Below are 72,089 nucleotides of genomic sequence, written 5' to 3'. Positions count from 1 at the left end.
TTTCTGTAGTGTATGTGTGACATTGCCTTTTTCATCCGATATGCTAGAAATTTAGGTTCTCTCTCTTCTCTTCATTAGCATAGCTAAGGGTCTGTCAATCTTCTTTGTTTTTTCAAAGAATCAACTTTTAGTTTTGTCAATTTTTTCAATTGTTTCTTTTGTTTCTATTTTATTGACTTCAGCTCTGATTTTAATTATTTCTTGCCTTCTACTGCATTTGCTGCTGATTTTTTCTTCTTTTTTTAGGGCTTTGAGATGTAGTATGAGTTCATTTATTTGTTGGATATTTCTTCTTTTAAGGAATTAACTTCATGCAATAAATTTTCCTCTTAGTATTGCTTTCATAGTGTCATAGAGATTTTGATATGTTGCATCAGAATTTTCATTTATCTCAAAGAATTTTCTAATTTCCTCCTTGATGTATTCTGTAACCCATTGTTCATTCAGTAGCATATTGTTCATTCTCCATGTGATACAGGAATTTTGCTTCCTTATTTTATCATTGATTTCCAATTTCATTCCATTATGATCAGATAAAATGCATTGTAATATCTGTAGTATTTGCTAAGAGTTTCCCTGTGACATAATATATGGTCTATTTTTGAGAAGGATCCATGTTCTACAGAGAAAAAAAATTGTATCCACTTGATGTTGATATATATATACTATACATGTCAATTAAGTCTAGGTTATTAATTGTGTTATTGAGTTCTATAGTTTCTTTATTCAACGTTTGTTTGGAAGATCTGTCCAGTGATGAGAGAGGTATGTTAAAATCACCCATGATTATTGTGTTGTGGTCTATTTGACTCTTGAACTTGAGAAGGGTTTGTCTTGTTGGTGTATGGTTCCTTTGAGGAGCATGTAGTGTCCTTCTTTATCCCTTTTGATTAACTTTGGCTTTAAGTCTATTTTATTTGATATGAGTATGGACACCCCTGCTTGCTTCCGAGGTCTGTATGACTGGTATGATTTTTCCCAACCTTTCACCTTGAGTCTGTGCATGTCTTTTTCTATCAGATGAATCTCCTATAGGCAGCATATTTTTGGATCTTTTTTAAAAAATCCACTCTACTAGCCTATGTCTCTTGATTGGTGAGTTTAAGCCATTAATATTTAGGGTTACTATTGAGATATGGTTTGCATTTCCAGCCATATTTATTTATATTTTTTATTTAACATGATTTGTTTTTCCTCTTTAATTAGTTTTTTCTTTACTGTACTACCTCCCACTGTTGGTTTGCACTGTTATTTTTCATTCCTCTTCATGTAATGTTTTCCCAAAGATGTTTGAAGCACCGGTTTTATAGCTGAAAAGTCTTTTAACTTTTGTTTATCATAGAAGGTTTTTATTTCATCTTTAAACCTGAAGCTAAATTTTGCAGGATACAAGATTCTTGCTTGGAATCCATTATCTTTCAGTGTTTTAAATATGTTGTTCCAGGATCTTTTAGCTTTCAGAGTTTGTGTTGAAAGATCAGACATTAACCTAATTGGATTACTGACGCAGTCTGGCTTGGCACAATTCACAAGCCTCTTGTCAAGCAGAAACAAACTTTATTTTTAGAACACACACACCGCACCACATGATCTCTTCAGGAATCCCTTCAGAGCCCAACTGCCACCACCAGCTTCCCAGGAGCCTCTCAACCCCCCACTCCTCCTGCCCTTGAGGCTGATTGGCTGGGTCACGTGGGCAGAGCCAAAAGAGTCCCCCAATGAGAAGCTATGTGTCCAAAAGGGTGGGGAAACGTCCCAATGAGCATCACTGCAGAGGAGCCAATCAGCTTGCAGCTGGAAGTTTGCTGGGGCCACGGTGAGCCAATCAGCTGGAAATTTGCTGGGGCCCCTTCAGCTGTGGCTCTCAACATCTCCCCTCTCTGTTTAAACAACAAGCATGTGGCTTAGGGACCGTGCCTTCCTTAGGTTGTCCAATACTACATATGGTCCTCACCCATCATTGGATTAGCTTACCTCAAGGTGTCAGCCTCCTGCCTTAGGTTGGTACCACTGCAATTGAAACTTACCCATCATTGACTACCAGTCCAGCATACAGGCACACCTGCAGATAGGCCTTTGAAACAGCGGTGGAGGGGGGTGAGGTTCTTTGCTTCACCTCTGTTGGCCCCCAAATTTTAGCTGAACGACCATCACAAGCAGAAGAGAGGAGGATACACCAAGCCAATTGACAGCCCCTTTTGGAAAAATTGTACCAACGATGACACCATCAGCAAAAATACCCCAACAGTACCACAAGTCACTGCACCAACAGATAGTTCACAGTGTATACAATTGATACGTATTCCAGGCAAGTTCTGCAAGCAGTTTGGTGATAGCTATTGCAGAAGCTGTATATTGGTTGTATCTTTGTCTTCATGGGCACTGGGATGGAGATAGGAATTCTGGCAATAATGGCTAAAGAAAAAATTATGTAACATTCCAGCAGGCACTAAAAGAAAGCAATTTTCTGAACAATTTACATTATCCTGAACAGAATTATTAAATATAATGAAAAGGAAAGGTGAAAGTAAACAAACAGATCTGTTAACCTCCTTTTTTGTTCACATATTAAAACAATCCTCAACAGATATTTACCCAATTTAAATTAAACCATTTAAATCACGTGTATAAGAAAAAAAAAATTGGATCCATTTTTTCATGAGCGTTCATCATATATGATATATAGACATACGTACATAAAAACATACAACACAAAACACAAGTGTGCACACATAATATAATACATACAACACATAACATAATAGTAAAGGCCTTATAACTTTTTACAGGTGAAATATCCATTGCAATGTTTAAAAACTCTATAGTCAAAAAATAGAACTGATCAACAAAAAAATTAACCTAGATCTGTATGAGCTCAAAAAACAAATAGAACTTCATGATGTGGGAAAGGGCAATAACAAAATATATATTGAAAAAAGCATCCTGGTTCTGTTGCAGATGTAAGGATAGCCAAACTGGAGTTCTGGATATCAGCTGCTATGAATTTGAGCCAAATCATCTTCTTTTTGGTCTGTAGAAATCGCTTTAGTTAATCTCTCTGGAATCCAAATGGGCTGCTGTTCTCCCTGTAGAAACACACAAACAGACCCCCGACTCCAGACAATTACTGGGTCAGAATCTTTCCATTGTCCTGTTAGAATATGCTTCCAAACTATCTTGGGGTTATGTACATTTTTTGGACACATATACCTTTCTGCAGCACTAAGCCCTGATGAATCCAAATTTTAAAAGTTAGAGTAAAAAGGGTTATTTTAAGTTTATCTTTGGGGAATATATACCCCTTCCCAATTCCTTCTTTTTGCTTTAATAAGTACATTTTAATAGTTTGATGAGCTCTTTCAACTATGTCTTGTCCCTGTGGATTGTATGTGATTCCTGTTATATGAGTAATGCCAATAGATGAGCAAAATTGTTTAAAAGAGGTTGAAGTATAACCAGTGGGCTAAATCATTGCACAAACTAAGGGCTCCAGGCAATCCTGTATGTGCCCTGATATGTCCTATAAATAATGGATCTTTTCTGTAACAGATTAGACATTGTATAGTGGAAAACAAAGAGAAAACAGTAGAAGAAGGGAAAATCCTACCAGCATCTTCAAGGGATACTATAGCATTAACTATATACTGACTATCAGAAAATAAGATAATACAGAATCTTTAAACATCACTAAAGCTTGTAATACTGCATTAAGCTTTACCTTTTGAGCTGATTGTTTAGGTACTAAAAATGTAAAAGTTTGATCAGGTGTAACTACTGCTGCTGTACCATTATTTGACCCATCAGTGAATATATTTGGAGCATTTATGATAGGTGTTTTTCTTGTCATTTTTGAAAAAATTACAGGATGTGATGACCAAAAAGACAATAAAGGGTTAGATGGTAAGTGGTTATCAAATGAAACATTAGATTTGCACATGATTATTGCCCAAGTATTTAACTCATTAGCTAACTCATCAATTTGATCCATAATATATGAAGTAATAATATTATTGCGAGATATTCCAAATTCTCCCTTTGCAGATTTTATTCCTTTGAGTATTAATTGTCCTACAGCCTCAGGATACCTAGTAAGAATAGTGTTAGGAGAATAAGATAAATCTATCCATAATAATGGACCTGTAGGAATATTTTTTGTTGGTAGTACAATAAGTAACACAGGTAAACTTATATCAATTCTATCCAAATGCCTATTTTCCATATATGTTTCAATGAATTTAAATGCCTTTCTTGCTTCAGGCGTTAACATGCGGGGTGAATTTGGATCTGATGGACCTTTTAGGATATCATATAAAGATCCCAACTCTCCTGTTGGTATGCCTATAAAAGGCCTTATCCAATTTATGTCTCCCAATAACTTTTGAAAGTCATTAAGTGATTTGAGTTGATCTACTCGTATTTGAATTATTGGTGGACCGACCATGGTTGAGGATAATAGAACTCCTAAATAATTAATTGGAAAATTTAATTGTACTTTATCAATTGCTATCTCTAGATTATATTTTTTTAATAAGTTTGTAAGTGTGGCATAACATTCTAGCAATGTGTTTTTATCTTTGTGTGCTAATAATACATCGTGAAATATTTGAAATATTTGTGTAGTTCAGGATTTTGAAATATTTGTGTAGTTCAGGATTTTGATTTCTAAGTGGCTGGATTGCTTTGTTAACATAAATTTGACACATAGTTGGGCTGTTAGCCATCCCTTGAGGGAGTACTTTCCATTCATATCTCTGATCAGGACCCTCATGATTCAGCGTAGGGATACTAAATGCAAAATTTGGACTATCCTCAGGATGAATAGAAATTGAAAAAAACACAATCTTTAATATCTATAACTAAAACTTACCAAGTTTTTGGCAAAACAGACAATTGAGGAATCCCCAATTGAGAAGATCCCATAATAACCATCTCATTATTAATGGCTCTTAAATCTTGCAATAATCTTCATTTAACAGATTTCTTTTTGATGACAAAAAAATGGGAGTATTATGGGGAGATACAGAAGTTGTATATGTCCTTCCGCTAATTGTTGTTTGATCAGGTCATGGGCTGCTTGTATCTTTTCTTTAGTCAGGGGCCACTGAGGAACCCATACTGGTCTTTCTGATTTCCAAGTAATTTTTATTGTCTCAGTGACCCCTCATGAAAATGCAATCCATGTCTGTCTTTTCCTTGATCTATTTGTATTGGTGCTGCTATACCTTGTTCTTGTTCTCCTAATCTTTTTCCTTTCCTAAAACCTTGTCTAGGCATAATAGTAGACATATTTGAATTGATGTCATTTGTTAATGTTAGTCCTAATTGATCTAGCACATCTTGTCCCTATAAATTTATGGGAAGATTATCCAATACATATGGCTGTATAGTTCCTTCACATCCTTCAGGATCCTTTCAATCTGATACCATTGCACTTCTATGGGGATTAGTCACCACTCGTAGGCCTGGAAGTGTTTGAGTGGCTTGTTGTAACAGCCAATGTTTTGGCCATTCTTGGCGAGAGATGATGCTAAGCTCTGCACCTGTATTCAGTAGCCCATTAAATTCATGTCCTTGAATATTTAGTTTTAGCATTGGGCGAGAATCTAAATTTAAAGAAAGCATAGCCCAATCTACACCTGTGGAGCCTAGTCCCCTGGAACCTCTTTCTACATTATGACTGAAAAATTTATCATGTAGGTTGGTTATTATTAATAACTCTGTATTCTATCTCCTGGTGAAATTACTGATATACCCTTTGGAGAACTGGCTGTAATTTTTATTTTACCTTCATAATCGGGATCAATTACCCAAGGACTTATCATAAGTCCTTTTAGAGCAGAAGAACTGCGTCCCAATAATAAGCCTACTGTTCCTTTGGGAAGAGGTCCTTTTACCCCTGTGGGAATGACTTGAACTCCCATCTCTGAAGTTAGTACTGTTCTGGTAGAGGCACACATTTCAAATCCTGCACTTCCTCTGGTTAGTCTAGTGGGGGATATAATGGATAATGTGTCCTGGGCACTACCCTGATGGGGTTGCTGGGTTCCTCCAGTGCGCCGTATATTTGTGGTTGTGGGCCCCGGAGCATTGGGCCCCCCTGTCTGTTTTTTGGCAATGGAGCCCAATGCCTTTCTCCACAATATCTTGGGTAGACACCTGGTCCTTGTTTGTTTTTTGATAATGGAGTACCCTCTATGATGGTGTGAGAATGGCATTCATTATCCCAATGTCTCCCTCTATGGCATTGTGGGCAAATACCCAGTATTCTATTCCTTTGATACCTAGTTTTGTTTAACCCTCCCCTTTTAAAGTGTCCTGTTTGTTCACAATGGTAGCATATTTGTGGCCTGGAACCTAAAACCTGTTGTACTGCAGCTGCCACGACTTGCCCTTGTTCATTAATGTCTCTACATAATTTAATATATGTGTTTAAATCTTCATGTTTCCATGGTCTAATGACCTCTCTGCACCAACGATTTGCTTGCTCATAAGCCAGTTGTTTTATTAATGGGATTGCTTTTGTTTTGTATTCCCCAAAACTCTGGTAGCTGTTTGAATAAGCCTATTTACAAATTCAGCGTAAGGTTCATTAGCTCCTTGTATTACCTTAGAAAATTGCCTTGTAAACCTCCATGTCCTTGAAAGTCTTCCATGCTCTAACTGCATCTACAGCAATTTGTAAGTATATGGCAGGATCATATGCATTTTGTTGCTGCTGATTCTCATAAGGTCCCTTTCCAAACAACATATCTAGATTTCTCTGAGGATAACCAGTTGCTGCATTTCGTCTAGCTGTCTCCTTGCAAAATTCCTCATTGACAATCTCCCATAACAGGTATTGTCCTCCATTTAGCACAGCTTTACACATACTAGTCCGTTCTTCTGGCATCATGTTCAAGTTGGTAATGGATTTGACCATGCTTACATTGAAGGGTGCTTGAGGACCATAGGTTGTTTTAGCCTCTTTTAGCTGTTTCACTATTTTGAAATCTAAAGCACGGTGAATTTGCTGCCCTCCTGCCTGCTCAAATACAGGGCATGCTAATATATGAGGTCCTGTCTCAGGATCCCATCTATCAACTACGGGGGTTAGGGGCCTCCCAGCATATGGAGGTGGCACTGTTGCTTGGACACTTACACCCTCTTGTGTTAGAAAGGTGTTAGTAGCAGTCTCCTGTTGTAAATTTTCCCCTGATGGCTTTTTCTGCTCTAAACTTTCTTCCTATGTCTGACTGGCTTGAGAGACCTTCTCTTTTCCATGAATTTTTTTCTCTAACTTGAGAGACCTTCTCTTTTACTTGAATCAATATGTCTTCTCCTTCCTCTACCATTGTCTGAACTGAAGGCTTTGGACTAAGCAAACAAGATATGAACGTCCACAATGGCAATGTGCCAACTGGCAGAGTTTCTGGGTTTTTCTTTTCTATTCTTTTTAAATCTTCACCATGATGGTTCCATTGTGATATATTTAACAACTCCTCCTTAAAAATCCATGGGCTACATTTTTGTATTTTATCAACGTATGCCCTGACTGCTCTTGATTTTACTGGGATGCCTCCTTCCTCTAACAATTTACTTAACTCTCTTTCAGTTTGTTTTTTACTAATTTCTGATCCCATATTTCTACTGTAGCTATAATACAACCCAACAAGTTGACGCCAAACAAAACCAAAACAGAATAAAACAAAAATGGAACAACAAAAAATCATTATATCAGCCTTTCTATTCTCCTCAAATGTCCATCCGTCCTTTTTCCCTATCTGTTCCACAGACACAAATAATTTTTCCTCAGATGTGAGCGGTTTTTCTTCAGTCTCACTCAGCTCCAGGGACAGGCAACTTAAAACAAAAGCAAAACAAAATGAAAGAAGAATCTTAAAATGACTACCCATCCTCTTGCCCTGCCCTCAGGGGAAAGTAGTTTAATTTATCACTTACCCTCAGTCATTCCCCTTCCCCATAAGGGCCACCAAATGCCTCAGTCTGCCTGGGCACCATTCCCAAGCCACTTGTCAAGCAGAAACAAACTATTTTTAGAACACACATGCTGCACCACACGAGCTCTTCAGGAATTCCCTCAGAGCCCAACTTCCACCACCAGCTTCCCACGAGCCTCTCAACCCCCCACTCCTCCTGCCCTTGAGGCCAATTCACTGGGTCACATGGGCAGAGCCAAAAGAGTCCCCCAATGAGGAGCTACATGGTCTGAAAGGGTGAGGAAACAGCCCAATGAACATCACCACAGAGGAGCCAATCGGCTGGCAGCTGGAAGTTTGCTGGGTCTGCTGTGAGCCAATCAGCTGGAAGTTTGCTGGGGCCCCTTTGGCTGTGGCTCTCAACAATTTACCTTAAATGTAATCTGCTTCCTTTCTCTTGTGGCTTTTAAAATTCTCTCCTTTTGGTATATGTTGGATATCTTCATTATTATGTGTCTTGGTGTGGATTACTTGGTGTTTTGCACATTCCGTGTCCTGTAGGATTTTAGGATTTGGATTTCTGTTTCATTATTCATGTCTGGGAAGTTTTCCAATATTATTTAATTTAATAGATTGCTCATTCCTTTGATTTGGACCTCTGTACCTTCCTGTATCCCAATAACTCTTAAATTTGGTCTCTTTATGCTTTCCCATGTTTCTTGGATGTTCTGCTCATGGTTTCTTATAAGTCTTGCTGTGTGGTCTACACTCTTTTCAAGATGATATACTTTGTCTTCATTGTCTGAGGTTCTATCTTCTAAGTGTTCTACTCTGCTGGTGATACTGTCATTTGAGTTTTTAATTTGCTCTATTATTTTCTTCATTTCCAGGATTTCTGTTTGGTTTTGTTGTGTAACCTCTATCTCCCTATAAAGTTGATCTTGCTTCTTAGATTTGTTTATGTAATTTGTTGTCAAAGTAAACTTTAATTGTTGGCATTTGCTGTCTAAGGTCTTCCTTGAGAGTCCAGATCATCTGAACCATGTGTATCTAGAAATCTTTATTTGACATTCTTTCTGCTGCAGATGTTACCTCTTCTAATGTGAATTGCCCTGCATCATTTGTGAACCTTTCTTTCCTTGTGTTTTCATATTGCTCAAATTTCTTTTCATCTCTGTGTGACTGTTCTGTTTATGTTTTTCCCCTATATATTTATATTCCTCTTGTATAGTTCTAAAATTATCTCTGATCAGCCGCAGAATCATGCTGGTAGCCACGCCCACTGATAGATGGTGAGTAATGTTTTACAAGATGGATTCCATCTGTTTCTTGTATGGGGTGTTTGGTGTGGTGGCAGGTGCTAGGGTTACCTTGTGCTGTGTTCAGAGCTCAGTCTGGTGACCCATAAGCAAAGCCTCTGTGTTCTGCATCACCTTCCATCTGCACCGACCACATCACACAGCACCGAGTTCCATCTGCCTCTATTGAGCTTTTTAAATTGATTTATTGTATCCTTAATTTCATGGATTTCTGTCTGTTTTCTCTTCAAAATTTCTATCTCTATCTTGAAATAATTTTGCTACCTTTATTTGCTCTCTTATTTCATTGTTGAAGTGATCAATTTTTGCTTATATTTGCTCATTTAGTTATTCTTTAATTCACAGATCGTTTTAATTATGAACCTTCTGAATTCCTTCTGTGATATTTCATCAACTTTGCTGTCAGTGGGTTCTGTTATTATAGTGTCCTTGTTTGTTTGGGACACTTTCCTTCCTCATTTTTTCATGTTTGTCTATGTGTCTTCCTTTCTTACATTGTGTATCTGAGATATTACCATTTCTTTTCTATATTCTAGTAGGAATTATCTGTACCTCACCTTGACATTGGACTCCCAGACCCTGCTGGTGTCCCTCAATGAATGCTACTGCATCCTGGATCTGGGTTCTGTGCATGTTGGTGTGGGTAGAATTGGCTTGACCACCCCCGACCCCTGGCTTGACTTACTGTGGTAGTCTGCTGGTTGGAAGGGACAGTACTGTGCCAGAGGCTAGGCTCTAGTACGTGTCTACCCCTCCAGGGGAAGGCCAGGTCAGGCCTGCTGTACACCTGGGACCCACCCAGGCCAGTGTGGGTAGATCTGGGCCAAGGGTTTGACCCCCCTGGGTAGTCTGCTTGTCAGAAGGGGAGGTTCTACAACAGAGGCTAGGCTCTGGTTGGTGTCTGCCCCTCAAGTGAAGGGGTGAACAGGGCCTACTTAGAGCATGGGTTCCATGAGGGCTGGTGTGCGTGTTCTGGGATGGTCTCCTGAATTATCTTTCTTGATTATACACTTTGTGAATATTTAAAATCTTTGAGTAATTTGCAGAGTTCTTAAAGTGTTGATTTTGAAATTGTTTTTCCACTGTTTTAATTATTTTACCAAGAGTGTATTTTTAAATGTTCTTACTTTGTTCCAGAAATATTTCCTAATCTTTAATTTTAATGTTCTTTTGTCATGAAAATAGTAGTTGTCTAGATATGACAGTTCCCACCCATATTCATTGTTATAAACATTGAAGTTGCTATATCTCTTTGGTCTGTTGATTATAAGTTCTTTGGATATAAATTGAAAAGTTAGATAACAGGTTTCAATGGCAGTTCCACATTGTCTTCTTAAAGATTCAGGTAAACACTATGGTTTATAGGAGACAAATAACATTGTGTTTGTCACCTGGAAAATGTACTAGAGTGAGTATTCTACAAAAAAAAAGTGTACAAAGTCAAGTTCATAAAAAGATTAATGCTTATAATACACCCACTCCAGAGACTAATATACCCCACCGTGCATTTATCAGAGCATCAATTAATGGCCACATGTTTCTGTAATATCCTACATGAATGTGAATTACAACCCTTCTTCTCTAGTGTTCAAAGTTTTGAGATAAAAATGTAACCATGACATTTTTTTCTTTTCCTAAAACTACATTTTTAAAATTACATATAGTGAGCTTAACCATTTAATTCTACACCAACTTATTGTTTATTATTTAAATACCTAATCACTCAAAAATAAACCAAAATAGATTAAAGGCTTCAGTGTAAGACCTGGGTCTATGAAACAACAAGAAGAAAACAGAATGTTGGAATGAGTAAGGACAGTTTTTGTTTGTGTGTTGGGTCAAGAATCTGAAAGCAAAGAAATAAAAACAAGGTAGATAAATGGGATTCTATCATGCTAAAAAATTAAACAGCAAAGTAAACAATCAACAGAGTGAAGGCAGGACTTACAGAATAGAATAAAATGTTACAAACTATACACCTGCCAAAGGTATGATAACCAGAATGGATAAGGACTCTAAGTACTCTTTTGGAAAAAAATATATATGACCCTATTAAAAAAAGAACTTAGACTTAAATTGATATTTCTCAAAAAATTGATATTCAAATGGCCAATGAATATATTTCAATATGTTCAACATCACTGATGATCAAGGAAAAGTAACTCAAAACCATAAAGAGTTACCATTAAAATTTCTATTATCAAAAAGACTAAATAAAAAAAAATTGTGAGGTGTGCAAAAAATGCATATATATATCCTGCTTTAAATATTATATAATGAATAAATGTGTTGAAACTTCCCATAATTCCCCCATTAATACCTACAATTTTTACATTTTATGTATCGGTTAAAATTTAAAACTTTAAAATGTGTTGTAAAATAATAAGTTCTATAGTGCCCCAAAAGAGTAGGTATATGAAAACTTAAAAATAGTTATTAATATTTTATCAAAATTGAACAAAGGAAACTGTTTCTAAATATAACAACTTTTGCCTTTAAGTCTAGGTATTCATGGGGAGAAGAGAGTCTATGATAATATTAAATCAGATACATGTGTGATTACTTTCTATATATCTTTTTATTCAAGGGATATCACCTCTTTATAGTTTTTACATAGTGGTAACTTTCTGTCATATACTTAGTGTTCTGACTTTACTCTTTTGGCCCTGTATAAATAATGTCTATTTGTTGTGCACTAGAGGATCCAGTAAAATTCTATACAGCAAAATTACTTCCAGAATTTGTGTAAGGCAGATGAAAATTCTCAACGCATGAAAGAGATTTAAGAATACGGTAAACCCAGTGTTGAATATGTCAAATGCAGTATGTTTTTGCCTTAAATCTAATACCTGCTAAGTATTATGTTAATCACTAAATAATAAAGTAGCTAGAGAATTATTTATTCATTCAATAAATATGCACTGAACACACACAAAAATCCTTTTATATTTGTATTCTCTTAGAGAAATGATTATCTGGCTTGACCAAGCCAATATGAATTTGAAAGCTACGATAATAAGAGTTTATGCTTATAAAATATTTAGCTATTTTGGGAAGACTTATCAGAGAATTTTGGCTCATATTTCTTTGATTTTTAATTATACCATTTGGATATGATATGTCAGGACAATGCAAGAAAATGATCTTGCCAAGTATTTTTTAGTGTGAAAATTAAAATAATTAAACAAAAATCCTTTAGATATTTTTTTTCTTCTATTCAGTTTGGTCATTCAAACTACTGATTTCCACTCTCATTATATTCCACACACTTAGTTTTATTTTAATTACTTATTTTAATGTGGTGCTGAGTATCAAACCCAGAGACTTGCATGTACTAGGGGAATACTCTACTGATGAGCCATAACCCCAGCCTCCAATTAGCTTTTAAATACAAGAAAACAAAATGTCAACAATTTAAAACACAATCACACATGCAACTTTTTGGCATGAAAATTTACGCTGATTAAAAGCTTTCTTTTCATATTATTAGAAAAGAACCTTCATGAGTAAAAGAAATTGGGCTGGGGATGTGGCTCAAGCGATAGCGTGCTTGCCTGGCATGTGTGCGACCTGGGTTCGATCCTCAGCACCATATACAAATAAAGATATTGTGTCCGCCGAAAAAGAACTAAAAAATAAATATTAAAAAGGAATTCTCTCTCTCTCTCTCTCTCTCTCTCTCTCTCTCTCTCTCTCTCAAAAAAAAGAAATAATATTAAGGATTTCTCATTCAACTTCAAAATTACCTTAAAAATAAGTAATCTAATTAAAATTGCTATTGAAGAATGGCCTTATAGAACATGTCATCTTAGAGCCAGATCTTACAATTTCAGAATATAAGATTATTTATTAATAGCACATCAGAGCAGTATTCACCCACTTTTCAAGAAAAAAAAAATGATTTTAGGCTTTTTGGAAATGATAAATGGCCATTACTTTAAATATTATTTCCTGGTTACTTGAGGTTAATTATCCCAAAAGGACTAAAGCTAAAACCTTTTGTTATATTAAACATTATCACTGAATAAAGTGATATTAAGCTACCACTAAGTTTATTCTTAGGAAACAACATTTTGATATTTGAATCTTCATGACTATGATTATGATACATAGTTATGATATGAACGACTGTACTTCCTCCAATCAAGTTCAAATTTATCTCACATCTTCTTTCTTGTCTGCCATTATTTTGCTTAAAATCCAAGTTCACATAAAAATTGTATTGCGTTGAACTTTAATATTAACCTTTGGCAATTCTTGAATTTAGAATTTAAAATGAATTAGATTTGTGGTATTTTGTAATACAAGATTTTCAATAAAGTATCAAAATATTTTTGAAATACCTCATTTTACACTCAGCCTTATTAAGTGGCTTCAAGAACATTTTCTCATGATATTTTATAATGCAAGAGATAGGAATCTCATTTCTTGTTAAACCTGCCCGCTTTTGCTATTTCTGAGAGAGTTAACCCTGAGAAGGCCTTGAAAATCAACATGTTTCCTGGAGATATAATTTTTAAAATTCAGATTTTATCAGTGGCCTTCTCAGATTTTTTATCACTTCATTGTGATGTTCTCCTTTTCTTTTATGTATATGTATTATATTTCAGGACAATTCCTGAATTATACGTTTTGCTTAAAGATGAAATTGCCATACGTATGCTGATGTAATGATATTACTGACTCAAAAATTCAACAATTACACCTTAAACATGCCTTGATGAATGCATAATTTTGGAGCGCCAGACTACAGAAATTCTAAGAATTATTTTAAAGCAATTCTCTCCTTTCTTATCCCCAAATGCTACAGTTTATGTCCTATTATTTACCATTGTGAGTGCTTCTCTAATTTATCCTCTCCCTTTTGTTCACACTTCTGTAATCCAGTCTAGGTCTTCATTAGTTGCTTTGACATTTATAAATGCCCCTAAATAATTCTATCTCCTTCCAGTTCTTTCTTCATACATGAATCTATTAAAGTCTTAAAGAGTTATGTTTCTAAATTATGTATTTGATTATTTTTTCTCATTGTAAATAAGAAATAAAATGAAAGTTCAGTGGCTTTTTAATATTTAAAGTATGTGTTTCAAATTCTTTAACCTAGCATATATTGTCTTTTATATTGATTCTCAAAGCTAAAGCTCCATACTGATATCTTCTTCATCAATTATTTTCACTTTAACCTTCAGAAAATTCAGACTATGTTCCCTATTTTGGTCTCATATCTCCATATAGTTGATTAAATGTTGCTTTTTCCCACTATATGTTTTATCAAAAAATGTTTATCTCTAAAAACCTGACTCTACACAATCTCTCAAGCTATTTTTTAATCTTTGTATAGCCCTTTCCTTTTTTTATAAACAGAACTAATTTTCTTCTCTGTAATTTCATAGCATTTTTTGCACAGTTGACTAAAGGACTCATCACATAATATAGTAAGTAAATTATGCTATGTATTTCAGGTACCCTGTTTTATATATTATTTATATTCATAGTCCATTTTGTAAAGGAGAGAAGTTTATGCAGCTCATGGTTCTGGAAGTCCAAGACTGGACAACTGCACCTGGCAAGAGCCTTTTCTGTGCCCTAACATGTTGGTGAGGTAAAGGGGGCCAGTAAGAACACAGGGAAGGTACCCTGGCTTTATAGCAACCTCCTCTCACAGTATCAAGCCTAGTTCCTAGAGAAATAGCCTTGTCCCAGAAGATAGACATTAATACCTTCAAAGAACTAATAACCTTTTAAAGGCCCTAACACCCAACCCCACCACAATGACAATCAAATTTCAACATGATATTTAGAGAGGAAAAACCATACCAATTATCCAGTACAATACTCACCAAAAATAAATATTTGTTAAATAATATGATATTATTAATCTTTTTTAATTTCATGAGGAGCATCTTGACATTGAAGAAAAGCTTTTCTTAGTATTTATATTTAAACACATTCCAAATAAAAATGGGCCAAATGATCATATTAAAGACATATATTGTTCATTTACCTAATAATATTATAGCAGCTGCTTACTCCTCTCAAAATTAAAAAAAAAAGACAACTAGAAAGAGATGTACTAAGTAGTTAGAGTATTTTGGTATATTTTTAAATTACTTTAATGTCTTTCTTTTGGGATTGAGTTAATTGTCTTGGACCCTTGAAACTGGATTGCTTACTGTGAGATAGGGATGTTATAAACCAAGGCCCTCCTTTTTGTTTTCTTTCTTTCGTGTGTGCCTATGTCCCCTTCATCTCTCAATTGTGCCAGAGCACAGGGGCCTTGACAGGTGCAACTGTCCATACTTGGACTTCCAGCCTCCAGAACCTTGAGCTACATAAACTTCTTTCTTTTATAAAACACCCAGTGTCAGGTATTCAGTCATAACAACATAAAACATTCTAAAACATCTAAGTAATTGATAAACTATGAAAAAGGGATAGTAGGCACGAGTCCCTATCTGTAGTGATTTAGGTTGAGCTTGCCTCTCAAGAGCATCCAAGATGCAAGACATTATTTACTGTACTGTTTTTCTTTGTAAGTCACTTGTTTTTAAGCAGCTTGACACTTCTGGTCTTCACCACTCTGATAATGCACCTTAATTTAGTTTAAAGAAAATGCTGTCATTTAAATTAGCAAAATCATCTCATCTCTTTTATTTTGTTACAAGCATGTGAAGAAAAACCAACATAAAAATGTTAAAAACATGCATTTTTAAAGCCATAGACAAGAATAAAAAATAAAAATAAAAACCATGTTTTGAATCATTAACACTGTATTATGTCATCTTGAGCCTTGCATAATACTAAATACCTAGAAATATTATTCAGCATTTATTATGTAAATATATATTGAATTGATTTCAGTATAATTGATAAATAGGATAAATTTAAAGCACTTCGTCTCTTCAAAACTATAGATGCTTCTCAATTTTTAAATAATTATTAGAGGTATTTTAAAGAATAGTATATATTTAATAAACTAATAATAATCTAAGAATTTATGAACTCTAACTTACAATTTCTGGAAATATTTTAGTTCTTTTTCTTAAACTATGACAGGCATTGTAAATTATTTTATATTACCCTTTGAGTATAGCATTTTGAAAGAGAGTTCAATTCCAAATTTATGTTAATAGAAGTCCAATATATAAGGAACTCTTCCTATTGTCTCATTACTATTTTCTATCAATTGCAAGACAATACATGTATATTTAAAATAAATTTGATAAATTTCATAAGTATGGTGGAAAAGGTTGATTTCATAGAACCAAATTCTAGATAATTTCTCTTTTCTTATGGTGATAGTCAGAACACTTTATCTCTTTCATTTAGTGTTAATAACATTATTATACAACTTTCTTTGTGTGACATGTTCTATTTTTATATTTAAAAATAAGCATGATTCCTATAGCAAGTTAAAGCACAGAGAAGAATGTAAAAAAATTATCTTTATCTCACTCTTCCACAACTGCTCCATTAAGGCAATGAATATAAGTTTGGTATGTATTTATATATACCTATACCCTATGCTTATTTATAGTATATGCATATTATCTTCCTAGACCACCTATTTAATGTTTAATGAAGCACAACAAAGTCAAAAGCATTCAAAATAAATATATATCTCAATAAATAATCATAAGAAAATAACCAATTGACCATAACTCCATCAAAAAATAATATATTCAGCCATTAAAAAAGAATGAATTTTGTAACCTGTGACAACATGGATAGAACTGGACGTCATTATGTTAAGAGAAATAAGTCAGTCCCAGAAAGACAAGTCCTATTTGAGTTCACTCATATGTGAAATCAAAAATAATTGATCTCAGACCGGAGCAGGAAGCCGCGACAGCCGCCCAGCCAGACCGGAGCAGGAAGCCGCGACAGCCGCCCAGCCAGACCGGAGCAGGAAGCCGCGACAGCCGCCCAGCCAGTCCGGAGCAGGAAGGCGCCAGCCGCTCAGGAAGGCGCCAGCCGCTCAGCCAGACCGGAGGAGGAAGTCCGGTCCCGCCCCGAGCGCTAGTCTCCAGGAAGCCCATCAACCCTTAAAACCCATCAAAGTGGGTGTGGCTACCAGCACAGTTGCGGCTCATCCAGGTACCGGGTTTCCATCTCCCCCACCCTTAGCTGCGATAACTCAAAATATTTCCCACAAGCTTTTGGGGATTGTAGCTATCAACACAAAACAACAACTGTAGAGGCACCTGGTTTCTACCTCAGAGACTAGAGTAGGGAAGATACAGGTGGAAGCTCATTTCCCTTCACACTGGCTATACCCACCACCCTGAATACAGAGGCTCAAACTAGGAATAGACAACGCCACCTACTGGAAGCAAGGAAAACAGTGTTCTGAGAGACTTTTTTTTTTCCTCTCTTTCTCTTTTCTTCTCTCTCTTCCACAACTTCAGCATATGTGAAACCAAGAACTGAGCATGAACAACTGAATTACCAAAGTAATATAATATAGAGGAATTGCATATACCCCACCTCCCCCCCATTTTTTTTTCTGTATTTCTATCTTACTTCCCTTTCCCTTCTCTTATTTCTCTTTTCTTCCTTGTTATTTCTTTTCTTTTCTTTTTTTTTTAATTCATATTCTCTCTATACCACTTTCAATCTCCTAACTTTTGCTATCTGTACATAGGGTAACTATCTAAATAGGAGGTTGAGTCTATACATTCTTCCATAAATTACCAGTCGAGTGGTTAGAGTTCTCCAAAGGTGCTAAGTTAGTTTAACCTCATTCCCTCACTCCTTTCTCTTTAAGTATAACATCCTTCGTCTGAAATTAAGTTTTCTATATGACACCAGATATGGTACGCCTTTTATGAAACTAAGGAATATATTCTTAAGTAATAATTAAATCCAATATCTATAGTCTTAGAATCTAACTATAAATGTATTAATAATGAAAACTTGTCCTTAGATAATGTACTGTTGATATTGGGATCTGTTAACATTGTCTTTCTCCGAAAAAGAGGGATATTGGAGCTATTCAAGAACAATACAAATATATAAGGGGAAAAACATTAGCTCAACAGTTTCACAAAGCTAGAAAGAATCATGAGCAGTATGAAAAGACAAGGAAAGAAAGGACCACAAACAATACAGGTCAATTCAACATTAGATGAAGTAATATCTGCAGCTGATGGAATGTCAGACAAAGAGTTCAGGATATACATGCTTCAGATGATCTGGAGTCTCAAGGAAGACATTATTCATCAAATTCAGACAATGAAAAATCACTTTGACAATGAATTACATAAACAAATCCAAGAAGCAAAAGATCAACTCTATTTGGAGATAGAGGCTATAAAAAACAAACAAACAGAAATCCTGGAAATGCAGGAAACAATAAACCAAATTAAAAACTCAAATGAGAGTATTACCAGCAGAGTAGAACACTTGGAAGATAGAACTTCAGACAACGAAGACAAAGTTTTTCAACTTGAAAAGAACATAGACAGCTCAGCGAGAAAGTTAAGAAATCATGAGCAGAACATCCAAGAATTATGGGATAACATCAAGAAACCAAACCTAAGAGTTATTGGGATACAAGAGGGTACAGAGGTCCAAACCAAGGGAATGAGTAATCTATTCAATGAAATAATACTAGAAAACTTCCCAGACTTAAAGAATGAAAAAGAAATCCAAATACTACAAGCCTACAGGACACCGAATATACAAAATCATAAGAGATCCACACCAAGACATATAATAATGAAGATGCCCAACATACAGAATAAGGAGAGAATCTTAAAAGCCACAAGAGAGAGGAAGCAGATTACATTTAAGGGTAAACCAATCAGGATAACTGCTGATCTTTCAACACAGACTCTGAAAGCTAGAAGATCCTGGAACAACATATTTCAAACGCTGAAAGAAAAAGGGTTCCAACCAAGAATCATGTATCCAGCGAAATTAAGCTTCAGGATTGAAGATGAAATAAAAATCTTCCACGATAAGCAAAAGTTAAAAGAATTTGCAGCTAGAAAACCAGCTCTTCAAAACATCCTTGGCAAAACATTACAGGAAGAGGAAATGAAAAATAACAATGAAAACCAACAACGGGAGGTAGTACAATAAAGGAAAAACTAAGCATAGAGGAAAAACTAATCATGTTAAGTATCATACATAACCAAATATGGCTGGAAATACAAACCATATCTCAATAGTAACCCTAAATGTTAATGGCTTAAATGCACCAATCAAAAGACATAGGCTAGTAGAATGGATTAAAAAAAAGATCCAACAATATGCTGCCTACAGGAGACTCATCTGATAGGAAAAGACATACACAGACTGAAGGTGAAAGGTTGGGAAAAATCATATCACTCATACAGACCCCGGAAGCAAGCAGGGGTGTCCATAATTGTATCAAATAAAATAGACTTCAAGCCAAAGTTAATCAAAAGGGATAAACAAGGACAATACATACTGCTCAAGGGAACCATACACAAACAAGACTTGACGATCATTAATATATATGCCCCAAACAATTGTGCAGCTACGTTCATCAAACAAACTCTTCTCAAGTTCAAGAGTCTAATAGACCACAACACAATAATCATGGGAGATTTTAATACACCTCTCTCACCAATGGACAGATCTTCCAAACAAAAATTGAATAAAGAAACCATAGAGCTCAAGAATACAATAAATAACTTAGACTTAATTGATATATACAGAATATACCACCCAACATCAAGCGGATACACTTTCTTCTCAGCAGCACATGGATCCTTCTCAAAAATAGACCATATATTATGTCACAGGGCAAAGCTTAGCAATTACAAAGGAGTTGAGATACTACCATGCATTTTATCTGATCATAATGGAATGAAATTGGAAATCAATAATAAAATGAGAAAGGAAAAACCCTACATCACATGGAGATTAAACAATATGCTACTGAATGAACAAAGGGTTACAGAAGACATCAAAGAGGAAATTAAAAAATTCTTAGAGGTAAATGAAAACTCAGAAACAACATATCGAAATCTTTGGGACACTATGAAAGCAGTACTAAGAGGAAAATTCATTTCATGGAGTTCATTCCTTAAAAGAAGGAAAAGCCAACAAATAAATGACCTCATACTACACCTCAAAGCCTTAGAAAAAGAAGAACAAATCAGCAGCAAATACAGTAGAAGGCAAGAAATAATTAAAATTAGAGCTGAAATCAATGAAATTGAAACAAAAGAAACAATTGAAAAAATTGACAAAACTAAAAGTTGGTTCTTTGAAAAAATAAATATGATTGATAGACCACTAGCCACACTAACAAAGAGAAGAAGAGAGAGAACCCAAATTACTAGCTTACAGGATGAAAAAGGCAACATCACAACAGACAATTCAGAAATACAGACGATAATTAGAAATTATTTTGAAACCCTATACTCTAATAAAATAGAAGATAGTGAAGGCATAGATAAATTCCTTGAGACATATGAACTACCCAGATTGAATCAGGAAGATATAAACAACCTAAACAGATCAATATCAAGGGAGGAAATAGAAGAAGCCATCAAAAGACTACCAACCAAGAAAAGCCCAGGACCGGATGGATATACAGCAGAGTTTTACAAAACATTTAAAGAGGAACTAATACCAATACTCCATAATCTATTTCAGGAGATAGAAAAAGAGTGAGAACTCCCAAATTCATTCTATGAGGCCAATATCACCCTGATTCCCAAACCAGAGAAGGACACCTCAAAGAAAGAAAACTACAGACCAATATCCCTAATGAATTTAGATGCAAAAATCCTCAATAAAATTCTGCCAAATCGTATACAAAAACATATCAAGAAGATTGTGCACCATGATCAAGTAGGATTCATCCCTGGGATGCAAGGCTGGTTCAATATACGGAAATCAATAAACGTTATTCACCACATCAATACACTTAAAGATAAGAACCATATGATCATCTCGGTGGACGCAGAAAAAGCATTCGACAAAGTACAGCATCCCTTTATGTTCAAAACATTAGTAAAACTAGGGATAACAGGAACTTACCTCAAAATTATAAAAACTATATATGCTAAGCCTCAGGCTAGCATCATTCTAAATGGAAAAAAACTGAAGGCATTCCCTCTAAAATCTGGAACAAGACAGGGATGCCCTCTCTCACCACTTCTATTCAATATAGTTCTCGAAACACTGGCCAGAGCAATTAGACAGACGAAAGAAATTAAAGGCATAAAAATAGGAAAAGAAGAACTTAAATTATCACTATTTGCGGATGATATGATCCTATACCTAGAAGACACAAAAGGGTCTACAAAGAAACTACTAGAGCTAATAAATGAATTCAGCAAAGTGGCTGGATATAAAATCAACACGCATAAATCAAAGGCATTCCTGTATATCAGCGACAAACCTTCTGAACTGGAAATGAGGACATCTACCCCATTCACAATATCCTCAAAAAAAATAAAATACTTGGGAATCAACCTAACAAAAGAGGTGAAAGATTTATACAATGAAAACTACAGAACCCTAAAGAGAGAAATAGAAGATCTCAGAAGATGGAAAAATGTACCCTGTTCATGGATAGGCAGAACTAACATCATCAAAATGGCAATATTACCAAAAGTTCTCTATAGGTTCAATGCAATGCCAATCAAAATCCCAACGGCATTTCTTGTAGAAATAGATAAAGCAATCATGAAATTCATATGGAAAAATAAAAGACCCAGAATAGCAAAAGCAATTCTAAGCAGGAAGTGTGAATCAGGAGGTGTAGCGATACCAGATTTCAAACTGTACTACAGAGCAATAGTAACAAAAACAGCATGGTACTGGTACCAAAACAGGCGGGTGGACCAATGGTACAGAATAGAGGACACAGAAACCAATCCACAAAATTACAACTATCTTATATTCGATAAAGGGGCTAAAAGCATGCAATGGAGGAAGGATAGCATCTTCAACAAATGGTGCTGGGAAAACTGGAAATCCATATGCAATAAAATGAAACTGAATCCCCTCCTCTCGCCATGCACAAAAGTTAACTCAAAATGGATCAAGGACCTTGATATCAAATCAGAGACTATGCGTCTGATAGATGAAAAGGTTGGCTCCGATCTACATATTGTGGGGTCGGGCTCCAAATTCCTTAATAGGACACCCATAGCACAAGAGTTAAAAACAAGAATCAACAAATGGGACTTACTTAAACTAAAAAAGTTTTTTCTCAGCAAGAGAAACAATAAGAGAGGTAAATAGGGAGCCTACATCATGGGAACAAATTTTTACTCCTCACACTTCAGATAGAGCCCTAATATCCAGAGTATACAAAGAACTCAAAAAATTAAACAATAAGAAAACAAATAACCCAATCAACAAATGGGCCAAAGACCTGAACAGACACTTCTCAGAGGAGGACATACAATCAATCAACAAGTACATGAAAAAATGCTCACCATCTCTAGCAGTCAGAGAATTGCAAATCAAAACCACCCTAAGATACCATCTCACTCCAGTAAGATTGGCAGCCATTATGAAGTCGAACAATAACAAGTGCTGGCGAGGATGTGGGGAAAAGGGAACTCTTATACATTGCTGGTGGGACTGCAAAATGGTGAGGCCAATATGGAAAGCAGTATGGAGATTCCTGGGAAAGCTGGGAATGGAACCACCATTTGATCCAGCTATTGCCCTTCTCGGACTATTCCCTGAAGACCTCAAAAGAGCGTACTACAGGGATACTGCCACATCGATGTTCATAGCAGCACAATTCACAATAGCTAGACTGTGGAACCAACCCCGATGCCCCTCAATAGATGAATGGATAAAAAAAATGTGGCATTTATACACAATGGAGTACTACGCAGCACTAAGAAATGACAAAATCATGGAATTTGCAGGGAAATGGATGACACTAGAGCAGATTATGCTAAGTGAAGCTAGCCAATCCCTAAAAAACAAATGCCAAATGTCTTCTTTGATATAATGAGAGCAACCAAGAACAGAGCAGGGAGGAAGAGCAGGAGGAAAAGATTAACATTAAGCAGAGTCATGAAGTGGGAGGGAAAGGGAAAGAAAAGGGAAATTGCTTGGAAATGGAAGGAAACCCTCATTGTTATACAAAATTACATATAAGAGTTTGTGAGGGGAATGGGAAAAAAAATAAGGAGAGAAATGAATTACAGTAGATGGGGTAGAGAGAGAAGATGGAAGGGGAGGGGAGGGGGGATAGTAGAGGATAGGAAAGGTAGCAGAATACAACAGTTACTATTATGGTATTATGTAAAAATGTGGATGTGTAACCGATGTGATTCTGAAATCTTTGTAATGTTTTGAATAACCAATAAAAAAAATAATAAAAAAATAAAAAAAAAAATAATTGATCTCATCTCATTGAAGTTAGGAGAAGAATGGCAGTTACCAGAGGCTGGGGAGAGCATTTGAGAAGGAGGGATGAGGAGATGTGAATCAATGTGGATCTAGTTACAGTCAGATAGGAGCCAGTAGTTACAGAGCACTGTTGCACAGCAAGGGGACTAGAGGTAACAATCATGTACTATATACTTAGGGAAGCTAGGAGATAAGAGTTGAATGTTTCACCATAAAAAATGCTTTGTGTTTGAGGAAACAGATAAGCTTGTCTTGATATAAGCACTACACACTGTATACATGTTCACAACACCACATGGTACTTCATACACATGTAAAATTTTTATGATTTTATGTATCATCTAAAAATGTTTTGCTGAAACAAAACTTAGCATCCAAGTGGCAGTCCTTAAATGTGTTCCTGAACTTCTTTTGAAAAGAGTTTGATTTTTTTTAAAGGAAAATAAATAGATTAGTAACTGTCTCAGAAGCTGCCTTCTGCCGTTATCAATCACTATCTCTGGCAACCTCCCAAAGTCTTTGATTTCATTTCATGGCTGTACTTTAGCATTCTATTATATTTTAGAAACTTTTAAGTAGTTTTGTGTCTATTTCTAACCAATTGTGACATGCCGTTTTTCACATAGTAGTATTACTTAATCTGTTTTAACTATTGTTTTGTGTTCCACTCTGTGATATGCTGCAATTATTTATCATTAGGTATCTGGAATGTTTCTAGTTTTGCATTGACTATGGGTTGAACTGTGTCTCCCCTAATTCATATATTCACATTCCAACCCCAGTACCTCAGAACTTGACCTTATTTGGAGAAAAGACCTTTACAGAGTTAATCAAGTTAAAATGGGTCATTGAAGTTGATGCTAAGGATGCTAATCCAATATCACTGTCTTTATAAAAAAAGTGGAAATTTGGAAACAGACATGGAAGGATGAAGGCAGTAAGGGCTGATGTTTCTCTATGCAGAACAACTTTAAAGACTTCCAGGAAACCATCAGAAGCTAGTTAAGAGGCTGTGGGACAGATCCTCTCTTGCATCTCTGAAAAATGAAGAAATACTCCAGCACCTTCATCTTGGAAATCCAGCATCCAGAATGGTTATACTCTAAATTTCTTTCTGATACTTGTTATCACAGTCCTACCAAATTAATACTGGACTATTAAGTATAATGGAGAGATGAATATAATTATTTGTCTTCTTGTATAGAGAAATATGGATTTATTCATTGTATAAATAAGAGTAGAAGTAGCCTATAATAGGAATTACCATTTCTTCATAAGTGAACCCAGGGTCACTTAACCAGTGAGCTACATCCCAGCCCTTTTTTATTTGTTTATTTGTTTTCAGATAGCGTTTTGCTAAGTTGCTGAGGGCCTCATTGAGTTGCCGAGGCTGGCTTTGAACTTGTGATCTTTCTGCCTCAGTCTTCCAAGCCACTGGGATTGCAGGTGTGTATCATCATGCGTGGGTCTTCATACTGTTAATATGACAGGGTACTGTTGAAATGTTTAATTTTGCCATTTTGATAGGTATTTATGGCATACTGTGATTTTAAGAAACTGTCCCATTATTACAAATGTACTTTTCCAGATTTTTATTGGACATTTCAATAAATTGCTTCATGAAGAATTTTTTCATATCTATTACCCATTTTCTTATTGTTTTATTTATTTGTGAGAATTCTTTAAATTTTCAAGAAATTAGCCAATTATCATATGCCTTCTCTGTTTTTGCATTTTGTCCTCTTAAACACAAAATTGTAAATCTCCCAGATGATAATGTAGTAGATTCAGTGTTGACTTTTTAAATCAAACACCAAAGAACTGGCCCTAGGAAAAAATATTGATAATCTAGATTCATTTACATACTCTCTATGGTTTATTTAATGCTACAATGGTAGAATCACATAATGTGAGAGAGATTTACCAACCATGCCTCCACAAAGATTAAAATATTTACTGCCTGGTACTTTACAGAAACAACACAAAAATCTCTCCATTAAAACAATTAACTTCTTCTCAGTGTAAGCATTTATTAAAAAAGAAAGGAAGAAACACAGAAAAATAAAGAAAGAAAGAAAAAAAGAAAGAAAGAAATTTACTTAATTCTAAGTTTTCACTCAATATGTTACATTAGAATTCTAATTACATATTTATTTTTTGATCCTTCAGATATGTTCACCTAGGAAGGAAGAGAGAGAGAGAGAGAGAGAGAGAGAGAGAGAGAGAGAGAGAGATAAAGTGACAAATTTGTGAAACATATTCCCTGCTTAATGGATTGATTGTTATGTGAAATAACAACACATATACAAAAAAAAAAAACCTTATGTAAAGAAACTATTACAAAAAATGGTTTAAAATAAAATGTCTTAAGAATAATTTTTTAAAAAGAGTTTAATGAATAAATACTTTAATTTTAATGTAATCTAATTTGTGGAAGTCATCTTCTTGATTTTAAAATAGAACACTCTAAGAAAGTAAGGTACCCAGATGACAAATTCATTAAGAGATTTCTTCTTTACTAACTCCAAAAATATTTATATATTTTTTGCATTTATCTTTTTTGTGTATGATATATAATAGTAGTCATATTTTATCAGATTGTATATATATATATATATATATATATATATATATATATATATATATATATATTTAAGTTCCACACATGGTGTAACATAAAGTCAATTTGTAGTGAAGTTTTTTCAAATACAATTTCCATGTATATATGACTGTGTTTCAGGATTAATTAGTTCTAATATTCTATGCATATTCTTATATTATAAAAAAGCTTCCTTGATTACTGTAGCATATAAAGTGTTTATAATAACTTTTGGTATCTAATGATGCAAATCTCAAAAATATTTCGTCCTCCTTCACACATGCCGATACTAAAATTTTAAAAACATCTTGCCAATTTATTTATAAATATATATGTATATACACACACACACACACAAACACATACAGACCACATGCACACGTATACACACAACACACACACACTCTGGAGATTTTTGTTTACTACTAAAATGAATCCATATGCAACCTTATTGAAAATGGACAGCTTTGCAATATTGAGTCTTCTAATACATGAGCAAAGATCTGACCATATTTACTTAAACTTTTAAAATATTTCTTTGAAAAATGGTTCAGAGTTTCTGTGTAGAGTATTACATATTCTTTTCAATTTAATAGTAGGAATTTTGTGGTATCTGTATTTATTAAAATTATCTATGAACACAAAATAAAAATAATTATATTTAATGCAAATTCAGAAAACAGTAAAAAAACACTTATTTATCCTTACAATTTAGCTGTACATTCAAAATTTTTACATAAAAATTAGGTCATCTACTAATATTGAAATTATTCTTTGAAAATTTTAAAATTTTAATTAGTTTGTTTTCTTTGCCTCATTGCACTGTATGGAATTTGCAGTTTGATGAACATTTGGTAGTGGATATACTTGTCTCTGGATATCTCCCTCAAGCAAAATATTTGCTTTTGACAATTTCCAGATATCCTTAAACAGATGAAGCACTTTTCTCTGAATCCTGAATAGTTAGTTCTTTAATTGTGTGCTCTCGCCCACAAACAGTTAAGTTTTGCTGTGCTTAGCAAAACAAAGGGGTTCTGTGAGAAACTGTGAACTCTTTGAGCTGTGTTCTTATTGTAGTCTTGAGAAGATAGGAGAAAAGAATGTTCTGTCAAGTTTAAAATCTATATAGATACAGATATGTGATTGCCCAGAAATTAACTAACTACAACTCAGATAATAAGAAATATGGAGCACTGTGACCATGAACAAAGTCACTCTGAGAATGTTTATCCATGCTTGATGAAATTAGGCTGCCAGAAAGATGTTTTATTTTTGCTGAATAAAAGGAGGGAAAAAATAAAGCTGCTGCTTATTCTCTACTGGATGCATACGTGTGTGTGTGTCTTTCTTTATGCATCTCTGCTGTACCAGGAACTACAGATTCTCAGCACGTTCTGACATTTAATTATGATTAGAAGTGAAATTTATTATTTTTCTTGTATCTCTAAACAGACATTTAGAATATTTAATATTCATCTTTATTTTATTACTTCACTTTTATTTACTTTTTAATTTTGAAGCAAACTTTTTTCTGGAAAAACCATATTAGATTGGAATATGTGTGTGTATGTGTGTATGTGTGTGTGTGTGTGTGTGTGTGTGTGTGTGTGGGTGGGTGTGTATACCTTTTATTCATTTCCAGATTTTGTTTAAAAATATTGTATTTGGAATTTTTGGATTTATACTCAAGTCTCAGGTTAGCCTTTACTGTCTACCCATGTCCACTTATTTGTTGTTTCTTTCAGATCTTTGTTTTGTTTTATTTTGTCAGGGTTATTATATTGGTCCCATAAATGGATGTAGGCAGTGCATTCTCAAAGAAAAGATTACTGCATTTATGTTTAAAATAATCACAACTATTCTGTGTTTGGCATTACTTATCTCCTTCTATGTTTGAAATGGGTCACTAAAGACAGTATCTACACCTGATTTCTTTGTGGGAAAGTCTTTAAAAATGCATTCAATTTCAGTAATATATCCATTTTTCCACTTTGTACTATTCAGATTTTGTTTTTTCTGTGTATATATATATATATATATATATATATATATATATATATATATCCATTTCATGAAAACTTCAAATTTTCTGATATGAATTCTAACTTCACCTCAACTGAACATATGCTTTTTGAGATGAGTTTAAACCCAGTATCAAACTTTCAGCAAACTGTGACCCCAGCCCAAATATCTAATTTTAGATCATTTTGTATTATCCACTTACTTCTAGTGTTATTTTGGATATAGATAAGCTTAGAACATTCTTCTACTCTTATCAATACAAAAAAATAGGTATATAAATTAATCGTTGTTTTTGGTTCATACTATGACTCCTTGCTCTTTATTATTATATTATAGTTTTATAATATACATCACTGTCACTTAATGATACTATTAGTTCATTTGCTTCCCTGAAGCAGAGATTTTGGGGGTTTTTTATATATACTTTTACTCCAAAGTATTTTTTCTCTTTAGTCTCTTTTCTTTCAAAAGGAAAAAGGCTAAAATTTCTTTGTTAATTTTTTTCTTTGTTGTACTTATACCTTTATTTTATTTACTTATTTTTATGTGGTTCTGATAATTGAACTCAGTGTATGACATGTGCTAGGTGAGCACTCTACTGCTGAGCAACAAACCCAGCTTCACATGCTAAAATTCTGATGAAAAATATTCAATATTACATTAAGGAAAAATTGTTGTCTTTCTAATGATGAGCAGTATATAAACACATTTGTGTAATTGGACGTTTTATGTCTTTGTCCTAGTTTTTTTATTTTCCCATAAATTTTACATACATTCTTTTAAAACATATATGCAATGTGTGAAGTAGTATACAAATGTGACATTTATATAATGCTGATGTGATGTTTTGTACTATTGGTTAGGCTGAATGTAGTGTGGCCAAAATGTGTCTCAACCTTAGAAATCATTTTACTCACACTTTATTATTTGTATCCTCTTACAATGTACACATTTTCTTTTCCTCCACCCTATAGATTTTAACTGTATGGAACATTCAGCTCTACATTCATAAGTTATTATGGTTTATAAGGGCAATAATTTCTATATTTTAATGCTACTGGTGGTGAAGAATCATGTTTTTCAATAAGCACACAATTTTTACAAAAAAAGCAACTTATACTTTATCTGTAGTTTATAAGAACTTTCCACTCCACATCTTCATGTATACTGTTTAATTGTATGCATTTGGTTTTATTTTACTTAGTCTTTTTCTAATTTCTCAAGATGCTTTCTAATTTCTCATATTTCTATGAGTACTGAGCACTTAGATATAACCTGTAAAGAGGCTATTCAAGTCACTTGGCTGTTCTTCTCTTAGTGTCCTTGTCTTTTCTGATTAAATGTATTTTGTCATGTGTCAGGTAATTTATCTTACCTGTCAATTTCTTGTTAAGTGTATTTAGTCATGGGTCAGGTAATTTATCATAACCTTTAATGGTACGACTTCATTGAGTGATTATTTTAATGCCCAATTTATTCATTTGGTAAAATTTTGTTTTGTGGAACTTTGAAAGAAGTAAGTTCCACATTGCTGTGTAGTTTTTATGATTGAAATAAAGGGTGCTCTTTTATTTAAACTAGACACCAGTCTTAATATTATATTGAACAGAGTCTCAGTAAATTATTCATCCGCGTCTTGAAATTTCTTTTTTTCATAATTATTATTATTTTTTATTTATATGTGAAAATGGAATACATTATAATGTTTATTACATATATAGAGCACATTTTTTATATCTCTGATAGTATACAAAGTATATTCACATCAATTTGTGTCTTCATACATATACTTTGAAAAATGATGTTCAACATATTCAACCATCATTTCTATCCCCATGCCCCTTCACTTCCCCTCCCACCCCTCTGCCTTATCTAGAGTTTATCTATTTCTCCCATGATCCCCCCTCCCTGCCCCAATATAAATCAGCCTCTTTATATCAAAGAAGACATTCAGCACTTGTTCTGAGGGGATTAGTTTTGCCATAAACTCTCAAGCAGTTAATGTAATTCAGTGACTTGGGAGGCTGAGATTGAGATTGTTGCTTAATAGTAAATTCTTGCCTAGAATACAGGAGGACGTGACATTCATTCTCAGGAGGATCACCAATTCAAAGCCAGCCTGAGCAATCTAGTGAGTCCTTAAGCAACTTAGAGAGATCTTTCCTCAAAATAAAAAGTAAGAAAGGCTGGGGATGTGGTTAAGTCACTAAGTAACCCAGGGTTCAATAAAAACAGAAACAACAAAAATTGAATAAGAATACTATGAAAACATTACAAATATTAGGAAGTAATATGAAAAAATCCTTGGAACCCTTGAAAGAGAAAAATCACAAGGACCTTTAGAAAACTCTTTGAACTGAATTATAGAAAGAATCAGAACATATCAAACTGTGTAAGATGGCTAAATATTCATGGCAAATTTTCATTTATCATAAATGAAGAGCATATTAAAGCTGATACTCTATATAGGAATCAGCAAACTATAGCTCACAAGACAAAACCTGCCTGATGCCTGTTTTTGCCAAAAAAAAAAAAAATTATCGTCATAGAGCCACGGTCACACATTATGTAATTCCTATGGCTTTTTTTGCACACAATGGAAGAGTTGCATCATTCCCATAGAGATTGTGTAGTCCATAAAGCCTAAAATATTTATTATTGGGCCTTTCTTAGAAACATGGTTTTTAAGTCATTGATCTAAGCCATTATATAAAGAGTATGTAGAAGGAGGGCAAATTAGTATTTAAGCGGGTGAAAATAACGCATTGATAGTGAGTGTGAATACATGAAATAGGAAACAATAGTGGAAAATCTCTGTGGCCAAAAGTTGGTTCTACAAAAATACTCATGAAATCAACAAATCCCTAGTAAGAGTTAGAAATAAAATGCACATAACCAATAGAATCACAAAAAGAAATTGCTACAGCTCTGGAAGCATTAATAAGAAAATGCTGTGAATAACTTTGTCAATAAAATCTGCAATTCAGATAAAATGGACATATTCCTTAAAAGGTTCAGCTTATCAAAATGGAGAGAAGAAGGAATGAAGGTCTTCAAGGACCAAATCAGTTAAATAAATTAAAACATTCTCCACAAAGAAACTTAAGTGCTTGGGGCTCCACTCATAAATTCTCTCAAACACATAAGGAAATAAAATATGTTTTTAGGGTTGGGAGTGTTGCTTAATAGTAAAATGCTTGCCTAGCACACAGAAGGACATAATGTTTATTTCCAGCACTTAAAAATGAAAAAAAAAACCAATTATTATCCTTAAAGACATGCTGTCAAAATTTAGAGGAGGAGAAAACAGTTTGCTACAGTTAGGAAGCCAGTCTTAATGCTAATATATGAACCAGACCATAAAATATAAGCAATGAGATAAAAGGCTAATGCATAATGAAGCAATTTCTATACTCTAGAAATTAAAATTTGGAAAAGAAATTTAATGAGTATGGTTTACTATATTATTTAAAAACAAAAAATACTAAAGAATAAATATAAGAATGTAAATATTTGCCAGCCATTAGAACAGGGAAGTGTCTTGAAACAGATTCACTCTTTTATAACTGTTTGATTTTGTAATACAAGAGTCCAGGAAATTCCATGGGTGTAACAGAAGCTTTTTTATAAAATCATGTTATAAAAAGTTGATATACAGGTGGAGAAATAATAAAATTTCACCCTTAAATCACACTATATAAAAAATCACAATAAAATAAATCACAGACTTAAATAGAAAAATGAGTTTTGCAACCTTTTGAAGACAACATAAGAGAATGCATACTTTTTAATCATGAGACAAGAAAAAAAAATCTTAAGAAAAAGTCAAGTAAAATTAAAAAATGCAAATTAGACTTCACAAAAATTAAAAATCTATATAAAATTTCAAACATCTTTTTAAAAAAACATGGGCAATCTATAGAAGGGGAGAAAACATTCTTACTTCAAGACTTTAATCTAGAATTAAAATCTATTGCATTTCAATAAAAAGACAAGCAGCACATTGAAAAGTGACAAAAAAATTTGAATAAAAAGTTCTCAAAGAGCTTTGTCTAAAGCAAGTAAAAGTTTCTTGCTTCCTTTGTCATTGAGGAATGGAAATGAAAGCCCTGGTGAAGTCATGCTGCGCCCCGTCTATTGTGCATAACACCAACACTGGAAAAAGCATGGAGAGATGACACATAGACACTGTTGGAGGACTGCACAGTACTCTTGCCATCTGGACCAGGTTTTGTCACTTTCTGTTTCCTAGAACCACACCCTTTGGAATTCAGCCAGAGGAATAATTCCATGATGGACATGTGAACACCAGTGTTCCTAGAAGCTTTAATCACAGTGGACAAAAGGGAGGAAGCCACCCAGTTGCCATTAGGAGAATGAACACAACCAGTCCTCAAGTGCCAGATGCTCTTCACAATGAAGAAGGAACAGACTCCTGGCCCATGCAGCTTGGTGAACAGCAGGAGGGTGAACATGGAAGAGTGTCCCTGGATGATTTCATGGCTTGCTAGGCAGCATTGGGCAAACCAGTCTCCAAGAATCGAAAGTGAGCATGCTTACTTCCACCAGGGCCTGAGCTGACTAGGAAAGGTGTCTTTTATTTTGACCCAGAACTTATTGTGTTTGTGAAGGCTTTTTAAAAGTTCTCATAGCTATGTCCTTAAGATCTATCTGTCCACTATAAATGGCACTCAGCCAAGAAAAATGATTATCTTCAAAACCAGATACCACTGGAAATCCCTTCTCATTTCTCTCCCTGAACTGGACTGGATTCCTGTATTTGGAGAACTGGCTCTCCTTGCCTGCCTCCAAGAACACTAAACAGTCAGAAGAAAGGCTTTAAGGGAGGGTTCCTGTGGCCTGTGCCAGCAGGTCAGCTGTTGGGCTGCTGCAGGAAGAGTCTATGTGAAGAAGCAGAGGAGCCACAGACATATGCCGCCTCTGCAGAGGCCCCGACCTTGCTGCCCTGGAGCACAGGTGCAGAATATGAGAAACAGGCTTAGCTCCCATACTCTTGGTTTTGTTTGGCACTCTTTGGGTTCTGAATTGCCAGAAATTGCTGGTGATCTCTGACCTTAAGCACCCTTAACAATTTGTACCTGATAATAGGTTTGGGTGGAGGAAGTGTCTGTGTCATTGGATGGTGTATGCTGAGTTCATGTGGTAGATGTTTATTCAGGATTTGTCTGAACAAACATTTATTGAACATCTCTGTTCTAGACATTGGAGATAGAATGTAAATGGAGCTTATAATTTTGAAAGGAGAGAGAGACAAATGTAAATATAGGGTAGGTCCAGAGGGGTAAAAGGCAAGGGACAAAGTGTGGGGATACAGAGAGTGGCTTGTGGAGACAGGATTGGGATGGGTAAACCTCCAGAATGTTGAGAAGTTAATGTACAAGCAGGATCCAGAAGGCGGGAGTGGGTAGTCCATGGGGTAAGTGGGGAAAGAAGGTTCTAGAGAGGGGAAAGGGAAGATTCTAGAGAGAGTGAAAAGGAATGGCAAAGGCCCTGAAAATACATAGCAAGCTGACCAAGGAGGGGCAGTCATGACTGTGGAGGCCAGAAACTCCAGGCAAGGGCTCCTCATCAGCCATGGCAACCATAGTGGCTTGGACCATGCTGGAATGTCTGCAGGTGACACTGGCCATTCTGAGTATGCCTGCGCACCATGGGTGTCCCTTCCTTTTAGTGCCTGAAACTTCAGCTCAGGGTCAATCATCTCTTTTATGAAGCTGAGCGGCTCTAGGGTTACAATCCTGTGGTATTTATGGTGAGGGTGTAAACTGGAGTTTTGGGCAGGTGGAAATGACAGCTACTAGAATAATTATTTTATGGATGTGTGTATGAGTATTAATTGACAAAAGTGTATATCAAGACTCTCTGGAGAACAATTCCCTTGAGAACTAATATACACATTGAAGTCTCAGTACCTTGCAGCTGGATAGTGACCTCCAGACCACCCGCCCCCATGATGGAGGACTTTGAGGAGTTCTGAAGTGACTTTCAGTCTGTTGGCTGACTTGGCAACAGAAAGGGCAAGCATCACTGAACCTCTCTGAGGCAGAGCATACCTCCCAGGTGAGGCATGTGCCACTCCTCCTGCCTGGCTGCCCTTCCATTCTTTCTCCTTCATTGGGAGGATTTAATGCATAAAACATATCATCTTTTTCCCAGTAGCTAGATATCAGCTCAGGTCAGAAGTCAAACCAACAGTCATTTGTGCCATGAAGAATATCAGTGATGATGGGCTGGGGATGTGGCTCAAGCGGTAGCACGCTCGCCTGGCATGCGTGCGGCCCGGGTTCGATCCTCAGCACCACATACAAACGAAGATGTTGTCTCTGCCGAAAACTAAAAAATAAATATTAAAAAAATTCTCTCTCTCTCTCCCTCTATCTGTCTCCCTCTCTCTTTAACAAAAAAAAAAGAATATCAGTGATGGATTCTTTACACATGAAAATATATGCTGAGAAATATGTTGGATTTACAATTATAAGATGCTAGAAGATAATGAAATTAATATTTTAAATATCATGCCCTGTTTAAATGGCATTTAAGCTTGTGGCTGGATTGGGAATCAGCACATTGTTTTGTTCTGTTGGGTAAATACTCATCAGCCTGTGATGACATGCTGTAATTAGTGAGGACTTGAGGAAAATGAGATTTTCTTCACTACTTATACCTTTAGCTCCTGGGATCCTTGAGGCTGATTGTGGCAAATCTTTGACTACAGGTGTTCTTTTACCACCAGGTTGGTTGTTGGAGCAACTGGAAATAGCTCTTCCTAGATCAAAGGTAGAGTCTAATTCTAGACCTGCATAAGTAGGTTAACAGCCAGATCTAATTGTCACCAAATAGCAGAATTAAGTTCAGGCTGAGTAGCAGTGCAAAGCCATTATTTGATTCAATTAAATGTGCACCTTTTCATCATAAGCAGCAATGACACACCAGAATAGTGTGTGAGTGCTTGCACATGTCTCTACCAGGTGTTCTGTAGGCTACCTGCAAGTGCAGGGACTTATTTAATCCTCATCCAAAGCTTATCACTTCAGGGTGCTCATTGTCTTCATTTTCTGGGTCAAGGGAATGGAAATTCAAGAGGCAGCTTCTCATTTCTAAGGACATGCAGACAAGCACAGAGTTGAGGTTCCATTTTGGGGGTGCCTGACTCTCAGAAATCCTGAGAAATGACTTTGCAATGATCAATGAACTATATGCAACACTTCTCACAACCTCCCCAAAGTAAATCAGTTGCCATCAGTATTCAGCTTCTGCCACCTATATTTAGAGGGCCCCCTGCAGAACACTCTTCGTGGGTCTCCAGGGAAACCCTCTCTTAAGTGCCATCATGAGGAAACACCACAATGCCCCTAGATTCCTGCAGATGCAGAGTGCTCCTGGGGACATAGCACCATGCTGAGGTCACAGCTACACACCTGCAAAGCCACCTTCTCCAGTTTGTGGTTTTTCTGGGCCCCTTTCCATTATTTTTTTGTTCTTCCCTTCTATCTATTTCAAGTGATCTAAGTAAGGGAACCCTTTTGTCAAAAATGAAGAAATATACACAGAACTCATTTCAACATTTCAAATTTCAGGAAATCACAACATTTTTTTGCAGATCCCCTAAAAAAGCCTTGGTCACACTGGAGTTTCTTAGATTTAAATAAAGGACCATTTTCAATTTAGAGAAAAAAAATATTCTGCAAACAAAGCCAATGTAGAGTTTCTAAATGAGTTCTGCATCTTAAATGTTCACATTTAAATCAGCAAATGCTTTTAATTTGTGAAAGGTGTAATACAGGGACTGGGTTGAGTCTCAGTGCACATGCCTAGCAAGTGTGAAGCACTAAGTTATATTCTCAGCACTACATATAAATAAATAAAATAAAGGTCCATTGCAACTCAACATTTTTTAAAGGTATAGTACATACTTCATAAGGAATTCACAGGGTTTCGAAGTACCATCCCCAGGACAGTACAGGACACATGGGTGGAAGTCCTCAGGCACGTGATGAAGACTCATTTTCCCATCCCATCAGTGTGGCTCTAGCTTTGGGTGGGTAGTTACTACCACTCTCCCTTTGGTGGCCATGGTAGTAAACCCATGGCCCAGGTTTACTGCTCCAGGAAAGTGGGGCTTGAGCACAAACTTTGCTTTCCCTTGATGATGGTAGCCCTTGTCTTCTGCCTCTCCTTTTGCTGGGTGGAATGGAATCATGATGTTCACATACAAAGGGAATTTCCTATCACCTGAGACAGCTATGACGGCCCTAGGGGCATCTGAGATGGCCTAGATGTGCTTGTCACAGTCCCTGGAGGAGACACAATAATGAACACCCTTTCTTGGAGCACTAAGTGCAGAGATGCAGCTACAAGCACTGGCGTGAGGCCTTGAAATCAGAGGTGTCTGAGTTAGGAGCAACCGTGGGGCTATCTGATGTCACTAAAGGAACAGGAAAAAGTGCGGATTAGAACAAGGAACAGGCCTGCTAATCAGGGATGTTGAAGGCCTTCTGGAATGCTGGCAGCTAGTTTTCAAAATTCTAGGGTCCATGGAAGGTAGGACATGACATACCACAGGGACATCCAGGAAGATGAAAAGAACTCTGTGACTTAGAGCCCCAAGGGAGAAAAGGTGCCCAGCAGAGCCATATGGGCTGAATCCATGGGCTGGGTCATAAAAATTGGGGTGCTACGGACAGCCTTGTATGCACAGTGGAGTGAGTTTGGCTGGAATTAAAGAGCTCTCTCTGGATTTGGTAGTTTGAACATCTTCATGGGCTACTGAGCATGGATAAGGGCTGTTAAGGGTGGCAAGTTCTCTGATCCTGGATGTCCCTTGAGAGACCATAACAGAAGTGCCCAGGGATGTGGGCATATCTGGAGTCTGTTCCTGGAAAGCCACTGGTCTCATTAGCACTGATGATGCAGAACTTGTAGCCCAGGGCTTTCCTAGTTGTTCTTGTTCTTAGCAACCACTCTGGGATGCAGCGGCTGTTTGCAGCCAGGCCTTATCAGTTTCTACTAAGTTCATTCATAATTCACTGGTTAGTGTGGAGGGCGACCTGGAGAGCAGTGTGAAGGAGTGCCCTTTTCCTTGGAGGGCAGGTTCTGGAACCTAGTCTATTCCTGTAGTCTTCTTCTTCTGCTTGACATGACTTACCTTTATACCCACATCCCAACTAGAGATGGCAGAAAAAGGAGGAGCCGCTTCTGAGGGGTGCTTTCCCAGGCATCACTGCAGGCCACCCAAAGCTGTCTAAATCCTGTGTCCTGACCCTATGGTCCTCTGCCCCAAGTCTGGGCATAAGCATCAAGCTCAGCACCTCTGTGAACCCTAATGCCCCTGCCAAGAGGAACTGCCACATCTAAGGCCATGCTGTTCCAGCAGGGAGTCAAATGTCCCTGAAGAAATTGCTTCATGCAGGTCAATGAGCCTTGCACAGGTGGAAAGTGTAATACAGGTGGGCACAACTGACAAGTGACCATGACTTTGGCACTGTCCCTCACCAGTGGGTTCTCTTGCATGCCCCAAGTCATAGGTGATTTGGCCTGGCAGCATCCTTCTGGGAGCAATTAGCCAAGTAGTTATGACAATTTCCTTGCCAGCGTACCCCTATGCTGCTTTGTGGAAGGACGCCTGGAAAGTGACCTTGCTCAAGGACCAGGGTGGATCCGTGTTTAGGGTGTTCCTGGTTTAAGATAATCCGAGTTTAGGGCGTAATGGTTTAGGAAGATTATTTCTGCTCGGAATAGGGCGTATCCTGCTGCCTGAGTTCCTCTTGAGTTCTAGGGGTCAGACAGTATATTTGGGAGACAGAAGCACAGTGGACTAATGGATTTGGGCAGTAAATGTGGATTTCCCCAGAACGTGTTTGTAGACGGCCGGTGTGAGATCAGGAATAAAGAATTGCTGTTTGAATATACAAGCTGTGTGGTGGCTCGTGATTTGTGCCCAGCCAGAGATTGCGGCATTTGGTGGCCCGTACGGGGAACGCCTGAAGCTTGGGGGTAAGTGAAATTGCTTGCCCCTGAGGGAAGGCGAGAGAATGGGTGACCATTTCAAAAACAATGTGTTCTTCTTTTGATTTATTTTGTTTTTGTTTCAAGCTGCCTATCCCTAGAAATTTCTCAGGCAACCTGGAAAAGATGGTTGACTAAAGTTTGAAGTTTGTTGGCCCTGAGGAAGAGAAAATTGATACAACGATTTTTTATTCCGTTTTTGTTTCATTCAGTTTCAGTTTTGTTTTGTGTTATCTTTATAGTAGATTAAAACAAACTGAAAAGATGTTAAGTAAATTGTTAGAGGTTCAGAACATGGAGAAAGACATTTTAGATCAAGCAAAAGAGAAGGTCTCTTGAGCTAGTCAGACAGAGGAAGAAAATTTAAAGGAAAAGGGGTTATTAGAAAAAAGGCCACAACAGGAGGCTGTTACTAACTCCATCTTATCACAAGAGGGCGTAATTCAACCAACAGCCCCACCGATAGAGACAGCTGAGTGGCCCTCAAACCCTGTAGTTGATAAATGGGATCCTGAGACAGGACCTCAAAGATTAGCATGCCCTGTACTTGAACAGGTAGGAGGGCAGCGAATTCACCGTGCTTTAGATTTTAAAACAGTGAAGCAGTTAAAGGAGGCTGTAACAACCTATGGTTTCCAAGCTCCCTTCACGGTAAGCATGGTCGAGTCCATTACTAACTTGGACATGACGCCAGCAGATTGAGCTAGCATGTTTAAATCTGTGCTAAATGGAGGACAATATTTGTTATGGAAGGTTGCCAATGAGGAATTTTGCGCGGAGACAGCTAGGCGAAATGCAGCAGCCGGTTACCCTCAAAGAAATCTAGATATGTTATTAGGAAAAGGACCTTATGAGGGTCAACGGCAACAAATTGAATATGATCCTGCTATATATGCACAAATTGCTGCAGATGCAGTTAGGGGATGGAAGACTTTACAAGGACATGGAGATTTACAAGGTCAGCTATCTAAGGTAATACAGAAAGCTAATGAACCTTACGCTGACTTTGTAGATAGGCTAATTCAAACGGCTGCCAAAATATTTGGGGATACAGAACAAGCAATGCCATTAATAAAACAACTGGCTTATGACCAAGCAAATCGTTGGTGCAGAGAGGTTATTAGACCATGGAGACATGAAGATTTAAACACATATATTAAACTATGTAGAGATATTAATGAACAAGGGCAAGTCTTGGCAGCTGCAGTACAACAGGCTTTAGATGCCAGGCCAAAAACATGCTATGATTGTGATCAAACAGGACATTTTAAAAGGAGTTGCCCCATAGAAGGAGGGTTTAACAAAACTAGGTATCAAAGAAATAGAATACCGGGTATTTGCCTACGATGCCGTAGAGGGAGACATTGGGCTAATGAATGCCGTTCTCAAACCACCATAGAGGGTACTCCCTTATTAAAAAACAGACAAGGACCAAGTATTTACCCACGATATCGTGGAGAAAGGCATCAGGCTCCATTGCCAAAAAACGGACAGCGGGGCCCAATGCTCCGGGGCCCACAACCACAAATATACGGGGCAGTGGAGGAACCCAGCAACACCATCAGGGTAGTGCCCAGGACACATTGTCCATTAAATCCCTCATCAGACAAACCCGAGGGAGCGCAGGGTTGGACATCTCCGCCTCTGCCAGAGCAGTACTAACTCCAGAGATGGGAGTTCAAATCATTCCCACAGGAATAAAAGGACCTCTTCCCCAAGGAACAGTAGGCTTATTATTGGGACGTAGTTCATCTACATTAAAAAGACTTATGATAAGTCCTGGGGTAATTGATCCCAATTATGTAGGTGAAATAAAAATTATAGCTAGTTCTCCAAGAGGTATATCAGTAATTTCACCTGGAGATAGAATAGCACAGTTGTTAATAATACCCAGCCTACATAATAAATTTCCTAGTCATAGTGTAAAAAGAGGTTCCAGGGAATTTTGCTCCACAGGTATAGATTGGGCTATGTTGTCTTTAAATTTAGATTCTCGCCCAATGCTAAAACTAACTATTCAAGGACATGATTTTAATGGGCTACTGGACACAGGTGTTGACCTTAGCATCATATCTAGTCAAGAATGGCCAAAACATTGGCCATTACAACAAGCCACTCAAACGCTTCGAGGCCTAGGAGTGGCGACTAATCCCCATAGAAGTGCTATGATATTAGATTGGAAGGATCCTGAAGGATGTGAAGGAACTATACAGCCATATGTATTGGATCATCTTCCTATAAATTTATGGGGACGAGATGTCCTAGATCATTTAGGTTTGACGTTAACAAATGACATCAATCCTAATGCGCCCACTACTAGGGCTAGACAAGGTTTTAGGAAAGAAAAAAGATTAGGAAAGCAAGGACAAGGTATAGCAGCACCAATTCAAATAGATCAAGGAACAGACAGACATGGGTTGGATTTTCAGAAAGGGCCACTGAGACAACAAAAATTACTTGGAAATCAGAAATACCAGTGTGGGTTCCTCAGTGACCCCTGACTAAAGAAAAGATACAAGTAGCCCATGATCTGGTCAAACAACAATTATTGGAAGGACATATACAACCTTCCATATCTCCCCATAATACTCCCATTTTTGTCATCAAAAAGAAATCTGGTAAATGGAGATTATTGCAAGATTTAAGAGCCATTAATAATGAGATGGTTATTATAGGACCTGCTCAATCAGGGATTCCTCAATTGTCTGCTTTGCCAAAAACCTGGCATGTTTTAGCTATAGATATTAAAGATTGTTTTTTTTTCAATTCCAATTCATCCCGAGGATAGTCCACGTTTTGCATTTACTATCCCTGCATTAAATCATGAAGGTCCTGATCAGAGATATGAATGGAAAGTACTCCCTCAAGGGATGACTAACAGTCCAACTATGTGTCAAATATATGTTAACAAAGTAATCCAGCCACTTAGAAATCAAAATCCTGAACTACAAATATTTCACTATATGGATGATGTATTATTGGCACATAAAGATAAAAACATATTGCTGGAATTTTATGCCACACTTACAAACTTATTAAAAAATTATAATCTAGAGATAGCAATAGATAAAGTACAATTAAATTTTCCAATTAATTATTTAGGAGTTCTATTATCCTCAACCATGGTCCATCCACCAAAAATTCAAATACGAGTAGATCAACTCAAATCACTTAATGACTTTCAAAAGTTATTGGGAGACATAAATTGGATAAGGCCTTATCTAGGCATACCAACAGGAGAGTTGGGACCTTTATTTGATATCATAAAAGGTCCATCAGATCCAAACTCACCTCGAATGTTAACGCCTAAAGCAAGAAAGGCATTAAAAATTATTGAGACATATATGGAAAATATACATTTGAATAGAATTGATATAAGTTTGCCTTTATTATTTATTGTACTACCAACAAAAAATATTCCTTCAGGAGTATTTTGGCAAGAAGGTCCATTATTGTGGATACATTTATCTTATTCTCCTAACACTATTCTTACTAGGTATCCTGAGGCTGTAGGACAATTAATACTCAAAGGAATAAAAGCATCGAAGGGAGTGTTTGGAATTTCTCCCAATAAAATTATTACTCCATATACTATGGATCAAATTGATGAGTTAGCTAATGAGTTAAATACTTGGGCAATAATCATGTGTAAATCAAATGTTACATTTGATAATCACTTACCATCTAATCCTTTGTTGTCTTTTTGGTCTAAGCATTTTGTAGTTTTTCCAAAAGTGACAAGAAAAACCCCTATCGTGAATGCTCCAAATATATTCACTGATGGGTCAAATAATGGTACAGCAGCAGTAGTTACCCCTGATCAAACTTTTACATTTTTAGTACCCAAACAATCAGCTCAAAAGGTAGAGCTTAATGCAGTTTTACAAGCCTTCTTGATGTTTAAAGATTCTGTATTTAATTTATTTTCTGATAGTCAGTATATAGTTAATGCTATAGTATCCCTTGAAGATGCTGGTAGGATTTCCCCTTCTTCTACTGTTTTCTCTTTGTTTTCCACTACACAAAGTCTAATCTGGGACAGAAAAGATCCATTCTTTATAGGACATATTAGGGCACATACAGGATTGCCTGGAGCCCTTAGTTTGGGCAATGATTTAGCAGATAAAACTACACATGACATACATATTTTCTCTACACTAGAAGAAGCTACAAATTTTCATAAAAGATTTCATGTTAATGCTAATACTTTACAAAAGCATTTTAAAATAACTAAGGAACAAGCCAGACATACAATGTCAAAATTGTGTGAACTTTTTACCACAAGTTAATCTTGGAGTCAATCCTAGAGGACTGATACCTAACCATATTTGGCAGATGGACGTCACACACTTGCCAGAATTTGGAAAATTAAAATATTTACATTTTACAGTTGATACTTCTTCCAGATTTTTGATGGGCTCCCTTCATGCCGGAGAAAATCTAAAGATGTTATAGCTCATTGCTTACAAAATTTTGCCACTGTGGGCGTTCCTAAACAGTTAAAAACTGATAATGGGCCTGGTTATACTTCTACCTCTTTTAAACAATTTTGCTCATCATTTGGTATTTCTCATATAACAGGAATCCCATACAATCCACAGGGACAAGGCATAGTTGAAAGAGCTCATCAAACTATTAAAACGTACTTATTAAAGCAAAAAGAGGGAAATGGAAAGGGGTATATATCCCCCAAAGATAAACTTAAAATAACGCTTTTTACTTTAAACTTTTTAAATTTGGATTCATCAGGACTTACTGCTGCAGAAAGACATATGTATCCAAAAAATGTACATAAGCCTAAGGTACTTTGGAAAGATATTCTAACATGACAATGGAAAGGTCCTGACCCAGTAACTGTCTGGAGTCGGGGTTGTGTTTGTGTTTTTCCACAGGGAGAACAGCAACCGATTTGGATTCCAGAAAGACTAACTAAAGCAATTTCTATAGATCAAAAAGAAGACAATTTGACACAAATCCATAACAGCTGATATCCAGAACTCCAGTTTGGCCATTCTTACATCTGTGACAGTGATTAACCAGGATGTTTTTTTCAATATCTATTTTATTATTGCATTTTTCCCACATCATAAGGTTCTATTTTATTTTTTGAGCTCAAACAAACCTAGGTTAATGTTTTTCTGATCAGTTTTATTTTTTGACTGGAGTTTTTAAACATTGCAATGGAGATTTCACCTAGATAAAGCTACAAGGCCTTTATTATTGTCTTATGTGTTGTACTCTTGTGTTTCGTGTTGTATGTCTATGTGTGCATATGTCCATATATCATATATGAGGAGCGCTCATGAAAAAATGGATCCGAATTATTTATTTTTTATTCACGTGATTTAAATGGCTTAACTTAAATTAGGTAAACAGCTGTTAAGGATTGTTTTTAAAGGAGGTTAACAGATTTGTTTGTTTACTTTCACCTTTTCTTTTCATTATATTTTATAATTCTTTTCAGGATAATGTCTCTTTAGCATCATTGCCAGAATTCCTATCTTCATCCCAGTGCTGGTGAAGACAGAGATAAAACCAAACTACAGCTTCTATATTAGCTATCACAGTAAACTATATAAACTGATGCATCAATGAAGGAAACGGGCTTTGGGAGGAGACAAACATATTGATAGATTCCTCCCCTTTGAACTGCTTGCAGAACTTGCCTGGACTATGTAACTATCATTTGGTGCAGCGAATTGTGGTAATGCTGGCATATCTTTGCTGATGGTGTCACCAGTGATGCAATTTTTATTTCCTTGCCAGCGCACCCCATGTTAATTGTGGTAGTGCTGGCATATCTTTGCTGATGGTGTCACCAGTGATGCAATTTTTCCAAAGGAGCTGTCAATTGGCTTGGTGTTGTGGCATTTCTGTATCCTCCTCCCCTCTGCTAGTGATGGTCTAAAATTTGGGAGCCAATGGCTGTATGCTGGACCAGTAGTCAGTGACGGGTATGATCCAATTGCAGTGGTATCACCTAAGACAGAAGGCTGACACCTAAAGGTCAGTTTTCCGATGACGGGTAAGAACCATATGTTGAATTGGACAACCTACCAGGCACGGTCCTTAAGCCACATTAACCTCACTCCCCAACTGGCATCAAGGCCAAATTTGGGGGCCAACAGAGGTGAGGCAAAGAACCTCACCCCCCCACTGGTGCATAGACCTATCCACAAGTATGGCTGTATGCTGGACCCGTAGTCAGTGACGGGTATGATCCAGTTGCAGTGGTATCAACCTAAGACAGGAGGCTGACGCCTAAAGGTCAGTTTTCCAATGACGGGTAAGAACCATATGTTGAATTGGACAACCTACCAGGAACGGTCCTTAAGCCACATTACTTGTTGTTTAATTAATCAGAAGGGGGGAGATGCTGGGAGCCATTAGCCAAGTAGTTATGACAATTTCCTTGCCAGCGTACCCCTATGCTGCTTTGTGGAAGGACGCCTGGAAAGTGACCTTGCTCAAGGACCAGGGCAGATCCGTGTTTAGGGTGTTCCTGGTTTAAGATAATCCGAGTTTAGGGCATAATGGTTTAGGAAGATTATTTCTGCTCGGAATAGAGCATATCTTGCTGCCTGAGTTCCTCTTGAGTTCTAGGGGTCAGACAGTATATTTGGGAGACAGAAGCCCAGTGGAGTAGTGGATTTGGGCAGAGAACGTGGATTTCCCCAGAACGTGTTTGTAGACGGCCGGTGTGAGATCGGGAATAAAGAATTGCTGTTTGAATATACAAGCTGTGTGGTGGCTCGTGATTTGTGCCCAGCCAGAGACTGCAGCAGCATCCTTTGAAATATGGAAACAGTTGCTTCAGGATAGAGCCCAAGCTGCAAGGGCACTCTGACCCCAGATGGCACCCATCCCCCTGTCTCAGTACACAAAGGCAGGAACTTGGGTGCCTCTGAGAGGCAAGAAAAGGGCAACCCTCCAGCTTTATCTAAGGATAAACACTGGCACTCAGAGCAGAACCGAAGCCATGCAGATATGTCAGTGCTGTGCAGAGGCCACCCTGGAGCCACAGTGTGCCAAGCTGCAGGACATTCCTGGGGACCTTGAGATACAGGGTCAGCTTGCTTCTCGATACACCCATCTGAGGGTGTGGGAGCCGTGAGAAAGCAGGATGGGATAATGGGGAGAATCAGCCCCTTTAGTAAATTCTCTCAAAGTTCTACATCTGTTGTTGTTTTTAGTGCTTGTGGTTGAACAGAGAGAGACTGAGGGAGGGAAGGAAAGAAAGAATAAGAGCGACCCAAGGAGAGGCTGCAATTACAGACACCTCTTCACCATTGGCCACACTGTTACCTTCTGCTGCTGGCACTGCCATTGTTCTCCTCTGGTTTCCGGGAGACTGAAGGGCATGGGCCCCTGCAGGCAGCTCCGCTTGTTGTCTCAGGGCATCCCTGACAGAGCCCAGAGAACTCTGTAGTACTGTGGTGAGAAATCACCTCCTGCCTTCATTTCCCGATACCTCTGAGTGAGCTCAGAGGCTGAGTCTGCCAACAAGGGGCAGCTGGCACTGCAGATGCAGACTTAGCATGAGGAGCATGTACTCCAGTCTGCCTGACCAGATTTCAGCCCTTGCGGCCTGATGCAGTGTAGACTGGCATTCACCTCTGCACTATTTGGGAACGAGCTCCTGTAATGAGGCATTTAATGATAATCACAGTAGCAATCTCAATATTTTGCTCCAACTGCAGTGTCTGTAATTAAGTAGCCAGAGTAATAATAAGGGGCATTTTATTCAGGGGTCCAAGGGCCAGCCATGAGCCTGAAGATGTGCTTAGTGTTTCTTTGGGTTTCCTAATGATGATCTTCTATCTGCACAGGGTACAATAAGAAGAATGACCCCCTCTCATGAGTGCTACTGCTGCTGGCTGTGTGACATTGGGCAGGTTAATGACCTCTCTGCACTTTGGTTTCATAACCTCTGAAAGGAGCAGTTAGTCCAAACCAGAGGTGAATCATGACTCATGAGCTGAATATCTTTTGCAATTCTCCATTCCCCCTTTATTCTTTAGGTCCATGTCAGACTCACAAGAAGCAGAGAAACTGGCCCAGTTAATTTCATCTCACACAGCCCGGGTTCTGCAACTGTGACCCCACAGTCAGTTTTCTTTCAACTCTTCCTGCTCAATTCTGTGAAGCTAAGTACAGACATTGGATGGATTTGTTTATAAATATATAAGTAGGCCTTGGAAATATTTTACATATTGTCAAAGATCAATTAACTGCTCATATGTACCTGTACTCTTAACAAGCAGTCAGTGCTGCAGTTTTCCCAAATGCATCTCAAGAATCCCCTTTCCCAGCTCATCCTCCTTGAGCCATTCACTCTCATCAGGGACACCAGGAAGCCCCTGTTTCCCCACAGCCTGACCCCTGGAGCACCCTGTTAGGCTTTGGATCTGACCAACCTGATCAGCAAGGGAAGCCCCTGAGTGTAGTTTCAGCTGCTGTGCTGCCATGAGGAAGCATCTTGTACATGTAGCATCCATTTATTTTTTGGTAAGGTTCTTGTGCATAACTCTTGCCCATTTTCCCATGTGGGCCTCGGTGTTTTTTTTTCTCTTCTTTTAGAAATTATATGTGATGAAAAGAATCCTCTTCTCTGATAAAAATTGTGTCTTCTCTCAGTTTGCATTGCTGATTATCTTTGTTTCAGATAAAATTTTAAATATCATTAAATTTTGTGTAGTTGGTTTTGTCAGTCTTTTCACCTTACTGCCTGTGGAGGTTGAGCTAAATGGAGAATATTTTACCTTTTCCAAAGTTGGAAAGAATTCACCTTTGTCTGGGGATTAGCTCAGTTGGAAAAGTCCCTGCCTTGCATTACAAGACACTGGGTTCAATTCCCAGCAGCCCCCCCCTCCAAAAAAAAAATCACCATGTTTTTTTTAAACACCTGCATCACCACTTATCCAATTTTTATTTCCCATTTATGTTGTCTTTTTAAATTCTCTGAGCCCGGACACCACCCCAGACTCAACAGCAAAGAAGGGCAGAGTGGACAGGCTTCTGGGCTTTCCCCTAAAGGAAGCTCCCATTTCTGTGAACAGTGACCAGGCTAAAGGGGGGGGGGTCTCAGGTATGTAAATTAAAAAAGCCCAGAGCCTCCCCTGTATGACACTGGGGCCTCATAGTCTGAAAGCTCTTGTAAAAGCCACAAGCAACCTGAGCTTAACCCCAGCAATGGGGGGAAGCAGAGAGGCCCTGTGGCTGGAGTGGGAGTGGAGGTTCTAGCAGACTCTCTAAGGCCAGAGCAGGATCCAGCCTGCACAGACCTCCCCCAGCAACACCTCTACATAGTCCCCTTAGAAGTACACTGCAAGATGGAGGAAGAAGGGCCCAAGAGCACGTTATCATGAGGTGTCTTGGAAGGTTTGGGAATGTGTTCTGAATTCATTATGATTCCACTTGAATGACGAGCACTTGCAATTTATTCTGTCCCTGATCAGCTTGACCATGAGCATGTGGCTACTCCTGCAGGATGCTGGGTGGCAGCAGGGCCTGTGGTGGGAGGCAAAAGCAAAAATGTTATTTTTATCTCCAATTACTGGAGGGGACACTGTAGCTGAAACATTAGAGTTGTTGTCAGCTAATTGGGTAAAGAATGGCCGGGTTGCCCTCAGCTCTTCCTGTCCATAATGACTCACTGTTGTAACATGAGAGCAGCTAATTTCTGGTCCGTTTAACCTCTCAGATGATGTGCTCTCAGTCCATCATGGGGATGTGCTTTAATGCCATCTCTACTGTCACCAGGCAGGGAAACCAATATGGTGGCCTCAGTAGATTCCAGCCGTGGGATAGGGAGAGAGGAGTCCTGTGCACATGTTGCCATGTGTCCAACATCATCCTGGATCTGCAGAAGGACAAATTTTTCTGACCTGGAAAACTGTTCCCTGCATTCACAGCTGGCTGTGAGGCTCAGGGCTTCTGGTCCACTGGTCAGCTGACCAGGCCCCAAGGGGCAGGGTAAACCTGCAGGTTTTCCCCATGAGTTTGTATAGATCGTGGCCAAGAGTAATAGCAGCAGTCATGGAGATGGAAGGGGTCAGCTCATTTTCATGCCCTGTAATTAAATTCCACGTGCCCACCACATTGGCTGTTTCTGGCAGGCTTTCTTTATTGAAGTTGCCCACCCCACACATCCAGGCCAGAGTTCTGAACTGTGAGAATGGTCTCAGAGACCTGGATCTCTTTATGTGAGTCTGTGTCTCAGGTGGCACATACTGCTCTCAGGGATGCCCTGGGCAGGAAACAGCATCTGGAAGTTTTTCTGAAAAGGCAGGGCTGTGGCCCCCAGGCACTCACACTTCAGCCATGAACACTTCTCTGTGCTTTCCAAGCTTAGGACCTTGAAGAAGGACATGCCTGATGCTACTGAATATTTTTCACAGTTATCACAGGTCTTGCAATTTCACATTAAGGTCTCAATTTTGGGGGATCCCCAAATGCTACCTTGTACTAGTGCCAAGTAACAGAATGTTTGACTGTAAAACTTGAAATGAGAGGAGTTAATATCAGTAAATCAAGAGTACTAGAGCTTGAAAATTTTAGGGCTTGCTCAGGAGTTCTTCCATGTAGGCAAGACCAGCCTCTTTCTGTCTTCCTCCAGAGTCTATTGTTTAGTTCTCAGTCTGTTAGCCTCATGATTACATGGTGTTTGCTGGAGCTTCCAGCATCATCTGAAGCTCCATGCACATTTGAAGGCTGGAAGAATAAACTCAAGTTTGTGAGTGTGTGTTTGTGTGTTTTAGTTAGAAATTTGTTTTCTTAGTTAACATGAAATTTAGAAATACAAATTTCAGTATGGTGCAGCCAGGCAATACCTTTGTCTCTGTTGCATTGTGATTGGCCTGTGACTCTTATTGCCTTGCTCTATTTTAGAGAAGAGAAGGAATGAGGGGGAGAACAAAGGTGAAGAGGAGATGGCATATGACTTCTCTGTTTCTGTGGCCATGCTTGGACACCATGCCCAGTGGCCTCTGTCCACTTCTCATCCCTGAGGACTGCAGAAAATGTCTATTCTTAACTGAAAGGAAGACTGGGAGGGGTATGTGCCACCAGTTTGAGCAGAACTCAGGTGTTGTCATTGGGAAGAAGGGAAGAGCTGCTATTGGGACAGTGACCAGCTGCATTTGCAAGTATCCCCATTACATAGATGAGGGGACTGAGCTATGGGGACTTCAGCTGTTTTTCCAAAGCCATGTAGGGCAACTAGATCTGAGCTTTTGTGGGCCTCAAGGATGGAATCTCCCAACTAATAGGTAGGACCCAGCAAGCAGATCCACATGGCTGGAGCAAGGTGGGGAATGGTAGGGCCCTGTGGGTAGAGGATTGGCTGAGGATGAGTTTCTTGTGGCAGCAGGTCTTTAGGCTTGTCTTTCCCCCACCAGAGGGGACACCAAATGCTTCTCACAGATCATCTAGATGTGGTAAGAGTGGATGCAGCAGTGCAGTCTGAAGGTCTCTGTAGTCCATATTGAAGTGCAGTCAGGTCTTCATGATGAGTCTCTGTGCCTCTTTGCAGAGTTCTTGCTTGGAAGCCTGGGGATGGGGGAGAGGAAAAGCCTGCTCTGCCTCTGGCCACTGGGTGGGGATCCTGGTGTCCATGGCAGGTCTGCTATGGAGCATGAAAGCTGGGGGTTGACATTTGCGTAGAGTATGAGGGGCATATTCAGCATCTCAGTGTTAAAAAAGGGGTGCCATTGTGGTGGGTCCTGGTGTTGACACCTCAGCTTCTAGTGACCATGGGCCAATGTCCAGAAGGTTCCAGCACAGTGTAGTCATGACAGGCTGCCTGCTCAACATCTCTCTGCATAAACAATGTAGAGCACTGTTTTCCCACAATCCCCTGTCAACACAGAATCCCACAAACCCCAGCAGTTCTCTTGTCCTTATTTTGAAAGTCATTACGGTTGACACTGGACAAGAAGATAGATGATAATGAAAATTTGTGATGACCCAAGAAGGAGTGTCCAAGTGAACATCACAAATGGGATCAATGGAAAGGCTCCTGCTTGCCCTTCAGGAGGAACAGTGACTCAGCCTGACAGAGAGGGACAGTGGCTGAGTTCATAGCCGAGGCTTGATGTTTGTACCATTCTTAGATGGCATTTGTGTGAGTCTGGAAGCAATACTCTGTATGGAGGTGTCGAATACCTCAGTCTGCTTAACAACCATGGGCTCAAGGTCCCCACCCTTCAGGCCTAAGGAGGTAGACAAAAAGGAGATAGTCATCAGAAGAAAAAAAAGTGGAGGTTTTCTCCTCAGTGGGTGCCTGTCATATGCTGCTCTCTGAAGACCTGCCAACTCTTCTGAAAAACTCTATCCTCCTTCTTTGGCTCTGAGCCTTGCTTCAGTCTGAGATGGAAAGAATCAAAAGGCATGCCCAATCAGAGAGGTGGACTTAGGCTGTTGCCTGTTCTGTGCTCTTGCTGGTCCTGGGCTCAGCTTCTGATGCACTTCATGAGTCCATTTCTCCCCAGCTTCCCATGGTTGTACCTGGGGCCTCTGTCTCAGTCCTTTAGACTGCCATAACAGGATGGCATGCATTGGGTGGTTCAGAAGCAACAGAAATGTGTTTCCCAGTGCTTTGAAAGCTGGAAGTCCAAGGTCCAGGCCATGGCAGATTTGATGTCAGGTGAGAAACACAGACAGCTCATGGATAGTGCCCTCTTCATGAATCTTCACTCAGTGGGAGACTGGACAAGTGTTCTGGGACCTCTTCCATAAAGGCACAACTCTCATTTTGAGGGCTCAACCCTCTTGATCTAGGTAACCTCTCCCAGAGTTTCTTCTCCTGATACCACCATCTGAGAAATGAGGAGATTTCAAAATCTTTATTTTAGGGGCATAAACATTCAGACCTCTGTGGCCTCCAAACCCCAAGGAAGATTTTCTCTGTGGGGGAGGAGCACAGATTGCCACTCACACAAGTCTCCTTGGCCATGGAGCTATGAAGATGGACACATGGCTGTGCATCAAGGCCTGACGTGCACCAGAACTGAGCCCCACTGCCAATCACCCAGGGTCCATGGCTTTCTAAATACACAGTGTCTCACACTGACTTTTTACAAGTAAGCACTTGTATTTTACTCAACTTACTGCTTTTTCTTAACAAACATCTCAAGATAAGTCACACATAATAGACATAAATGTATTAGCTTATGGCTTTTTCTTTCATTATAATTCTATATTTAAAGACAAAAATTGATGTGCCTTGAATCATGAACTTGCATACTTCAGCTGGCTTTCAGAACCAGCAGGAATGGTGGCAGTGATCAATATGAGATGCTGACATGCCATTGGACCATGGGCAGATATAGGCTTGTCGCATAGCTCACTGTACACACATCAGTGCACATTCCTGCAAAGGCATTGGGATTGTCTGGAGGGGCAGGCAAGCTGCAGAAGGAAACGGGCCTAGTTTCCTAAATGTGAAATAAGCTGAGAGTGTTGCTTGGGAAACAGGATGAGCAATGCTGAAGTCTCTGTGATATTGCTTTATGCCACTGTCACCATTCTCAGACTTCACTGCTAGAATCTGGATTGTCCTGGAGCCTTTTAATTGTCCCAAACTTTCTCTCTTCACATTCCCCTTGAGTTTCCATATTTTCAGTCTTTGGTGAAACACCCTTATATGGCCACATCATTTGTTGACAATTGAATGTTTTTCTTTAAAATAGGCTGCTTAATCCAGGTTTATAAGGAGAACCAGTTGGACACTATGAATACAAACAATCATCATTTGCCATCAATAGAAGATAACTTCCACCAGAGAGCATCACACCAGGGAAGGCCTAATGCCAACGGTCTATTGTGAGGGATTTTGGTGTGTGCTGGGAAGGAGTTGAAGGTCCTTGTGAGCTAAGATTCCCCCTGAAGTACCAGAAAGTTTCCAAGAGATCTGAATGGGGAAGCTCCTCCCTGCACCACTTGATGATATTTACACCCCAGTTAAATGACACTGAAAACATCTGGCCTTTCAACTAAAATTCTTTCTTTATTCACCAGGTGATGTGCTGCCCAATTTGTGACTGACATTGGATCTGAATTTCTTCAGATATTAACCTGCAACATTTTGTTCAACCCTTATTCTAGGGCATAAATCATGGTTGGTTTAACCCATTGGCCTCATTATAACCCAAGATGCCATAGGCCAAGTGGACTCCTAAGGGCTGCAGTCCTCTTGAAGTTGTTGTAGGGACAAATGAGGCAAGGTACCAAATATAGCAGGAAAAAAATTTTATTTGGCTTCAGCCAGGTTCATAGGGTACAGCCTTTGATTTAATCAATCAATCCCCTAAACTCTGAATACAGGTAATTTCAGAATTTTATACCCAGCATGTAAGGGCAGGGGCTCAGAAGTTCACAGTCTGCAGAAGTTTACATAAAAGCAGCTTTTTTCTTTCAATGTTCTTGGCAAATTAACTCTTCAAGGACAACACCTGAGAAGGGGAGAGTTTCTTATCCCTTTCTTTCCTCCTCCTGCCAGCTGTTACCATGGAGCTCATTTGTAACTTATCTTAAAAATGTAGACATCTCTGGAAGCCCCAGTTCAGGGACAGAGGCCTTTTTTGCACATTTCTTCAAAGTACTATACTGGATAAATTTGTGAAAACTAGTAAGGGTGTGTGCAGCACCTGGACTGCTGGTATCTTCTTGGCCAGTAGCCAAGTGAACAGGATGACATGAAAATAGAAAGTTTATCTACATTGGACTCTTTCACAGAGACTCTGTTGCTGACAGTCCTAAAATCAGCCATGGTGAAGCAGGTTTTTCTGTGAAGAAAAGTGGTGCCACTTCAATTCCCCCCTTTAATGATGCTCCCCATTATTTATTCTTTTAAATTTAAGAGCATCATTACCATTATCTTGGCTTAAAGCCTTATACAATGACAAAAACTTAGTTGTTGTCATCTCTTCAATAGCAGCATCTACAGTGGACCCAATAGTTTTAGTGCACAGTGGAGCCAAATAGAGGAGCAATAAACAGGTTAACAGCAGAATACCCACTACACCAGTTAAGCTTTTAAATCTACCAAGAGTTGAAAACCATCTCCCCAAAGAATGTTTGGGACCCAAACTTTAATGCCCTTCTAGGTATGCACTAGCACATGTGCTAGTTCTCTTGTGTTGTTGGCTATATTCTTAACTGTTTTTCTATTGTCATCCATTTGGATGCAACAATATGAGCTGTTGAACTCTCCACATATTTCTCTTTTCTCAGCCAGTAGGTGATCTAATGCCAAAATTTTTTGATAGTTAGCCACTGCATCAGGTCTGTTGTGTGGCCAGGAGGTCAAAGGATGTGGCAGTCTGATTAATAATATTTTTTAGTACAGCTTGTAAGTGAATAATTGTGATTAACATGCAAATAGGAGTTTGATAGCTCCAACTGCCATTTTGTTTCCAGGGAGCAGAAGCATACCTGGACACAGTTACTTTCACCCCAAGATTGGTGACCTCCTAAATCAAGTTTCTTTGAAATGGACCTCTTTTTCTTTTCCAAAGAGTAATCCATCTATAGCATTCCTCTGGTGGTACAGGTCTTAAATATATGTTTTACCACCTCTTCCTTATAGTGGATTGTCTTGACACATAGTTCACATGATCTCCATTGTTGGAATAGAAGTAGAACAGAACCACTTAAGATTATCAAAATAAAGCAAACTAAATAATAGACTAACATTTTGGTTAGCATAGCTTAAAGAGCATGAATTAACAAAGCCAAACTAATAACACCAAACAAATCATACAAAACTTATATAAGCAAGATAAAAAAGTATAAGTGAAATTTTGTTACTCAGAGTCCAGTCAGTTGGAGTTACTGTTATTAAGCCAGAAGCTAAAACAAAAAAAAACAAACAAACAAACAATATATATATATATATATATATATATATATATATATATATAACCAAGGGTGGCAATGCATTACAGTGTAAGAACTATCTTAGAGATTGAAAGTGTTCATTAGTACTGGTGGGAAGTTTATCTTTCACCATGCATTGATCAGCCAGTCCCGCCTGTGTGGCTGAAACAGGGCCATAGTATCCTCAAGCTTCAGCTGTGCGTAGACCAGTCAGCTTACAGAGTTATCCTCCTCATCCTCAAGCTTTTCTGGTACTCCTTTCTGTTTGGGATGATCAGCTTCAAGGACATAGCAGCATCTGGAGAGCACGCTCAGTCTGCAGCTGCAGGCATGAGTGTGATGCAATGAATCTAGGGACCTATGTCTGCAAACTTGACTGCAGTTGGGGTGGATAAAATAATAGTGAAAGGGCCCTTCCAAAAAAGTTCAGGAGTTGAATATTTTATTCTTTGACCTAGACTCAATCTCCAGGTTTGAAGGAATTCGCACCTGTGATCAAACTTACTGGCAATCTTTCTCTAACCCATTGGTTGAGAAGCTGTAAAGTTTTCCCTAAGACACGAAGCTGTCATCTCAGAGTTAAATTTCTTACCTCACTTAAGTCTCCTGGTAGTCCCCTAATAAGTGGAGGGCCTCCCATATAATATCTCAAAAGAAAACAATCTAGTCCTCCTAGTGGAAGTGGATCTAATTCTCAGTAGTGTAATAGGGAGAAATTCATCACAATGTAAGTGAATCCCCAGACACAGCTTATCCAATTGAGCCTTAAAGTCCTGTTCATCCTTTGAACTTTACCAGAACTCTGCAACCTATAGGCGGTATGTAACATTCATCTTATATTTAAACATTTGGTCAGTAATTGTATCACTTCTGCCCCAAAGCTGGCCCATTGTCTGAGCCAATAGTTATTGGGACACCAGATCTGGGAATCATTTCTCAGAGAGGCATCCTAGTATCTCGCTAGCCTTCTCAGTGTGGGTGGTATAGGCTTCCACCCATCAGAGTATAAACACATAAAACCCAAAAGTTATTTATAGCCCTGTGAGCATGGTACTTCATTGAAGTTTGCTTCCAAGTCTTCAAAAGCTGCTCTTCCTATAGGTTGGATTCCTGGTGGAAGCTTTGGCCCCTGACAAGAATTGCTCTGAGCACAAACCTCACATTGTTTGCTGATCATCTAGGTGTTGCTTGTGAGCCAGGGGACATAGAAATTTCAACTCAGAACTGTCTCAAGTGCTCTGTGTCCAACATTTTTTTTCCTGTGAAACTGTCTGATAAAAGCTGGGGCTAGAATTTCTGGGATGGCTATTCCGGCCATCAGAAAATCTCCACCATCCACCTGGGAGATTTTTTTTTGTCTTAAATCATTTACTTTCATGTTGGGAGTATGTTGGCTCCCATTCTGTTAGCTGGTTGGCCAGGCAGAAGGGCAGCATTTAAACCTGGCACTGGATTTTTCTTCCCATTTCTTGCAGACAGCTAACCTGGCCTCTCAGCTCTCCAGTTGCCCTGAGAAACTACAGTGTTTTCCTTTCAATGACCTAGGCAATATATAATCACAACCTTCCTGGGAGCCCACAGTGCATCTAAATATTTAAGAATTTCTTTTCCATACATCGTGCTCCCCCCCTTCTTTTTCTCTCCTGAGTCAATTAGCCTACATAAGGCCCTATGAACATGAAGGGTAGTGAACGCATATTTGGAGTCTATGTAAATATCCACACAGACTCCTCCTGTCAACTGAGGTGCTCAAGTCAAAGCAATCAGTTTTAATTTTTGTGCTGAAGTTCCCTGAGGCAGAGGTTCTGCCTTGATAGTAGAGTCCAGAGTGACTATTGCATATCCAACAAAACCTACCTCATCTTTTATAAAACTGCTTCCATCTGTGAAGTACTCCACATCAGAGTCCGTGAAGGGCTGGTCTGCCAGTTCTGATCTGCTGGAGAACACTTCATCCATGACATTAATACAGTTGTAATTAAGTTGTCCAGGTCCAAGGGGCAGCAAAGTTGCTAGGTTTAGAGTTCAGATGATTTTAACATGGATATGTGGGTTTTCACATAACATGTCCTGATATTTGACCATTCTTTTATTAGTCAACCAATAGTCAACCACTAATCTAACAATGTCTAAATTGAATGAGGAACTTTGACAACCAGGTCTTTACCAATGGCCAGTTAATCAGTTTCCAACACCAGAAGATCTGTGGCCACAAGGGCCCATAAACAAAGTGGCCAGCCTTGGGCTACAGAATCCAGTTGTTTTGATAAATAGGGCACTAGACGGTGCCATGTCCCCAGCATCTGAGTCAAAACTCCCACAGCCACTCCAGACTGATCATGGACATAAAGAAAGAAAGGCTTTGGAGGTCAAGGAGCCCTAATCCATGTGCATTGGTGAGTGCTTTTTTAATGTCCTCAAAGGGCTTTTGTTGTGTTGGCAACTACATCAGAAGATCTCATCCCTCCCCCCTTTGTAGATTCATAGATAGGTTTCACCATGACTGAAAAGTTGGGGATCCATATACGGCCAAATCCAGCAGTTCCCCAAAATTCTCTAATTTGGTGGTGGTTTAAAGGGACTGGAATTAAGCAGATTACCTGTTTCCTTTCAGAGCCTAGCTGTTGTTGCCCCTGAGTCAGGTAGAAACCAAGGTATTTGACCCTTTCATGATAGATCTGGTCCTTTTTCTTTGAAACTTTATAACCAGCCTCATATAGGAGAGTGAGAAGCAGTTGCGTCCCCTTCATGCAGTCCTCTTTCGTTGATCTAGCCAGCAGTAGATCATCTACATATTGGAGCAGTGTGCACCCACACTGTCTTGCAAGAAAGGCTTTTAAGTCAGAGGACATTTCTCTCCCAAAGATAGTGGGTGATTTTTTAAAGCCTGTGGTAATCTAGTCCAGGTCAATTGGCCTTTGTTCCCATTGGAATGTCCCCATTGAAAGGCAAGGAGCTGCTGACTCTGTGGTGCCAGTTGAATGCAAAAGAAGGCATCTTTAAGGTCCATGCAAGTGAAATATGCTGCTTCAGCTGGGAGCAGACTTAAGAGTGTATATGGATTGGGGACCACAGGATGTAAAGTGACTGTGGCTTGATTTACTACATGTAAATCTTGGACTGCCCTGTAATCATCAGTTCCAAGTTTTTGAATAGGCAAAAGAGGTGTATTCCATGGTGATTGGCACGGACTGAGAATCCCATGTTGTAAAAGTTAGTCCAAATGTTTTTGAATCATGAGTTGTGCCTTATGAGGAATATGATATTGCCTAAGGCGTATTGGCATAACTCCCAGTTTTAATTCCACTGTTACTGGGGCAATATTTTGGGCTAGTCCAGGTGTATTGTCCTCTGCCCATACTCCTGGCACTTGGAAAGGAAGCTCTGGCTCCTGTTGTGGTGTCTCTACTAGAATGAAGTGACGCCATTCCTCTTCCTGGGGAATGGTGAAAGTTAAAATTTTTGCCTCGGGGTTTCCCAGTAATAAAGCTGCTTGACCTTTTGCATCAAAAGTTATTTGGGCCCGGAGGTTTCCTACCAAGTCTCGACCCATCAATGGTACTGGGCAGTCTGGCATACACAGAAATTTATGAGTCACTTTATGACTTGCTAAATTGCATTGCTGAGGCAACAGAAAAGGATGATGAGCTTTGTTGCCTGTGGCCCCAATAACTGTCGTCTGTTTCTTTGAATGCGGATCCACTGGTCTGGTCACCACTGATTGGTGAGCCCCAATGTCCACCATAAAATCCATGTGTTTGACCCTTACAAACATTCAGACCTTAGGCTCCTGGGGACCCAATGGGATGGAGCCCAGTTGGTCCTAGTGCTCATCATAACTTTCCATGGCTGCCAGTCCCACAAAATCCTTTTCTGGTGTATCAGGTGGATGTTCGTGGCATTGAGCATCATGGGGGACCCTTTGGTAGGGCTGGTATTGTCCCCTAATGACTTCACCTCTCTTGTCCTGGTAAGGAGTTGCAGCAGCCCAATTGTCTTTCTTCCACCTGGGGCATTCAATCTTTCAGTGGCCCTCTAGATGGCAGTAGCTGCACTGGATTAGTTTCAGCTTAATCCCAGGATGTGATGGTCCCTCCAGACAGATTTTTCTTGGGCTCTGCATTTGACCGTGATTTTGAATATTTTTTTGGCTTTGTTCTGGCAAGACCCCCCTTTGAGTGATTCCTGAATTTGCAATAAAGGTTGCTGCAAGTAAATTCATTTTCTTTTTCATCTTTCTGTCTGCTTCTCGTTGGGCCTCTTGGTCTCCATTGATGGAACAATGTAGTGGCAACCTCAATCAGTTCATTGGCACACTTTGCACCAAAACCTTCTAGTTTTTGTAATTTTCAGCAATTGTCACCTTGAGCTTGTCTCATAAAGGCAGTGTTGATCATCCGTTTATTGTCTGGTGCCTCAGGATCAAAGGGAGTAAAGAGTCAAAAGGCCTCACATAGTCGTTCGTAGAATTGTCTGGTGGCTTTCATCTGGTTTCTGGATCTCTTCTGATATCTTATTCATATTTAGGGCTTTCTTTCCTCCTTCCTTTAGGCCTCCTATGAAAGCCTCTCAATATCTCCTTATCTTATGGAGGCCCTCCTCATTGTTGGGGTCCCATCCGGGGTCAGTGTCAGGGAACTGGGCTTAGGCATAGTCTTGAATATTGCCTTGTGCATCTGGAGCATGTTCCTCTAGTCATTTTAAAGCTGCTTGGATTACCTGTCTACATTCCTCCGTATTAAATAGAGTCAGAAAAGAGCTGGCAGCGGTCCACCCAGGTAGGCTGGTGAGTTTGTATAATGGATTGTATCAAATCAATCATGGCCTGAGGCTTTTCCATATAGGAGGGAGTATGATTTTTTCAATCTAAAAGGTCAGTGGAGGTGAAAGGCTGATTCATATAAATGCATTGTCTCCCTCAAATATTTCTTTCCTGGTAAACACAGGCTTGTACTCTAGCTTCTCATAAAGGCATTTGGAGCACTCTCCTTTGAGGAATGGCTCTAGTCTTAGGACAGGCTCCCATTCTGGTCTAAGGAGGTGGAAGAGGAGACTTAGGTTCAGGGGAAGTTTCTGGGTCTGAGGACAAATTGGAGGAAGGAGTAGTGGGTGTTGGAGAACTATCACCTGTAACCTCTGAAGATGAGGGGGCTGTGGGTGCAGGCTGTTGTACCAGTGGTCTTGGTAAGGTTGGATAGAGTGGTACATATGGTGGTGGAGTCTCTTCTGGCTCATTGGACAAAACTGTTTTTTTCTCTGGCTCATGGGGCAAAACTGGTTTCTCCTCTGGCTCATGGAGCAAAACTGCTTTCTCCTCTGGCTTTTTTTCTATCAGGTTCCTTCTGTCTATTTGGGTTTCATTGTGTCTTAGAAGCTGCAATGCTTTTTGCTAACATCATCTTGGACTGCCCATCTAGACAGGCTTTCAACTAAGGGGGCTGGTTCTGTACTATTTCTTGCCAGCAATCAATATAAGGGAACTGGTCTGGGTGCCCAGGAGTATGAACAGCTATTAAAAGAACCTCAGCAATGACTCTCTCATCTAAAGATTCTTCTACTGGCAGCCCACACCTAAGGTGGGCCATTCTGCTTCACAGAGAAAACACAACTTTTGTGGAGTGAGTTTCACTCCATAATTTCCCTTAAAACCATTTTTAAAAGTTTAACATACATTCCAAGGGGTTCAAGGAACTCTGTTTATTTTGTTTGCCTCCCATGTTCCACCCTGAGTTGGTGTCACATACTTAAAACAAGACTCGCTTCATCCATCTGTGGCTGCTCCCCTCACAGGGACTTAGGACCCTCTTAGCCTTGCAGGTTGGTATCAACCTTCAAGCTGGAGCTTTCACCTAGAAGTTGGTTTGTGAAATTCCGCCATAGACTGAATGAGGTTCCATGGAACTGCGGATCAGGACTCTGCACTCGCTTCGGCCCTCAGGTTGGGTGGGAACCCTTCCCTTTTTCCGTCTTATTCACACACTTTCACACAGACATGGCCAGGACAGAATTTCTATACCACCCAAATTCCAACAATTCCAAACCAAACAGAAAAGGGAGTAATGGTTTCCCGTCTGTTTGCTGACCCCAAACAGAGACTACTCGGGGAAACTCCCTGGGTCCCTTTCAGCTCCAACCTCTTTGGAGGGTACTTGGGACCCAACAGAGGTTGATCAAGCCTCTCTTCCACCCACTTAGGCCTCAAAGGGGAAGTCAGGTGGGCTACAAAACCAAATGGACCCGGGTCCTACCTGTTTAGATGGGCGGTGCTCAAAACCCTAATTCTTGTTCCTGCTGCCTGTGGGTTCTGTTGTGCTCAAGGTGGCAGCCCCAGGCACTGGGTAAGTGTATCCTCCTTTAGGCTAAGAGTGCCCTGGGCACACCAAGGGGAACGCTGTTCCTCACAATCCCAGGGAAGCCATTTCCAGGATACAAGAGAGGCAGAATAGCCTTCCTTACCTCCTCTGCCCTTTCTTGGTCACCAAAAAATGTTGTAGGAACAAAGGAAGCAAAGCACTGAAGTCAGCAGGATACAGTTTCATTTGGCTGCAGCCAGGTTCAGAGGGTACAGCCTTTGCTGTAATCAATCAATCCCCTGAACCCCAAGTTCAGGGAGTTTCAGAGTTTTATACCCAGTGTGTAATGGGAGGGGCTAAAAAGTTCACGGTGTGCAGAAGTTCACATAAAAGCAGCTTCTTCTTTCACTGTTCTGGGCAAGTTAACTCTTGAAGGACAACACCTGAGAAAGGGAGAACATCTTCTTCCCTTTCTTTCCTCCCCCAGCCAGCTGTTACCATGAAGCCCATTTGTAAATTATCTGGAAAATGTAGACATCTCTGTGAAGCCCAGCTCAAGGCCAGGGACCTTGTTTGCAGGTTTCTTCAAAGTACTACACTGGATAAGTTTGTAAAAAACTAGTAAGGGGGTGTCCAGCACCAGGAGTGCTGGTATCTTTTTGGCCAGTGGCCAAGTAAACAGGGCAACATAAAAATAGGAAGTTTATCCATAATAGACTCTTTTTCTGAAAGTCCTAAAATCAGCCATGGTGAAGAGAGCTCTTCTGTGGAGAAAGAGGGTACCACTTCACTGCCTCATCCCCCAAGCTCTTAAAAATACAGGCATGTGGCACCATTACCAACCTACCACTTATCTAAAAAGTACTTCAGGTTTTGTTTTTTTTTTTTTAACCAGGTTCTGTAAATAATGCTACAGTGAAAATGGACATGTAGAGTTTTCTATGATATAATAACTCCAGTAGATTTTTAGATACATACCCAGAATTACTACTAGTGGAACATATGGCTTTTTAATTTTAACTTTCTAAATAACCTTAATTCCATTTTCAAAAATAGCTTTATTCAATTAATATTCTCACCAATATTTTTTCAACTGAGTCTTTTTATATGATGTTCGTATGCTCTGGGATATCTACTCTCTTTCAGATTTTTATTTTTTACTTCTAAATCTTTCGTTTATTTTTTTTATTATTCATACATAGACAAATTACTTTTATTTTATTTATTCATTTTTATGTGGTACTGAGACTTAAATACAGTGTATCGAATGTGCTGAGCAAGCACTCTACAACTAAGCCAGAACTCCAGCCCCAATCTTTGAGATTTTTAGCATAGGCATTCTGACAATACTGCCCAAGGTGCAGGATTTTTTTTATTTGACTGATACATTAAATTACTGATGTAAGTGTGTTAGATTCCAGGGTTTCAAGTAGTCAGAGGAAGAGTGTCCTGTAAATATTTTCTGTGATGAAATAAAAAAAAGGATCTGTGATTTGTAAAACTTTGTTAACACTACTGCTGAAATTTTTTTGTCTTTGGAAGTGTTGCAAACCATGCAAATCCAATGGCACCAAGCTCCCCACTTACTTAACTTTCTGGGTGCTGGCATATGTGCTGGAGGTGCCCTGGGACCTGGCGGGGGGGGGGGGGAAGAACCCACCCATATTTCTTTAGCTTGTCCCTCACTTGTTCTACAAAATAAATTAGGCACAAATGCTAAGTCCTGTGAGGTAACTAGTGTCCAGTGGCCTTTCTTCAGCCTTCTGCTTTGAAATGAACACAGGGCTTTGTAAATAGCTTTTCTGCTCCTCTCAATGCTCTTGGAAGGATGTCTGTGTGGAGGTTTAAAGAGTGTCCACACCAGGAGCAGTACCTGTCTGGGTGTTCACTGAAGTCTCTACTCTGGGCACTGCTGCTGTTTTTAGAAGGCCCAAAGGGCAGAGAGAGACACTCATTTCACAGCAGCAGTTGAGGATCTCACTGTGGTAAGTGTCTCCCATGGCACAGGCAATGTGCCTCCTGCACAAGAAATGATTTCAAAGTATATGAGATATTTTTCTGCACTAATCTAATATTTAACTACTTTTTGTAGTCTTCATGTTATCTACTTCATGTTCTTTTTTTGGCCAGTAATTTTTTTTTTCTTATTTAGACATAAAATCATGCCAAAAATACCTTTTGTAACCTTCTCATCCCAGGTAGCACCCTCCTGGTAACTGAAGCAGCAATGCCTTTTTGTGCTCTGAAACAAAGAGATATCTATATCCAAAGAGTATTAAGTAAGTTAAAAATAGTATATAGAAATTAGCACTTAAACTCTAAAAAAGGCATTTGGAATAATCAACTGAGTTAGAAAGAGACAAGCTTGCACTGTAATTGTAGTTCTCTTAGAGACATAATTTAGAGCAGGCACCGCATGAACTCAGATTTTTAATTTGTAAAATGAAATAGTTATATTGCTGAATTCTAAGATCTTTTCAGCTCAAAATTGTATTTATGGAGTTCTTGATGTCTAAAAAAAATTCTTTATGAAAAGAACCAATTACTCTCAACTTTTATTCATTGTAATTAAATTATTCCTTTGTACATGGAATAAAAAAAGAAATTATTAAAGTTATTTGAAGACATCCTAATAACATTTGGTTATGCAGTCTGCCTATTTTAATGTTAATATGACTTGCAAAATTTAAAACTGCAGAGGAATTTTAAGTCAATAGAAAACATTTTAAGGACATTCATCTCAAAATGTGGTTTTAAAATTAGGCACTTCACCATCTGACACAAGAAGAAGAAGATAAGAAACCAAATAAAATACTAGCAAACTCTTACAGAAACTCTCTTTCCAAAATTAGACTTATTAAACTTCACATGAGAGACTCCATTTTCTACAAAGGGCTTATTCTTTAATATACAAAACTCCCTCTGCTCCCCACTAAACTTTCTTAGAAAATTACACTGGTTTCTTAGGGCTTCTGCCCAAGTTTCTTCCTTACCAACCACTGACATTTCTGCAAACCTCCTCTAAATATTGTGAGAGATAGAAGTGGCTTTTTTTTTAAAAAGTAGTTGTGACTTAGGATTATCAGTGAAACCCCTTGGGGATTTATTGAATCATGTCAACAGCTGTCAGTAATAATATGTACTTTGATGGCCACAACATAATGTATTGATTTATATAAAAATATTTTATAAATTGGAAAAAATATGTTTTTCATATTTTATCAGTATTATGCCACAAAATAATGCAGTTTTATGAATAATACAGAGCTCTTTGTGAGTATTATGGTGCTGTAGATAATAAATTTACCCTGTTCACTGGCCTGCCAAGAGAGTTTTAAAGCAGAATATATTAGTTCACCTTTGTGATAATAAATAATTTTAGTATGTCAGTAGTTTCTAGCTAACATTTACTTCTGAGATCTTAAAGAATAGTGGGCTCTAAATGGTTCTAGGAGTGTTTATACTGTCTCTGACTCTCCTGGGTAATGTTTCAGTGAGTGATATGATCAGATAACAAGTGGCACTATTTCTCAAGTATCAATATTGTGATATCTCCTGTAGTTTTATTGCCAGGAGTAGCTGATTTTCTCTTAATTAGATCTATAGTTCTTTGTGTCTATTTTTAATATGATTTTTTTAAAGTGGTTTATAAACTTGTGCATCTGTTCTAAGTGATATCACCATTCTTTCTCAGGTATTTTTCCTTGGATCAAGTATCAATAAGTCTTTACTGTTCTTGTTTTATCCTCTTGAAAAAATTCAGACACCAGGAAATGTTTCTCTTGAAATTGAAATAGCCATCAATTCATCACTTCTTCATGTGTTCCAAATGGTAACAAGACATTTGCATTGGTAGCAAATGACAATTGATTATATAAATAGAATTTAGATTAACATGTTTACATAAACTTTGTGAGAATAGCCACACTTTCTGTGTTTATTAATTTCTTCTACAATAATAGTAAGGGTAGTAATTTATGCATAGGAAGACAAACTGTATTTTATTGTATGATATTCAATTATTCTTTTGGCTGAAAACATACAGCTGAATTTTTAACATGTTTTAATTTCCTCACAGTATAATAAAGAAGAAATGATTTTATAAGAAGCACTTTATTGAAGGTAATAGATTTTCTACAAGGGGTGAGACATTTCATTTTGTTCTTATTTCTTAAAACTGCATAGACTAATTCTGAGAAAGTACTTAAGCACTTTATATACATTTTTGGGATGTTGATGTGTCTTTATTTTGTTTATTTTTTTATAAGCAATGCTTAGATGGAACCCTGTGCCTCAAACATGCAAAGCAAGTGTTCTACCACTGAGTCATAATCCCAGCTCCAGCCACAACCCCAGCTCTTTCAGCTCTTTCTTGATGTGTAGAATTTCTCACCCATGCCTCTGCTGTCTTTATCTAAGTATTCATACATTTACTTCACATTGATATAGTGATTTGTTACACATACACAATACCATTTACTGCAATGTAACAGCATGGTTTATAACTTAAGTCCATTTTAAGCGTTCAAGCTAATTAGAGTCATTGAACTATAAGAACAATGCCTTTTAATCCACTGGTATATTAACCTATGTAAGAGGGGTGGGCTTTTTATACAAAAAATCCTGAAGTAGTCCTGAAGAATATTTGGATTGAAACAGGTGAAAAATAATAGTTGATGCCTACTGCTCTTTTGTGTTGCACTAATATTAATGCAGAGACCATTACAAGCAGCACACTAGCTGAGCTGAATAAAGATGGCCAATTCCTAAGAATGTCAGAACTTATATAATATAGGGCCTTTTAGATCACATCAGGTTGACTCCTTTGGAAAGCAAATGTGTAAGCTATACAGCTCACAAGGCATGACATGGCTCATCCACATTCCACATGGCTTATGTGGCCTCTGTTAAGCAGCAGAAGACCCTCAACACTGGCTCCCCACAGAAGAGATTGCTACAGTCCAATATTAGGATTAGAAAAGTGTAATAAACTATGGTGACAACAACTTTGAAGACAGATGCCTTCTGTTTGTTTCCAGAAAAAAGACAGTAAGGAAAATATGAGTGAAAAGTCCTTTTCCACGATTTCCTCTTTGTTTTGCTTTGTGAGCATACCCTATAGAAGAAAATAGAATTCTGACTGTGAGGGGAATTGTTATAGAAGTATAGGAAATGTTGACACCAATACTATGCTATGAAACATTTAGCATAGGACTGCCTACTTCTTTGAGAGAAGGCTCTGTGGAAATAGAAAATGCTGGTAAAATCTTTTCTTTTAGTTTCATGAAGGCTAGAATTTTTTTGATGTTTGAGATCCATTGTGCTTTGAAATATAATCTTCTTAGCATCCCTGCCATAGGTTTATCTAAAGGGTGATTTAACGTACTGTGATGGGCTAACATCCATCACTTCTTTTTATGGGAAACATTTTCTACTAAAAAAAAATTTTAAATGACCAATATTCTTTAATAGGAAATTTTATATATCGTTGAGTGGAGGCTTTCTTAAAATGCTTTTATTCAAACACATCTTTTATTTAAAATATAGAAATGACTGGTTTTGTAAAGCCAGTCATGTAAAAAATTCAGACACTTGAAAATAAAAGTAAAAATATCACTCACATTATATTTTCTACAAAAATATTTTATGTACCATTTTAGAAAAATATAAAAGAATCAAATTATTTCAAATACATATAAAAGTTAACCTTAGATAAAACTTATATACATATATACATTTATACCATGGTCACAAAAAAAAAAAAACCAGAATGAAAGTTAGAATAATGGTTGTCCTACCTCTGTAGTCATGGATTTTCAAAATACCACAACGAAAATAAATCTCTTGCCAAAAGCTTCACTCCAACTGGGCAAACATGCAGAGGCTTGTTCTGTGTTTTGCCTCACTCCCTGCATCCTGGTAGTTTAGCAATATAATTACTTGTTACAAATTTTTGAGAAAGGGGTTGGGGTTGTGGCTTAGTGGTAGAGTGCTTGCCCAGCACATGTGAGACACTGGGTTTGATCCTCAGCACCACATAAAAGTGAAATAAAGATATTGTGTCCATTAGGGTGGGGTTTGTGGCTCACTCCTAGAGTCCTCACCTAGTATGTGCAGGGCACTGGGTTCCATTCTTAGCACCACATAAAAATAAATGAATAAAATAAAGGTATTGTGTATAACTAAAACTAAAAAAATAAATATTTTTTAAAAGATATTATCTCTACCTACAACTAAAAAATATTAAAAAGAATTGAGAAAGGAAAGGCTTCCAATAACTTAGCAACAACATTGGTTTCCTAAAGATACTATCCCTAGCAACTGCTACTGACTTCTTCCCCACTGTTTCCAAAATAGCCTCCATGTCCACTAAGACCCTGTTCCCCAAATGATCCTCAACTAAGTTCTGAAAAAAAACTGAAAAAGTCCCACTCAAGCACCTTTATTATATAAAGAGAATGAAGCTGATGCCCACTTATAGAGGTCACATAACAGTCTATTAGAGACTCATAGCAGCAGGAGAATGGCTTCTATTTTGGAACAAACATTAAGAAATATAGATGTCAGGTCATGTGTAACCTGATATAACAACTGTCAGGCATATCTTAGAAAACAAGCTTACAAGTTCACTAAATTAAACTGTCATAAAATCCACTAAAACAAAATCCATTAATTCAATGATCGCAAATGTATTCTGCGTGCTACACTTTGCTATAGAAAATATCAAATGTAAAATTTGATATTTCATTTTAAAATCTGAGTTTTTCTACTTTTTCCTTCTGGTATAATGAGCAAAGAAGTGCCTTGAAGATGAGCAACAGGGAAAGGAAAACAGCTACTTTTTGATGATAAATAGGAATAGATCAAGAAAATGATGAGTAATACTAGGAAGAGTATATTTTAATGTCTTTACTAAGGATCATTTTGCTATATAACTAGAAAAGTGACAATTTATTTAAGGTTGTGACAACCTTAGGGTTTTCATAATCTATAAGCCCACATAAAAGTTAGTGAAAATGTTATATTATTTAAATAGCAATTTAATAATAATCTGAGATAAGCCCTCAGATCATATTAATGAAAACTGAGGAGATAAGTAAAACCGCAAATTTGCTCATTAGACCATAAACATCAAGAAATACCACACATTCCAGTTTTATTAAAAAGACTACCCTTTCCCATTGAATTTCCTTGGCATGACTTTCAAAAACTAAGGAACCATAGATGCCTGGAATCTAGTGCTTATCCTTAGGCCAATACTGCTTTGATAACTGCAGTTTCAAAAATTCTTCAAATTGAGTAGTGAATGTTCTGCAATACTGTAATTTTTCTTTTTGCTTACTTTTCTAGAGTCTTTATGGTTCCATATAATAATTTATAAATTCAGTTTCCAGTTGTTCTTTGCTAGGAAGTACGTGTACACCTAATTTTTATATATACATTGTGTCTTGAAATTTTGTTATATTCAAATATAAGTTCTAGTGGTTTTTAGAGATTTCCTTGCATTTTCTTTGTACATGACCATGTCATCTACAAATAAAGAATATTTTACTTATTCCTTGTCAATATGTATGCCTTCTTTTTATTGCCTTAATAAAAAGTTTGGGCCTCCATTTCAAAAGCAGATTAATGCAGCAAGAAAAGATCTATTTGATTTTTTCCTCATCTTAAGAAGAAAACACTATTCTTTTGGCCATTAAGTGAGATTTTAGATATAAATTTAGTGAAATGTCTTTCTTGAGAGAGTTCCTATTTCTAGTCCCCTGTTAGTTTTTACCATGAATCACTACTGAATTTACTCCAATAATTTTTCTGTTACTAACAATATCATATGTCCTTTCCCTTTTTTTTCTGTTCAAGTAAAAAATTATGCTGGTGACATCCAATATTAAAACAACTCTACATCCCTTTAATACAGCAACTTTATAAATATTGATAGATTTGATTTACTTGTGGTTATTTTGGTACCCAATTATTTTTAAAGATAGGCTTTATTCAAATACAGAGAGAGAGAGAGAGAGAGAGAGAGAGAGAGAGAGAGAGAGAGAGAGAATATTTCAATATTATTTTTTTAGTTCTCAGTGGACACAACATCTTTATTTTATTTTTATGTGGTGCTGAGGATCTAACCCAGCACCCTGCATATGCCAGGCAAGCACACTACTGCTTGAGCCACATCCCCAGCCCCCCAAATTTTAATCTATATTCTTTGTTCTCTCTTTATACTTTTTTTCTGGTATTACCATAATACTGGTATTCTAAAGTGAACTGAGAAGTGTTTATTTTTCCTCTATTTTCTGCTTTAAATGTTTCATAGAAATAATAATTTAAAATGTATATGAAATATTGAACTAACTCTATATCTATAACTGAGGATTTGTTGATTTCTTCTTTAGGTTCTATTAGTTTGTTTCATGAATTCTGACAATAGAATATTGGTTGCATTTAAATTTTATAATTATTTATTCTCAATAAATTGACACATTTATTATTACAACATGACCCTCTTTATCCCTGGGAATACTTACTTTGACATTAACTTCCCCATTTCAATTTTATTATAATACATTATATATTTGAGTCTTGGTTATTATTGTCCTGCAGGTAACAGAGCCTCTATTATCTTCATGAAAACTTTTTTCTTTCTTTGCTTCATGGTACCTAAAATTTCAACATGTTCTTAGGCCCACTGATCTCTCAAAAGACAATTTTAGCATAAATTATACTCATTTTTTATTTCTAGATGTTCCAATGTTTACTTTTTGGTATCTTTAATTTCATTCTTTATGTTTATGTATATGGATCATATGTGCAATATCTGTTTTAACACATTTGTCCATTAATTTCACCATCTCTATCATTTCCAGGTCATCTCTGCCATTACTAATCTTATGTACTGTTTTCAATTATTTTGCTATCATAAACTGTAACACTGTACAGAACTCCCCTGCATATGCAGCTTTGTGTTCTTAAGGAATTACTTCATTAGGACAAGATACATCAAAGTGGGAGCCCTAGGTCTATCTATCTACTCGGCACATATTTCCTCTCTTAAATTTGTGACTTCTGACCTTCTGTGTATGCTCTGAGAAACCAGGCTTCTTAGAAATATAAATTCAAGAATTCAAGGATTAATAAAATAAGTGGTTATAACTTGGGTTTGGATCCCATCTCTGACACACCAAGCTGTATAATTCTGATCAAATTACTTAAATGGGTCTTAATTTATTTACCTTATCTGTTAATTGGGGATCATAATGGTATACCTCAAGTTATTGCTGTGAGAATTAGCTAAAATACATAAAACATATAGAATACACTAAGTGCCATTTATATGTTTGCTATTACCATTAAAATGTAAAGTGAGTAATTAAAAAGGCTTTTCATGAATCAAAGGTACCATTTTAAGACATGAACTTATGAACATAACTGTATGTAATTTTAAGCCTCTAGAAAGATGTGTATTACACTTGAGAATTTTTCTCTCTTCATGTATTGCTTCATTACTGGTTTTAAGAGATGGGTAAATAATTTAGGCTTCTGTTAAATCAAGGTAAAAAATTAAACTCAATTTGCATTGAACCAAGATATCAGAACCATGACACATGTGCAATCATTATATTTACAATCTCTCCTCCTAGGAGGATTCTGGCTCAAGTCAAGATAGAAACATCATTACAGGAGGTAATCCAAACTGTATGTGATAAGTCAAAGTAACACTTGGTTTGGATTTAGTCAAGATAATTGGAAAAAAAGCAGAGTTGGGCATAAAGGACAGAGAGCTGTTATGGAAAAGGGCGAGCAAAGTCAGAAACCCTGGAAGAGATTCAGGAAAATTAGAGAGTTTAGGCCTTTCTTGGAGAGTCCGAAACAGTGTTCTCATCAGAACACTATTTTCATATGGTGTGCCAAGGCACAAGTTGAGGGCATGAGTTGGGTGGCCTAGATGCTAAAAGCAGTTATGCCATGCCAGGAAACAATTTTTAAATGCCATCCTATTATTGATGTGGCCAGCTTCCAGAATTGATCAATTATGAAGTACTTGAAGACCCTGAAAATCATCCTTTCCTGTATCACTAATTCCAAGTGTCATTCTTCAACAGTTGTAAGAGATCTGAATTTGCATTACAGGTCATGGCTTTACAAAGTCTAACTAAAAATGTCTGTGACTTAAAAGTTCTCCATCACTTAAATAATATTTTTGCCTCTTTAAAAGAAGGGAAGGAGGTACATGACCCTCAAATAAAATACTCAAAACACAGTTGATACTTCTCAAGGAGTTTCTGGTATAAAAGTAGGGATGAGCTGCATTTTCCATTTTTAGCAAACTATATCTAAAGGCTATTTCCAAATATTACATTCTTTCACTTTCAAACTGGGGGAACTTTTGTTACATAACTAAAATCTATTAAGAGTTTATTGATGTGTCCGCCAAGTACTAAAAAAAAAAATAAATGTTAAAAAATTCTCTCTCTCTCTCCCTCTCTCTCTCACTCTTTCTAAAAAAAAAAGAGTTTATTGATGTTCATTTACTTAGACAAAAAAATCAATCAAAATAGTGAATGTGTCTTCATGAAAAATTTTTTTGGACTAATATTGGGCAATCAGACTGAAAATCAACCTTGAACAAAGCAACTCTTATTTCTTTCAACTACTGCCAACTGTAATATAAAAGTGCTGTATACTTTAATGGATAAAGCTTACCAATAGATATGTGGGAGGAAGAATCTTAGGACGGTGAAAAGAACTGCTTCTGGAAAAAAAAAAAAGAGCATTCTAAAAGTTCATATAATCTCTGTCATGGAAAGACGTTAGAAATGAATTGATCCCCCACTCTACTCAGCACATATTTCCTCAATGACATCTCTGCAAGAGGGTATTCAGCCTCCATTATACCATCTCAGTTTTGGAGAATTCACCTTCTTATGAAGTAGCACAAGCTAATTCCATGCACATGTAACTCTTGCCAAGTTATTCATTATAGTGTTACTTAAACTAAGTAAAAATTTATCATTTCCTCCTTGATTCTTGCGATGTCTGTCTATAGCTTTAAAACTCCACTTCTTATTATACTTTATAGGTATTCAGATGACAGAAAATACTAAATTTCTAGTGAGGCCTCTACTACTACATGTACTAGATAATTCTAAATGTGCACTGTTCTCTCTTAAGTTTATCTCCACTAGCCAGGCACCACAGTGGACACCTGTAATCCCAGCCACTCAGAGGCTGAGGCAGGAGGATGGTGAGCTCAAAGCCAGCCTCAGCAAAAGCTAGGCATTAAGCATCTCAGACCCTGTCTCTAAATAAAATACAAAATACTGCTGGGGATGTGGCTTAGTGGTTGACTTTCCCAGAATTAAATCCCTAGTCCCTCCCACCCCTAAAAAATTCTCTTAAGGTTACCTCCAGTAGCTTGGTACAAGGGTGCATTCCTATAATCTCAGTAGTTCAGGAGGCTGAGGCAGGAGGTTTGTGAGTTCAATGTGCCAGCTTCAGCAATTTAGCAAGGCAAGAACTTAAGAAATTCAACAAGACCCTGTCTCCAAATAAAATATAAAAAAGAGCAAGTACCACAATTGGTACCAAGTTAGAGACTATACTGCCTGGAATAAGAGTTTGGCATTTGGAAGGAAGTGAAAATAGTCGACTATAATTAGACTTGAAGTAC

This window comes from Callospermophilus lateralis, chromosome 16 (genome assembly GCF_048772815.1).
Source record: "Callospermophilus lateralis isolate mCalLat2 chromosome 16, mCalLat2.hap1, whole genome shotgun sequence".
In the NCBI taxonomy this organism is placed as follows: domain Eukaryota; kingdom Metazoa; phylum Chordata; class Mammalia; order Rodentia; family Sciuridae; genus Callospermophilus; species Callospermophilus lateralis.
The sequence above is the reverse complement of the archived record's forward strand: the minus strand, read 5'-3'. Positions refer to the sequence as shown.